Source organism: Mustela putorius, unplaced genomic scaffold (assembly GCF_011764305.1).
Source record: "Mustela putorius furo isolate JIRA1106 unplaced genomic scaffold, ASM1176430v1.1 tig00003972_pilon_pilon_pilon, whole genome shotgun sequence".
In the NCBI taxonomy this organism is placed as follows: Eukaryota; Metazoa; Chordata; class Mammalia; order Carnivora; family Mustelidae; genus Mustela; species Mustela putorius.
In genome coordinates, this window is record NW_025422115.1 from 18,343,581 (window position 1) to 18,404,528 (window position 60,948).

General features: G+C 51.5%; 2 protein-coding genes across 17 annotated transcripts; one reads left to right on the plus strand and one right to left on the minus strand.

Annotated features, from left to right (window-relative positions):
* Positions 1-6,736: 6,736 nt before the first annotated feature.
* On the minus strand, positions 6,737-47,540 carry PML (PML nuclear body scaffold). Of its 12 annotated transcripts, none has more exons than XM_013059371.2 (10): positions 47,299-47,540; positions 44,849-45,315; positions 27,165-27,745; positions 25,560-25,630; positions 21,078-21,134; positions 20,262-20,396; positions 19,610-19,868; positions 18,459-18,511; positions 10,542-10,692; positions 6,737-9,470 (listed from the first exon to the last, which is right to left on the minus strand). In XM_013059371.2, exons 1-10 carry the CDS (start codon positions 47,425-47,427, stop codon positions 8,686-8,688), a joined length of 2,688 nt encoding a protein of 895 aa, XP_012914825.1. In that variant the 5' UTR covers positions 47,428-47,540; the 3' UTR covers positions 6,737-8,685. The 12 variants fall into 12 exon arrangements, with proteins under 12 accessions (XP_012914825.1, XP_012914826.1, XP_004758438.1 ...); XM_013059374.2 differs by having other exon boundaries at positions 9,324-9,465; positions 47,299-47,537; XM_013059372.2 differs by lacking the exon at positions 10,542-10,692 and having other exon boundaries at positions 6,737-9,465.
* A 1,931-nt stretch (positions 47,541-49,471) lies between these two features.
* On the plus strand, positions 49,472-59,620 carry STOML1 (stomatin like 1). 5 transcript variants are annotated; one of them, XM_045070580.1, is made up of 8 exons: positions 51,145-51,255; positions 51,354-51,460; positions 51,593-51,698; positions 52,357-52,506; positions 52,816-53,019; positions 57,381-57,576; positions 57,984-58,196; positions 58,708-59,620. In XM_045070580.1, the coding sequence occupies exons 4-8, from the start codon at positions 52,426-52,428 to the stop codon at positions 58,899-58,901; spliced, it is 888 nt and encodes a 295-aa protein (XP_044926515.1). In that variant the 5' UTR covers positions 51,145-51,255; positions 51,354-51,460; positions 51,593-51,698; positions 52,357-52,425; the 3' UTR covers positions 58,902-59,620. The 5 variants fall into 5 exon arrangements, with proteins under 5 accessions (XP_004758432.2, XP_004758433.2, XP_044926515.1 ...); XM_004758375.3 differs by lacking the exons at positions 51,145-51,255; positions 51,593-51,698 and adding an exon at positions 49,472-49,704; XM_004758376.3 differs by lacking the exons at positions 51,145-51,255; positions 51,593-51,698 and adding an exon at positions 49,472-49,704 and having other exon boundaries at positions 57,987-58,196.
* Positions 59,621-60,948: the final 1,328 nt, after the last annotated feature.

Consider the following 60,948-nt stretch of genomic DNA (forward strand, 5'->3'; position numbering starts at 1 on the left):
AAGGGGATTCATGCACAAGCCATGACTGAGGAAATTTCTTAGCAGAGACTGGCAGGGCTCGAGAAGGGAAGTGGGAGATGAAGGGGAAGAAGCCAAGCCAGTGTGTGATTTCAGGAAGTATCTGCCTCAGAGGCCTGATCCCAGGGAGTTCTAGGCATAAATCACACCTCAGAGAGATGCACAGCAGTCAGACATTGGCTAGGGGCTGCCTCCAGGGATGGAAACTTCCAGGCACTTCCTCCTCTCTGTGCCTGTGGGGAGTCAGCTCCAGTAGCCTAAGGGCAGGCCTAGGAAGAAAGCCACAGATGTGAGCTGTCAGAAGCCAAGCCCGTAGAAGCCAAGGGAAGGACGTGCAGAAATGGGCCTGCTATGTCCTTCATCCCACTGGCCAGAATCCAGCCTCCCCCATGTTGCTGGGCGCTCTGCTTGGCAGGGGGACAACTGGGAACCAGGCGGATTCTGTCTCTGCCCTCCCTGACCCAGCAGGTTCAGGTATCCTCAGAGAGAGGAGGTTAGGAGGCTGCTTAGGAGGCCCTTGCACCTCTGAGGCAGAGGTGGCCTCTCTGATGGCTGTTTCTGGGTGGGAAATATGCCCCCATGCAGGTCTCCTATACCCCGCTCCAAGGCTCCTGGGCACCCAAAGCAGAGTCCTACCGTGTCTGGGAAAGCCTGAGACTGTGCCCTTGACTAGAGCATGTCCCGATTACTGACAGCATGTCCCAGAGAGGGACAGCACCTCCTGGCAGGCAGCTGGCTGGGGCAGAGATTAGGAGGAAGGACATCCCTCCCTCAGGTGGGGCTTGCACCCAGGCGAGGCCATGTCTTGGGGACAGCCAGGTACAATTCAGTGTAAGGGGGTCCAGAGCAGGAAACCAGGGAACAGGGGGCTGACCCTGCTTTTCCACTGACTATCTGTGAGGCTTTGGGAAAGTCTCTTTCCCTTCCTGGCCTCAGTTTCCCTTCCTGTGCCATGGGACTAGACATACCTCTCCACCTTCCTGTCTCAGCTGGGACAGGAGCTTAGATCTGTCACATTCTTGCTCCCAGGCCTGTCCCTACCAATCTAAAAGGAGGAAGCATCATCTTTCCAGAGCAGCGACCTCCCAGGAGGGACAGTCCCCTCCCTTAGTTCCTAGCAGAGTCCTCTTTGAAGTGCCCCAAATAGATTTTCCCTGGAGTCAGTGAAGCCTCAGCCTCATCTCCCTGAGCCCTTATCTCCAGCCCCAGCTGGAAACTTGATGTATTTATTCGCTTCTCCCAGGACCTCTTCTGTCTGACCCACAGTCTCTGCTGGTGCAGCAAAAAGTGATCTTCCTGCAGCCGGCTCTGTCTGGTGACCAGGTGGGGGCTGAGGAGGGAAGGGCAGGCAGTAAATCCCTCCAGACGCCAGCCTGCCGGTGACCCCATTGTCATGGTCATCATTGTCCTCGATCTGTATCCCAAGGGTAGAGGAGGCTTGGAGAGGTGGGGACAGAAGTACTGAGAGAAGTAGTTGGGGACGGGGTCTCTCAGATCTTCAAAGGGTTGGATTTAGGAGAGGGAGAAAGGGAGAAAAGGGGGGAAGTGAAAGAGAGGGGAGCAGGGAGGTCTGGAGAAGGGAGGAGGGGGGAGGGAGGGAGGAAAAAGAGAGAGGGGAGAGGAGGAGGAAGGGAGAAGGGGAGGGCAATGACAGGAGGAAGCCCACAGGACTTTCTGGGGCTCGGCACAGGGTCTTCTCTAGGATACTGGAGGTATAGACTTCTTTTTCATTCAGCGGTGACAACTCACAAAGTTTAGGGCTTTATGTATATTATCTCATTAGTCCTCATCGTTTCCGAAGTATGTATTATCACTTCCAGTTTGCCTATGAGACCCCAGAGGCTAAGTAGCTTGTCCAAGGTCACACATAGGATTCTGAACCAGGTCTCTCCAAAACCTGTGTCCTAACCACCTGGCACCCTTCCCAGCTCCCGAATGGACTCAACCAGGACTCCACCTCTGGCCCAGCCTCCCCGCCCTCTGCCTCTTCCTTGAGTGATCTGATTGACTATAGAATCAGTCGGCTCTGGTGTCGGCCTGGGCCATATGGCTATAGAGCTCCAGAAGAGAGTCTTTCGGGAAAATTCTATCCCCGGGGCCCTCTGTACTCAATGTGGTCAACAGTTTCAGACGCTCAGACAGGTGACATGGGATTTCACGGTTACGTCCTCTCACGCTTGTTGGGCTGCCTAGCTTCGTGGAAAATTTCTGAGGTTAGCAAGCTAGCTTGTGTGATCAGCTTGGCTATCAAGTTTGCGATATTTATATTTATAAACTGTCTTTAGTACAGTCCAGGCAGCTGGTCTTTAAAGAATTCCTCAGGGCTGAGTTTAAGGAAGTTCCCTGAGCCAAGAATGAAGGAATTCACCCTCCACTTGTCAGCAAATGTGTTTCGTAAATGTGGGTAGAGACGTCAAACTTTGTTTTGTTGTTGTTTTGCGTTTTTTGTTTTATTTTGAGAAGGGGTGTCTCAGTTGAAATTCTAGACCCTTCTATCAAAAGAATCACCACCGGCATTGGCTTTATTCAAGTCTGAAAGGTCGGGAGCTGACATCTGGATTTGGATACAAAACTAAATGATGGGCCTGCCCTCATTTCCCCCGAAGCCTCAGGCTTATCCCAGTGCCAGAGCTACTCCAGGGAAGTATGTCCTTACAGATCCCTGCTGTGTTTCCTACTGGTTTCCTGCAGCTCCTTTCCACCTCATTCCCACCTAGAAACTGAGCCACAAGGTGGGGTTAATATCCCCCCCCCAGGACACTTCCCCATTGTAACTGGGGCTGGGGCCTTACCCTAAATCATGCATTCTCAGCAGAGGAAATATTACCCCACAGAGGAGCTCCCACTAACAACCTTAGATATGTTAATGGTTCCTGACCCTCCAAAGGACCACGGTATATAAACAAATAAACGGTACATGCGTGTAAGGAAAAAGTAGAATGATCTTTATTTGCAGATGACCTGATTTTGTATGTAGAGAATCCTAAGGACTCTATAGGGAAACTGTAGTATTAAAATTTCACTGGGAGGGTGCGTGACTAGGTAAAAATATGTCTAAAGAGGTTCCTTATGCGGGTAATAAAAATAAAAAGGTTTGAGAAGCACTGCTCTAAAAAAAAAAAAAAAAATAGAAGTAGTAGATATTCAAGTGCTGGAACCAGAATGTTGGGATGTTGGCTTTCTAAAGGTTGAATTTCACATCTTGTCAGACCAACAGACCAGGAGGGCGGCGGGAAGGAGAGGGCAGAGAACCGCCCCCGCTCCTCTCCTTCTCCCCCCCCTCCCCCCACCCCCCTCAAAGAGGCAATGCACCAGGCAGCTGTGGGCCACAGATGGCTCCAGTCTAGACACAGGCGCCCCGCTGGGCCGACCCCAACTCGGTACGTACAAGTTTAATGACCTTGAGCAAGGTGCGTGACCTTCCCGCCCCCCACCCCACCCCCACCTTGTGTTCATCTGCAGAAAGAGGCGATGACGTAACTGCAGGGGGTTGCTGGCGAGACTGCAGGAGGTTACCTGCGCTGAGAAAGCATTGGGAACACACGGTTACCTTCCAATTGTGTCCGCTGGGGGCAGTATCAGCTCCCGGCTAGAGGCTCTGGCTCCCGGATTGGACTACGGTTGTGCCTCTCCACCCAGGGGTTCAGTGAACTCAAGAGGAACCCCTGCGGTGTGCTTTTATTTTATTTTAATTTTTAAAAAGATTTTATTTATTTATTTGAGAGACAGAGCATGAATAGGGGGCGGGGCAGAGAGAGAGGGAGAAGCCTACTCCTTTGCTGAGCAGGGAGCCAGACATGGGGCTAGGACGTGGGGGTCCGAGGTGGGGCTCCGACATAGGGCTCGATCCTGAGACCCTGGGATTATATATGACCTGAGCTGAAGGCAGTCGCTTAACCGACTGAGCCACCAAGGCAGCCCTGCCAGGTGCTTTTAGAAGAGGATGCTGGGGAGGGAGGCAGGCCACACTTAGGGTGCCATATGAGAGTTTCATGGACTCTTCAGCTGCCAAAGTGACATAGGGAGCCTCAAGAGTGACTCTAATTCTATTCCTTTTGATTCTTAACTCCGTTGCTAAACTTCATCACCAAATGTGCCCCTAAATTTGATATACCCCCAAATCCTAACCCGAGGCTTTACTCCAGCTTCTTCTTCTTCTTCTTTTTTCTTTTTTAAAAGATTTTATTTCTTTATTTGAGAGAAAGCAAGCATGAGGGGAGTAGGGTCAGAGGGAGAAGCAGACTCCACCAAGCAGGGAGCCCGATGCGGGGCTCCATTCCAGGATTCCAGGGTCACAACCTGAGTTGAAGGCAGTCCCTTAACCAATTGAGCCACCCAGGCACCCTTTACCCCAACCTCTAACCCCACCCCATCCTTACCCTAGTTCTAACCTGGGCCCTGACCTTAGCTCCAAGCCTCATCCTAATTGCACTTGTAGGTAACCCAGGATTTCCCCACATGAAGCCACAAGTTTTGCTATACCTGTGACCCTCCTCAGCTTGTGTTACCTAATTTTCTTTTCTTTTCTTTCTTTCCTTTTTTTTTTTTTTTTTTTTTTTAGATTTTATTTATTTATTTGACAGAGATCACAAGCAGGCAGAGAGGCAGTCAGAGGGCGGGGAGGGGGTGCCGAGGGGGAAAGCAGGCTCACCTCCGAGCAAAGAGCCCGATGCGGGGTTCGATGCCAGGATCCTGGGATCATCACCTGAGCTGAAGGCAGAGGCTTTAACCACTGAGCCACCCAGGCGTCCCCTAATATTTATCCTTAAATTAGACCTTTAAATAATTTCACTTTAGCCTCATTCTGAGCAACTATATTCCAGAGATCACCGTTTTGATAAGCTGGCTATATTTTTTTCTGATAGATGTTAAAATAAACAAAACAGGGTTAATGTTTTTGAACTGCTTCTCCACGCACCATCTACCTGAGGCTACTTCCCATACCACCCGCAGCGTGCGTGGTTCTCGGGAAAAGATGGAGTGCTATGGGAGCCTAAACCTCACGCTCCTCCACACCTCATCTAAGCGGAGCAGCCGCCCTAAAGCCCGGCCACGCGGGGCTGCAGCGCCTCCTGCTGGCCGAGTCTGAGAGCAGCTCCAGCTTGGCTCCCTTCCCTGGGGGGTGGGGGGTGATAGGCACAAGGGCTGGGGACACATGCGGTGTGGGGTGGGCATAAACCTGAAGTCAGAGGATCCAGGATCAGGGGGTGGGCCTGCTGGGAGCTGTAAGGTGCAGGGTAAACCCTGAGAGAGGGAGAATTGTCTGGGTTGGGACTAACGGTCAGGGCGAGTATGGGTAGGAATAAGGATGAAATGGGATGCGTGGGGACTGGAGGAGAAGGAAGGATGGGGGAGGGGTGCCAGGTAGCAGCTGGGTGTTGTACAGGTAGAAGGAAGAGCAAGGTTGGAGTTAACGCAGATTTCTGACCAACGTTCCTGGGGATGTGAGTCCTTGGGCCTCAGAAGGAGGCACTAGAGCAAGCAGGGCTAGCCAGGGCTGAGCTGAGCTGTCACTAGAAGGCTCTCTAGTGACAGAGAGGCTGAAGCCCCCCTGCCCCCATTTGGGTGCGTTGGGGACACAGAACCACCCACTTCTCAGCCACTCCAAAGTCAACTTCCCTGCTCTCTTCCCTGACTTCCTTGGACTCCCACAATTGTCTGCTCTGCTACAGATCTTGCTTTTTATTCCCCGATGCCAAGCCCATGTATATTTCTTGCCAAAAGCTAAGATCTATTAATTTCTCGTAACTTATGAAGAAATAAAATTGTCATCTTGGTTGTTTGTGAAATAAGATCCTATATTTGTGTGGTTCTTCACATATTAAAAACCTATTTCCACATTATTTCTTTGGTTCATGCAAGAGCCTGTGAGGGAAAAATGATCGATGTGATCCCATTTGACAGATTCAGAGCCTGTGCATCAGTGAACACCAGACCAGTCAGAGGCTGTATTGTGAGGACTGAAACTCAGTTCCCTGACTTTGAGCCCAGCAAGTTCATGGTTAGCTGACATGGGTGAATCTGAGATAGCATTCTGAGGCACAGAGGACACATTTGGATTTGGCTCTTAGAGACGAAAACTCCCCTGAAGAATTTGGGTATCTGCGGCATGTAGGTGGAGTTGGGGTGGTGGCTCCAATCCAGCGACATCACTGGGGTGCTCACTCAGGCCAGGCGAGGGCCACTTCCCCCACACTGCCTGTGCTGTGGAAATTGCCAGGCATACTAACGTGGATTCCATCGGTGACACCCTGGACAGCGGCACATTAATTACAGTTAATTACACATGGCTAATGTCCTGGGCTCCCCTCCCCCTTGCTGGGGGTTTTTACTGTCTCTGACTCTGGGGACACACACAGAGATGCAAGATTACCCAGCACGGGGCAGAGGTGAGGTTCTTAGGGACATCCCTCTCTGGCTCCAGACGCCCTCTAGGGGGTGATTCTTGAAACTAGTGCTTCTTTCCCTCCATGTGGCTCTCCTTTGGGGAGATGATCCTTGACAGGCCCACCCTGGGTCTCCCCCTTTGGAACGGGGGAATTCACATCTGTGAGGCTCTCAGCACTGAACAACTAGGGGCTCTCAGCTCTGCTGAGTCCTGAAAGGATGCGACAAAGGGCAGCTCTCCTATGTCCAGGAGTGTACCCTCTTTCCCAGGCAAGAGGCTGCTTGGTGGCTCCTGGGGTGGGCTGAGCAGCACTGGATTGGAGCATCAGACTTCGAACATTCACATCTTTTATTAGAGACTGTGTAAATGGAGAGAGGGCAGAACAGCCCTTTGTTATAAAACTTGTGGTCAAGAACTCTGCAGGTAGCAAGCACGGTAAGGGCTGAAAGCCAGTGGGTGCTGCCCAGGTCAGGGCAAGGTTGAAGGCTGAGGATCTGAGCAGTGGCCCGCCCAGGTGCTGCCTTGCAGGTGCCAAGATGGTCACCACAGCCAGGCTATGGCCCCACCAACCCGCTCCCATAGGAGCTTCTGGGCCAGCACTTGCTTAGAACGCGAATCCTAGTTTATTTATTTATTTATAAAGGTTTTATTTATTTATTTGACAGAGATCACAAGTAGGCAGAGAGAGAGAGGGAAGCAGGCTCCCTGCTGAGCAGAGAGCCCAATGCGGGACTCGATCCCAGGACCCTGAGATCATGACCTGAGCCAAAGGCAGCAGCTTAACCCACTGAGCCACCCAGGTGCCCCCGAATCCTAGTTTAAATGCATCAGAGCTCACTGGTCGACCGGCATTCCCACTGTGGTAGCCAGTTCCCATGCAATCCCTCGGGGCATCTCCAGGGCACCTGCTGGGTGGGGGCTGAGCTGTGGGCACACAGACCTCATCCCTGTGAAAGCTCAGGCAATGGATGTTGGAGGCCTGGGCTGTGTCCCAGTGGCAGGAGCCAAGGAAGAGGGGAGAGGGGAGCAGTGCGGGGGCAGTGGTTCTGCTGATCAGAGGGCAGGCCCTGACCTGTCTGTGTTCTGCTCCTGACCTCTGATGTGACCACAGGCTGGGGGCCTTGGCTTAGGACTGAGAGCTAGGGTTTAAGTTGAGAACCGTCCTGCCCACTGTCTTTGTGGCTGCAGTCCTTGTCTAAAATCCCAGAATGGCAGAGCTGGATGGGAGCCTATTTAGCAGGTGGGGGGATGCTGGAGCGCAGAATGGGGTCTTTTCCTAGGTCACCCTCCATTTGCCCAGTCAGGACCAGGACTGGTTCTGCCATTCCAGCCTGCTGCATGTTCGGGGAGCAGTCTATCAGAGCACTGGTTCTAAGTATTAGCAGGCTTCAGAATCATCTGGAAGACATGCTAAGGCAGCCCGCAGGGCCCACCTCAGAGAGGCTGATTCCAGAGGTCTGGGCTAGAGGCTCTCAGGGGACGCCAACGCTGTGCGCCCCTATGTAGCAGGCAGCGCTGGGTTAGAGGACAGTCATTGGTGGGGCTGAGGTGGGCAGTGCAGAGAAAGTGAAAGCCATGCTGAGCAGGGCTGGTGGCTGGAGGACGGAAGAGTGTGACTGTGAGGAGGTAGGTCTGCGTGGCTAGAAGGAACACGGCAAGCTTGGAAGAGGGACAGGCGTGGGACAGAAGCTTCTGTCTCTGCAGACAAGAGGGGTGAAAATGCATTTGTGTCCCCAAAGAAGTGACCAGAGAGCGGCCTTCAGATGGGCAAAGGGTGGGAGAACCCAAACTCATGACAGCGGCTTGGTTTAAAAGGCACTTGGGTACCAGTGGGGTGTTCTGGGCAGTATCTATGGGGCCTGTCAGTGGGCCCACTAGGGCAGTGAGCAGGGGTCAGGGAGGGGCTGCAGGGACACTCACAGAAGTAGAAGGTTGGGTGGCTGGGGGCTACTCAGCCCAGAGGCTGGGCCTTCTTTACTCCCTGGTTTTGGCTCCTGGAGAAGAGGGGCCAGGTCTCGAGGGAACCAACCCATGGTGCTCCCAAGGCCCGAAAGGGGATCTGGTGCCCCCCAGGGGGTTAGGACTTGGGACTTGCTTGGATTTGGAACCTTCTCTGTGGGGTTTTTAGAGAAGGGTAGTTTGGTCCCAGAGAACTGATTTCGGAGCAAAGGACAGCTGGGTGCTGGGGAAGAAGGGCAGTGGGGCAGGGGGAAGGGGGCTGGCTCAGGAACCCCATGACCTTCTAACTCCAGAGATCCTGAGCCAGTCTGGGCCTCCTCTCAGCTCTGCTGGCACACCCGCCCCGCCAAGCTGCGGCCAGCAACAGGGGCGGTGAGGCCTTCTGCCGGTGCCGGGCTGGGCTCCTTGGACAGGTTTCTGAAGTAGGTGCCCAGGGCCTGCAGGGGGCTGATGGCCTGGATGGGGAGTGACGAGGCAGCAGACGGGCTCAGGTAGCAGCTGTACCGGCGCAGTCCCCACTGGGGGTCACGGCGGTGCGCGGCCAGCAGCTCAGTGAAGCTCACGTTGTGCAGGGCCAGGAGGCGGGCCTGGGCGCGCGACAGGGCGGCCGCCTGCACCAGCGGCTGCAGGGACGTGAAGCACTGCAGGCTGCTGAAGCAGTAGACGTGCTGGGCTAGCTGGGGGCTTGGGAAGATGTCCAGGAGCCGGAACAGGTCCCGCAGGGCCAGCACGGCGGCCAGGGCGCTGCGCTCGCTCATGCTTCTTGCCAGGTAGGTCTCGGCCAGGCTCTTGAGCTTGAAGCTGCTGGCCCCGGGCACCAGCTCCCGGAGGAGGGGCCGTGCAGCCAGGAAACCCGAGATGACCTGCTCAAACTCCCATAGCTTGTTCATGTCCTCCAGGACCCGGAAGAGGTTGGGGAGGCCGGGTCCCCACAGCTTGTAGCAGGCCAGGATGGGGCGGTGCAGGGAGCCCAGAAAACCAAGGAAGTGCTGCAGCCCCACCTCCAGGGAGACAGCCTGGGAGTTGGTGCCGAAGGCCTCGGGCCGGATGAGCACGCGGAACTCACTCTCCCGGTTCACTGCTGCCAGCTGGCTAATCTTCTGGGCTGGGCAGGAGAGAAGGGCAAGGTGAGGCCCCTGAGGCATGGGGGACACAGGGCGGGAGCAGGGGGGGCTGCTGTCCCGCTGCACAGAGACCCCACCGTGGGACCTGCTGGTGGGAACCAGACATCAGCCTCTGAACGGCTCTGCCCTGGCTCTCATGGGGACAAGGGTCAGAAGGGGAGGGCTGGCTGCTCTCCAAATACCCCCCCGCGCACCTGCTGGGAGTCCAGCAGTCCCCTGCCCCTGCCACCTGCCCCAGACATTGCCAAACAGTTTAGATCCAGGTCCCTCCTGCCTGCCTTTGGTTACCCTCACCCACCAACATCAGGGCCTCTCTTTGCCTCCACTGTATCCTCTGCTCCCTGCCCCAGCCTCCAATCCCATCAGTCACTGAGCCAAGACTCCTGGCCAGTCACAGCCCCGGCACACATGGCCCACTGGCCCAATCTACTCCATTCAGAGCTGCCCTGTGAGGTCTGCCAATGACTTCCTTCTCCTAGGGCAATATACTACTTCTGCCTGGCTAGGCTGGCCCCACGCTGGGGCTGTGCCACAGGGCTGGCTGGGCCCCGTGGGGTCAGTGAAGGGCACTGCAGGGAAGCACCGTGGGGAGCTGATGGGCTTCTGGGAGAAGGGATCCTCTTTCCCTGTGGTCTTGGCTGTCAGCCTCCGGGTGCGGCCCACCTGTGGACCGGGCTCTGTACTCAGAATTCTGCAGCCATGGCCTAAGGCCTTGCTTGGATTGCTGGCCTCATCATGGTACTTCCCACATCGCGTTGTTTCTGTTTAGAGGGGCATTGCCAGGGTTCTCTAAGAGAAGCGCTGGTCAAAGAGTTCATGGAGGCACATGCCTCAGGCTTTCAGGCGCTGGTCGAGACAGAGGTCTTTATTCCATCAACCAAGTGGGACAGCCAGAGTCCCAGGGAAATGCAGCGCCCTGCCTGCTCTCAGGCCGCGGTCACTGGCCAGAGCTCTGGGCTCTCCCGGGCCCAGGACATAGCTCTGCCTGCACTTATCTGGGGGACTTGGAGACTAAGCTAGAAAAGGGTGCGAGGGGCCAATGGAGAACCCACTTTCACTGTCAATCTTGAGGTCAAAGAAAACCAGGGGCCTGTCTTCTGCTTGGGGGTCGGCGAGGCTCTCGTTCAGGACCCTGAGGGAGCTGGGGCCCTCCAGCTGGAGGTCACTGGACCTGCTGCTGCTGTCATCCAGCTCTCGGGAAGACTGCAACACAGAAAAACCAATAGGTTAGGGGGCCGGAGGGTGATGGCGCATGTTGGGAGCATGAGCACGTGCCCGTGAGCAAGTGTGTATGTGTGCATGCGTGTGTGCGTGGGTGCGCGTAGCGTGAGTGTGGGGACACGAGCTAGCTGGTATGGCTGGGGGCATCTGCACGCACATGGGAACAGCAGGATATTGGGAAGGGGAAGGCACGTGTCTGAGTGTGTGTGCAGGGGGACATGTACACATGAACAGATGCATGTGTGTGTGCGTGCGTGTGAGGGCCACAGGTGAACCATGCAGTAGTGAGTAGGAGTGAGAGGTTGAGATCACACAGGCGAGTGTGTGTGTGTGCATGTGTATGTGTGAAAGCACGAGTATGGGAAGAAATGTAAATGTCAAATGTGTGCATCACATGTGAATCTGTGAAGCAGTGTTGACAAGTGTGTGGGCACGTGAGCATATGTGAGTGAGTGTGCCCATGGGTGCGTGGTGCTGAGCACTGAAGCTCAGGGAAGGGACTGCTGCTGTGGTGGTTGGGGCTGGAGGGGTCTGTTGCTCCCTTCTCTCTGAACACTCAGAAGAAACACCATGAACTTGGGACGGGAGGAAGGAGGCTCATCTCAAACCTCAAAAGTTTCTCTGGAAGGAGCCAGGAGCCTGGCTCTCATCCCCATGGCCAGCCTGGGCCCTAGTGTCCTGCACAAAGTGGGAGAGGAGGGCTGCTCAGCCTCAGGAATGACACGTAGAGCCGGGAAGCGAGAGCCATGGAGAGAGAAGTCTCAGGGCCTGAAGGCCCTTTGTCATTTGGTATCCAGGAGCCAGCTGCTCCGGGAAGCCTCAGGCCCAGGGCTCCTCTAGCCTGAGCACCCAAGGCCCTATTCTCTCCAGCACCCAGGCCAACAAGGTTTGAAAGGCCTCGGGTGGGAGAAGGGCTCCAAGTCTGTGGGGCTCCCAAGGGGCTGCGGCTGGAGGGTGGGAGAGCCTCTCCCTAAAGTGGACAGCTCATCGTCTGCTGGCTGCCTCACCCAGAAGGTGTCTTGGGTGGCCTGCTCAGAACTTCCTGGGAATGCCACCTGGGGCTGTTAGCCAGAGCCCAGGAGGAAAGGACACGGCCGATGCCAGGTGTCACAGGGCTGGGGTACTACTGGGACAGAGTCTAGAGCAGACCTCAGGTCTGTCCTACTTCTGGACCACCTCTGGCAGGGTGATGATATTGGCCTCCTCTGGGGCTACCTGAAGCCTCCAAGAACAAACTCTGGCTTCTGGCTAATGCCCCTGGCTTGGGAGCGAATAAGCATGGGTTTAGGCCCTCTTCCTCTCCAGGTGAAACATTTTAACAAAACTTCAGCCAAGAGCAAAGTCATTACTAAACACAGGTAGGATGTGTGGGATTTTCCTAGGAGTGCCTGATTTCTTACTCCTTTTGCTTTTCATAGCCCTAACCCCAGGCTCACCAACTTCCTCCCGGGTCACTGATTGAAAGAGACATTTACTATGTATCCATCTAAAGCTGGGCTTGCTTACAGAAGCCTGGCAGTGAGGGGATTCTACACATAAGATCCTGATTAAAGTCTTCGTCAAATGCCTGGCACATCCATATCCCTGATTCCACCATGCAGCAAAGGTTTCTTTTGCATGCCTTGCCTCGCCTCTCAGTCTTCTGACTCCTGATCCCAGCTCCCTTTCCTCCCCATAAGGAGCCCTCTATAGAGGGCTCCTCCTCCAAGTTGCTGGCTGGTAAGCCAGAGACGCCGCCTTCCTCCCCCGAGGGAAAAATCCAGGTGTTTTTTTAATCTTCAGCCTTGCAGACCTTGCTCTTGCCCTTGGGCTGGTGGAAAGAGCTGGACTCCTCTTGCTGTGTCCTCCCCAGAGCTGAAGAGCTGTCTCTTTTCCTGAGTCCTCTCTGTCACCCACCGACATGGCACACCGAGCTTTCTCTTCCTCCTTCCTCTTATTGCTCCCAACATAATTGCAAAAGGCCACGCAGTGGCCCGGAGTGCCTCCACCTGTCTCCTTCTTTCTGGAATGACTTCTCAGGCCTTAGAGCCATAGTCATCTTTTCGGATAATCCTCTTCTAAGATTTGAGCTCCCCTGGAGAGCAGGAGAGCTGTCTTTGGGCTAAATCCAACTTCATACCAGACTTATTTATGATGGCCATCAGAATCTCATTCTTAAGGCCTCTCATTGTCCTGGGGTCATTTTTTCTCTTACAGTGGTGCAACATCTTTCGTCTGGCTCCCTTAAAGAAGGGACGCTCCCCTTCTGCTGAGCCGGTCAACGGCGAGAAGCCTGGAACTTCCAGCCCGGCCTCTTCTTCAAGTTCTTCCTCACCCTTGGGGACTCTTGCCAAGTGCAGCTGGGACACAGAAATGACCTCGCCAGAATGCCTTCTACTGAACTCCAGCCGGCCCATCCACTCAAGCCCTCTCCCGGCCTTAAATCCCAGCAACGTGGCCAGGAGGTACTGGTGCGCTTGCAAAAGGTGTTTCTAGAAACCCAGGTTTAACAAAAGGACAATCAGCACGAGAGGCTCTGGTGTAGACGTCCTCCTGCCCCCCTCCTGCTCACTAGGGGAGCACCACTGCTGGGCTTCCGTCCACAGTCCGGGTAACCGAGTTGTGCGGGTGGGGAGCATAGAGGGATAGTAGCAGAGAGCCGGACACAAGCCAAGAAGAGGCTTTTTGTTGGAAAAGGCTTGAGATCTGCTGGGAAGGGAAAAGGAATGGTGGAATGGGAAACGGAGCAGGGACGATGAGCGCTCACGTGCACAGCCTGGAAAGAGAGAAGGAAGAAGCTCCAAGGAACTAGCAAGTGGGCAAGAGGGGAGCCGAAGAAAAGAGGAAGAGTGCTTGAAGATGCGCTGCTGGGCCGGGAATCAAAGCCCCTTTGATACTGCTTGCAGTGCAAGGACACACTAGGTTTTATTTCTTCATTACACTCGGTTAATGGACTGTTTCTTTGACTGCAGAACGGCGCTCAGACAGATCCACGGGGAGCCCACGAGGTTTTCTCTTACAGTGGTGCAACATCTTTGGAACTAGGAGACACATGCAGTCCGGCTCGTGAGCTACAGTTCACTGGTCTCCAACACAGATCAACTCAGCGTGACAACTGCGTTGCAAATCCACACAGCGGGCCTCCTGGCTGCACCAAGCATACTCGCAGGAAATGCAGCTTGATATTTTCATCACTTTCCACCAGTGTAGGAGGTTTCTCTGGGGAAGACCCCGCGTCCCCCTCTCCCCTGCTGCATCGTATCCCAGGATGTACGGGTCACCTCAGTTCAAGGCTAACACATACGTGAATCACAGATGTGCGATCGAATCCCCAGTTCTGGGGTTCTCCCCTTTCTGGCCGTGCATTAGCGATCTCAACAACTCCAGGTGCCCGGTTTGCACCCTAGACCAGTTCAATTACAGTCCATGGGGGTGGGACCCAGGAATCTTGTCATTGGTAACAGCGGCCGCCACCCCCCCGCCCCGCCCCCCATTCCCGGCCCAAAGACTCCAGTGTGCACCCAGGGCTCAGAACTACTGTCCTCCTGACTCACTCCACGCCGGGTCAGCAGCCACTCCAACAGGAGCCAGACTCTTAGCATCCGGCCACCTGAGGTTGTCTAGACTGTACCTGCCATTCATTCTTATCAAGAGTCTCCAAGCTCCTGAGGAACCTTCTCAGCACCCAAGCTTCAGCGACAGGTGAGATCAGGGCTAGCCTGTGGCCCCTGCTGCCCTCCCACTCCATCCCCACGGATCGTCTGTCCCCTCGAGGCCTCCCTTCTACTGCTGGGCACCACTGCCACGTCGGTCACGGACCACCCCCTCCTGCTTCCACTTGGTCCTGCTCCTGCTGGACACTGGGGCCAGTCACCTGTCAGAAGAGTGGGTGAGAGCATTCTATTTTTTCCTGCCTCGGACCCTAACCTAGGGATCACGGCAGAAGCACTGTGAACCCCCCCTTGTGTTCAGTCGTCTGCCTTCAGGCCTGGCCTGGCCTCTCCACTGCCTCTTCTAGCTCCCAGATGGCTCTTTTCGCACAAGCAGTATATCCCTGAGCTTTGCCCGCCCAGCTGGGCCTGCATCGAAGTCCCCAGGCATGTCCCACTAGCTTCCAGCAACTAACACAGCGGCAGCCTGCAGTGGGCGCCCTTAGGCACCTCATACGCTTGGAAATGTGCTGTCCTTGTAGGCCAGCTTTCCCACGTGGCAGATGGGATGAAGGCCATAGAGCAGGAGTTCGGCAGGTATTCAGGAGCCTGGAGCACCTGGTGAAGGATGCCCTGTTCCCAACCAACTTGCTGTGGATACACTAGGAGCACCAGGGACGGGAAGGGGGCACATGAGGTAGGTGAGCCATGCACGAAGGGGGCCTCATTGGTTTTCTTTTTAAATATATGTTTTATAAAGTTTGGGACTCGTGATGGTCAATTTAGAAAACAGCATTGTCTAGGGACACCTCGGTGGCTCAGTCGGTTAAGTATTTGCCTTCAGCTCAGGTCATGATCCCAGGATCCTGGGATGGAGTCCCACATCAGGTTCCTTGCTCAGCTGGGGGTCTGCTTCTCTCTCTCTCCCTCTATCTGCTGCTCCCCCTGCTTGTGTTTTCTAACAAATAAAATCTTAAAAAAAGAACAAAAAAAACACACACATGCCGTCCGAAGAATACCAACACAGAAGCAGTGGTCCTCGGGCTCTCCCCTGACTCCACAGCTGGTCTTCAAAAGTGAGTGGCTGCTTCTAATTATTTTAACTCTTCATGACCTAAAATGAGCCTCCCCTTCCTTTCTTGAATAACTGCAGACATCAGCTAGCGCTTCCCTGCAGACAGCTGAGGCTGGACTGACGCCTGCCCAAGACTGCTGGTTTCAATGCCTGCATCCAACTCTCGCGAAGTCTGGCGAGCACTGGCATTGCCGTCCTTTCTCAGAGTTTCCTTCCCGGGCTTCTACCTCTGCCCTGGGTCTGTTCTGTTTTGGCGGGGGGGGGGGGTGTCGTGGTGGTTCCAGGATAGAAAGAAGTGCCCAGGGTTCAGAGGAACGTAGACTATGGAAAGGTTAAGACTGAAAAACTGACGGGCGCTGAGGAACGATCGAGAGGGGCCTCCGCTCATGTAGCCAGGCTGGCAGTGTAGTGGGCTGAGAGAAGCACACAGACAAGTGTGGTGGCTCTATGGGGGCAACCAGCACAGACAGTGCAGGGCCACGGGCTATCTGTCCTAGTCTGGCAGCGAGGGTGCCCGGCTTCAGCAGCCGCGGGCATGGCTGAGACCACAGGAAAGGACACACTAGGAAGAGAAGAGGGGTTGTCACTGGAAGAACAACATGGAAAAGAACAGAGGCCTGAGAGGAAGGAGGACAAAGAGCAGCCACCAGAGCTGTGGAAACCGGGGTGGGGAGGGCAGGGGTTCCCGAAGTACCTGAGGGCTCAAGAGACAGGATGCTGTGGTCGGAGTCCCTGTGGGCCAGCTCTCAGTACGGTGAGGTGCAGGGGGTGGCCATGGGGCTGAGGGCTGCAGTGGGTGGGGTGAAGACCCCAGAGAGGCCGGGGTGCTGGCTGTTGAAGTCACCCAGAAAGAAGGCTGGCCCTGGCTCAAGAGAGGACCCCTGGGAGGCAAGGGCTGGCAGCTTCCCTATGTGGGGGGAGGCAGGAGGAGGTGTGAAATGATCTGGGGAAAGGGGCGTTCCCCCCTCAAGACCTGGAACCTCAAGGCACAGAGGACCTTTCCAGATGGTGGGACCAACACAGCCCAGGGGGCACAGAAGGTGTTGACCCACCACCCTGAAGCTCACAGGCAGTGGGAGAAGGGGGGGGGGGACGTGGCCACCCCACCAAAGAACCAGTTGCAGTGCCAGGAAGACATAAAGCCATCGGCAAGAGAAGAGCTAAGTCCCCCGGGGAATGTGATGGTCATGGAAGAAGGGTTTGCAAGGGCAATATTTCAACACATTATTTATTGAGCAGCTGTATCTGCCGGGTCTTGGGATCGACGCAGTCCCTGCCCTCATGGGTTCAGGTCCCGGCAGAGGCCCCGTGGAAAGCCTTGGGGTGGTGCCATGGACAGTGGGAGGTGCAAAGGGCGACAGATGCTTCCTAGTTTTGGGAAAAGAGGTGCGGGAATGGGAGGACCGGTGACCCAAATCTCAGTTGTGCCCTTTCCGGGGAAGAGGGCTTACGTCTCCCTGCTGAGTCCATGCAGCCTTTCCTTCCTGGGTCTGCTCCCTGACTACAATACACAGGATGCCTGCAGTGCACAGGGCCTTGGGTGCATGGGCCGGGGCAGGCTGCAGGGTGGAACGGGGGCTGCTGAGTGGCTACACAGTGCCGGGAGTGACTGCATGGTGGCCAGCAGTTATAGAGGACGGAGGTGCTCGGGGCTCTCAGAGGCCTGTCTGAGGGGGGCCGGGCTGGCTCAGGAGCCTCTCCAGAGGGCAAAGGAGTGGGAATGCAATGGCAGAGACCTCCGGTGGAACCCGGGCTACAGGGTTCTGCAGAGGGCTGTGTCAGAATCCCTGCCCTAAGAGTCTGGGGGACTCTGCCTCCCTCCATTCTCCCCGCTGACAGAGGTGTCAAGCTGGGCAGCCACAGAGGAGAGAGGAAGGGCAAAAAAGTTATTGAGCCACTGGGCGACAGGGGAGCCCCGGAGGGAGCAGCCGACAGAGCGCACTGCTCCTCGAGCCCGGCGGCGGTTGCGCTGGCCCATGGCCCTCTGGAGACGGCAGGGACCCTCCTGGGCACTGGCAGGATGGCTGGGAGGCCCTGTGGTGGCAGGGGTGGTGGCCTGGACCTCAGGGGGAGGATAAGTCCACCCGGGTTTATAGTACACTTTGAGGGGCAAGTGGAAGATACGATGAAGACGGCTGGTTCTTTGTGCTCTACGTGGCAGGAAGCTGGTCCCACGGCGGTGGCAGATGGCGGTGTTCTCCTGGTGACTAGCAAGCTGATGGGGAAACTCGGCCTCAGAGACTGCAGCTTGTTCGGCGGGACGGTGGGAAGACCAAGCTGGGGGGCGGCATGCACCCAGTGGCAGACGGGAGGCCCGGTAGAGGCGGTAAGCTCCTTGTGCCCTTGGCAAGGGGTGGGCTGGCGAGGAATGCGGTACAGCAGTCTCCGTGGGCTCCGTGCACTTTCCAATACAGAACCTCAGACTGAGGGCTGGAAGGGACCTCAGGGGCCACCCAGTCCAGCCTTTCACTCTGTTCACATCCCCTCTGCCCCAGCCTCCATTAACCAACCTCCAGGAACGGAACAGTCGCAACCCACAAAGGTACATGTTCCAACGGGGGACGGCTTTAACGTTTTTGCTTATGGAGTGCAAACTCGCCTATTTGGGTCCCACACGGTGCTCCCCACGCCCTCATGGCCCTGCACTGACCCTCACTGGCTGTGGGTTAACTGGGGTATGAGCTCTTGGCCACCCTCCTCGTTGAGGACTTAGAGGTTAGAGAACACAGAAGGAAGCTCTAGACAAAGGCATTAGCTAGTCCAGAAGCGAGACAGGGCTCTGGAAGGAAGCACACTAGCAGCATCTCAGAGGACGGATGGTCAGTGAGGGCTCCTGCCCCCGTAGGGAGGGAAGGAGGAATGGGGTGGTCCAGGACCGCAGCTGGCATCTGGAGTCTGTCCTCAGGACAGCTCAGGACTCACTGCCTCGCTGGAGGACTCCTCAAGCGCAGGGCAAGTCTGAGAGTCACCTGCTGTGGCTGCGTCCCCTGGGACATGGAATAGGGGGAGTCAGGAGTCCAGGGCCGAACTTCTGGACCACTCACCGAGTTTTCAGCATCTGAGTCTTCCGAGCTGCTGATCACCACGACTCGTTCCTCTGAAACCGGGTAGAGGGAACAGTGTTAAGGCCCTGCCAGAAGGCCCAGTGGGGGGGGCCCGGGTGTGCTCCATGGGACTCCCTATAGACCAGTGGATGAGGTAGGCCATGTGTGCCCTGCGAGGGGGTGGATGGGAACATCCACCGAGCATGCTGGTATGGATGTATTCACTTAAAAGGGCTTTCTGTCACTGCCCACTGTGCCCTGTAAGCACTTAACTCAGTTGTCGGCCCTGAATTCGGAATCTGCTCCCTGTACAGGCTGCTTGGCAAACAGCCCCTGGTTTAGAACCTCCTGCCATCCTAAAGAAACACATTGGTTTGTTCCAAGCCTCAGCCTCCTGAGCTGAGGTGTTCAAATTAAAAGATACTTTATTTGGTTAATCAAAATCTTTTGATTACCAATAGCATTGTGAGCAAGGAATGTCAGTCAGGGCTCAGTGTGCAAGCAGAATCAGGGCTCAGTCTGGGACCTAGAATGAAAACAAAGGGGGCCTCTGGGTGAAGCAGATCTCGGAAGAACGGTCTTGACCATTCCAGAATTCCATTAATTAAATTGAGCTCATGCCCGAGGACTCCCTATCTGGCAGCGTCCGTAAGAGACATCCAGGACAAATGAGCTCCTTCATGCAGGTGACCTCTTCAGACAAATTTGGGAAGTGGTAGCTGTGGACTTTCCCCCCCAAGTCTCTCTGGGCCCATGCTACGGTCCAATACACACTTCCTGGGGAGACTCGCTTTGGGTGGGGGCGCAGTGCTGGGCATTGCAAGGGTGTGTTGGGGGAGGGAGCTACAGAGCCCCTTCTGCTCCTCGCACTGGAATCCCAGCAAGTCATGTGGTGAACTGCACCATTCTCACCCCCCATGCAAACCGCACGCTTTCCCTGCCCCACCTGGTGGCAGCTGAGAGCCGGACACACAGGGGATGCAGGGGTGGGCTGGCGAGGAGTGCAGTACAGCGGTCTCCATGGGCTCCGTGCACCCCGGGCACTGGCACTGAGCTCCCTGGGAGGGGTGAGGATGTAGAAGAAGGTTCCCCTCCCACCCCCGGAGGAGAGCTCGCACGCCACAGCCACTTCTGCCCAGCTATCTCCCTACCTGCCTCACCAGCGTCGCCGGCTGCGTGGTTGTTGTTGGGCAGAAAGTCCTCGCTTCCCACAGTGGGGCCTTTGGGGCTGGAGGGCCCATCCAGGTGGGGCGGCGAGACTGCCTTGGAGGTGCTGGGCCTGGGCTGCTCCGGGGAGCTCCGGGCCAACCGTATCTCCCTCTCCTCCTCAGACTCCATCTTGATGGCCTTTCTGGGGCACTCAGTCTGGCAGGACTTCCTCTTCTGGGGCGGGACTGTGCTGCAGACCTCCTATGCAGTGGGGAGTCAAAGGGCCAGGTTAGCAGCTCTGAGGGGTGCTGGGGGGTGAGGGAGACGCGGACCTGGGAGGCAGGGGCCTGTGGCCCTTCCCCTTGGCTCTCCTGCCATGCAGATCGCGTCTCTTTCCACACAGGATGCCCCCTGGGCCACCAGGCACACTGGCTGGCTGCTGACCACAGACTCTGCCTGCCCTGGAGTGGCTCGTGCTTACAGGGGAGCTTCCTGGCAGCGTGGCCCGGGCGAGGGAGAGAACAGAGTAACAAAGTAGGTGTTGATTAAGGCCTGGATTCTCAACACCGCCCCCCTCCACCCCTGCCACCACCCTGCCTGCCTGATGGGATCTGGGTCTCCAGGGATGGAGGGGGGTGGTAGAGAGACCCTTACCTCTCTGCAGGAGTCTTTGATGGAGTAGGCGTGAACCGGCACTGGGTGCACCCCGGGCACCGGCTGGACCAAATTCCTAGTCTGGGTCTCAGCCAGCTCCAAGTCCTGTGTCAGAGCCCTCTGCACCTCCTCTGACTGTGAGGTCCAGAAACAAGAGAGATGTTAATGAGCAGGTGGCAGTGAGCCCTGGGCCAAGAACCTATGCCTGGGGTGACCCAATCCCCAGAGCCCCCTGGGGACCAGGAGTCCTCCTCACGCCCTCCATGACTTCCCCTCTTCCTGACCTTGAGGTGCTGGCATTCAGGGTCACTTCAATTCCTGGCATCCTAAGTCCCCTCCCGAGACTGTAGGGACCAACAATGCCTTAAGGCTTACTCAACAATAGCTCCCCACACAGTGCTTGCTCCTGATGGAAACCACTCCTCTACAGGTGCAAAGTTAGAATGGTGAGGAGACCCTTCCAGGGCACTTCCCTGTGATCTGCACTCTGCCCCTGAGCCTTAACGCCACCTGGGTCAGAACAGCAACTACACACCTTGGCCCCATCACTGAAAACTCAGGGCTCGGTCCCCCTCTACAGAATGGAAATACCAGTAACCTCTGTCACCGGTAACATCTGTCTCATGGGAACATGCAGATGAACTCTGCTGTGCTTGGAGAAGCAGCTGACACTTAGCGTCACCAATGACACTGATGGTAAAGATTGCTTTTAGAGTTATGCTGTGCTGGGAGCCGTGTGAAGCGCCTCCTACACCCAAGCTGAAAGGAAGGAGGGAAGGGGCAGGTCCTCAAACACAGAATTTCCATATGACCCACCAATGCGACTCCTAGGCAGAGGCCCAAAGGGCGGGAAACAGATGATCCGACGGAAACCTGGCACACGAGAATTCACAGCAGTCAAAAGGTGTCTATCAACCACTGAGTGGATATGCAAACGTGGGACAGCCACTCAGTGGAGCATTATTCAGCCGTAAAAAGGAATGAAGCTCTGTATTTGCAACCGGGATGAACCTTGTACGCTACGTGAAATGAAAAGAAGCCAGCCCCAGTAGAGGACACGCTGTAGGGGTCCATTCAAATGACTATCTGCAAGGGCTGACCGCGTAGGGACAGAGAGCAGGTGGGATGCCAGGGAGGAGGTAGGGGAGATGGGGAGCAGCCACAGCAGGGGGACGAGGTCCCCTTTCCGGATAATGGGAATATTTGGGAACTAGGTGGGTGGGGTGGTTGTGTAAGATTGTAAGCATACTAACTGTCCCTAAACTGTACCCCCTAAGATGGCTCAAATGGGGCATTTTCCTCTATAAATTTAACAGAAACAAAAATTGTAGTTAAAAGAAAGAAACAGGGACCATCCTTGATTATTGCCAATCTACAGAGAAGCATCAGAGGCATGAGAGGTGAAGTGACTTGTTTCCCAAAGTCCTGGACCAGGGTTGGAATCTCATGTTTCTGAAAACAGCTGGAGGGGGGTGCTTCCCCGAGCCCAGCTGGACTGGAGAAAGCAGGCGCTGGACTATGGGATGAGGAGGCCAGAGGTATCTTTCCTCACAGGGACAAGCTCCGTCCCTCCGGCGTAGTAGAAGAGAGGTCAGGCCCACCTGCACAGGGGAACCTGTGCTAGGGGCAGGCAGGGGAAGCCCAGCACAATGGGGGTCCCCTGTACTGGGACGAGAACCCCCTAGGAGGGGCTCCTCTCGGTATCAAGCACTTTGATGTGGGATGTGGGCTTCCACATCATTTGCTATAACGGATTGACTTCCTTTTCCCCTCCTTCCCTCCTGGGTTTCCTTTCCTTGACATCTGTACAGAAAGGAAGGAGGGTTGTCTCTCTGGCTCTGAGCGGAGTGGAGCTGAGAGGGAGGGGGGAAAACAGTGGAGCTCCTGGACCTCTAGGAAAGTATACAATCTCTGCCAAGTGCTCCACGCCAGTGGTTTTCAAACTACAGTCTGTGACCCATTAGCAGATCAGGAAAGCAATTCAAGCATGACTCATGTAACAGGTCTAATTTATCCTGCAAAACTTCCATTTCAGCTATAGTTATGCATGTACATATGCTGTAGACTAGATTCAAAATATATTTCTTTACAATGGGTAGTGGTCAAAAATCAAAGCCACCTCACACCCAATTTGGACGGTTATTATTGAAAACTGGGGTTGAGATGTCGAGAAAATGGAGACCACTGTTAGTCGGACCACAGCATGGCATAGCCAACTGTGGAAAATTGCATAGTGACTCCTCAAAACGTTAAAAATAGAATTACCATATGATCCAGCAATTCCACTGCTAGATAAATTTTATGTTATGTGTATTTTATCCATGAAGAATTTTTTTTTTTTTTAAGTTGAAAAGGTCCTTTTGTGTCTGGATTTACACGTCCCTGGTAGGTCAAAGACTATCTTCAAGTGGGCTATGGACTCCCCACAGGTGGGCCTGGGTTCCTCTCTCTGCCTCTGTCCCATTCATGACACCCCCAGTCCCAGGTTCATGAAGCAGGGGACACACAGGAGGGCTCACTAAAGACAAAAAATCATGACGACTGACTTTCAGTTGTTTTACAGCTTTAAAGGGTTTTATTTTTTTTTTTCTTGAAAGTATTTTAACGTCATTATAGAAAGAGCCAGTCCTAGTCAAGCCTACTGCTGTTCTTCTCATCGCCTCTGTGTGGGCGCATGACCCCAGTGAAAGTAAACCAACCATTTCAAGAGGGATCAAGGGCTGATGCCGGAAGCCCAGCTCCTGCCTCCTAAGGCAGGGGCTTTGGCCCAAGAGTGGCCTTTCTCTAGGCACAGCTGATGGACCTTTCTCCTGAGACTGCCTCCCAGCCTTGCTGGAGCTGCTCCACTGGTCCCTTGGGCTCACAGTGTGAAACCTGTTCCTCTTCCCCAGCTCCACTGGCCTGCGTGTCCCCTCCTCCAGCCGGCTACCAAAGCAAAAGCAAGATGCTTTGCAAAAAAAGGAGCATTCTTCTCATGCTCCAAGTTCAAACTGCATAGTAGTGGATAGGATGATGAGAGGTAACGTAAAGACAAAGACCTGGCAAAAAGCTGTTAATTAACCAGCGACTGGCACCTGGAAAGATAGCTGAGCTCCGTGGACCCGGGGCACTTCGCACAATTATTCAGTGGATTGTCTGGGGGACATTATTCATCCTAGCATTGTAATACCAAACAACCTAAATATGCGTTGGCAGGAAACTGGCTAAGTGAAGATGCTACATCCATACAACAGGCCACGGTGCACGTGCAAAAAGGCAGCAGGAATCTCCCTACCTACCCATAGTGTAAGAATTCCAGAAGATTCCAGAATACTTCCTTGGGTGAAAAAGCCTGGGCATAACACTCTGAATATAGGGTATTATTCTACCTTTGTCCCAAAAAAGAATGGAAAAACCGATGACCTGTGATCATATTTGCCTGTAATGATAAAAAGAAATTCTGGAAGGATACATAAGAAATAAATAAAGATAGGTATGTGGGCACAAGAAGTGGGAAAATAGGGATGAGGTAGGAGTGAGACATCATGTATCTTTTTCTTTCTTTTTCTAAATCCAGATCATGTATGTGCAGGTTTGGGGCAGCAAGGTGCCACATGTAGTGTAGTATGTGGAGATACAGGTTATGCACCATTACAGTCTTTTTTGCATTGCCTAAACTGTTGCAATGCTGACTAATGGGAGAGCTCAAATGAGGAATGGGGTAAGGAACGATGGTAGGTGAGTATCCTTCCCACCTCAAAACAGTGGTTCTCAACTGAGCCACAGATTATTGTCGCCTGGGGATCAAAAAAATATTTTAGGTCCAATTTATATACAGTGAAATGCAGAAACTCTAAGTGTACACATCAATGACATTTTAAAAAACTGGAGTTTTCACTTCCTTATCACTTTCTGCTTTTCCTTCTGACCATGTGATTGAATGACTTATCCAAAAAACAAAATACAATGTCCTTCTTTACTTGTCAAGCTATGTATACGGGGATCCAGTAACCAAAGCAGTTAGGAGTAGGCTTCTAGTCCTACCCCTCGCTTGCCGTATCATGTGGTTCTGAGTTAAGTCACCCTCTCTTTGGGCCTTAACTTCAGCCTGTGCAAAAGAGCTCCCTCATAGCTCCAAAACCCTCAGAGCCTAAATCCTGCCTCTTCCAGGAAGCCTGTCCAGATTGCCTCTGTCTCCTGCAATCCTCTCCCCTAAAGGCCATGTATGGTCAAGCCAGGAAGGCTCACCGCCTGACTGCTACCATCAGAAGATCTGCTTTCCATGGAGGGCTGATCAGTCCAGGCATCCTTGACAGGCAGGCACATACAAACCTGGATGACCATGCCTCTTGGTCTAAGGAGGAACTCTGGAAGCTTAGTCCGAAGAAGACAAGCACCCAAGAGGGCAAGCCAGAGGAGTGCCACTGCAGTTTCACCCTGGCAAGCAATCTAAGAGCAGTCCAGAGATGGGAGTGGCTGCCCCAAGAACTAGTGAGCTCGGGGTGCCTGGGTGGCTCAGTGGGTTAAAGCCTCTGCCTTCGGCTCGGGTCGTGGCCCCGGGGTCCTGGGATCGAGCCCCGCCATCAGGCTCTCTGCTCAGAAGGGAGCCTGCTTCCTCCTCTCTCTCTGCCTGCCTCTCTGCTTACTTGTGATCTCTGTCTGTCAAATAAATAAATAAATAAAATCTTTAAAAAAAAAAAGAAAGTGAAAGAACTAGTGTGCTTCCTGTTCGTGGAGGTGTGTGTGTGTGTGGAGAGCCACAGGTCAAGGGTGCTGCAGAGGGAATGCCATCATTAGAGGGGGCATGGACATCACCCAATCCTGAGAAATTATGGTCTTGCATCTATGCTGGTCCTGAAATCACACCAGTGAAACCCCAGGTGCTGGGACTGAGGTCTGACTCCAGGCCCTGTTCTCCTCTCCAAGAACCACGTATGGGGAAAGAGGAGGGGAAGGCTCCTACGGTGATTCCAGGAAAAGGCTCACATGTCTGGGATGGGGTACAGAGTAAGGGAGAGGTCATTTACCACATCTGTCAGATCCACCCACCAGTGACCACCTTCTTGACCTCCTGTCCACCCCTTCCCGAACCCATCAAGTGCATTTAGGAGCCCAGAACCAGTCAGTTCGCCATCCCTTCCTATATTCCCTCCCACCAAAAGCTCCAGTCCAGCCACTCACTATTCCTCTTGGGCACTCTCCCTCTTCTACTGCCTGCAGACATAGGGACAACAAGACTTAGTTTCCCTCCTGCCAGAGGGGAACCTGACTACCCTGCTGGACCTTACAGCCTCCCCTTCACATCTCAGTCCATCTCACCAGCTCAATGTCAAGAGAGTCCCTGCGAGGGTTGGTAGCCTCTGGGCTGGCTCGCCGGGGTGGAGTTGCATCTGGAGAACACAGAAAAGGTTACAGGCAGGTTAGGGACATCCCTGGTGAGAGGCATCTTGGATGGGACAGTGACCAAGGAAACATCCCTTCTTGTTTTCCTAGAAACTCTTGCTTCAGGGCCTCTCATAGCACTGGGGGAGCTCCAAATGGAGCTTCCAAATGACAGAGGGGCTGTCATTTGGAAGGACAGCTCCCTGACTTCAGGAAGCATGAATCCAGCCGGGGGTGGGCAGTAGAGTACAAACCCCAGGGGCACTCTCTGTCCATCTCCTGGCCACCACCAAGGCAAAGTGTGAACAATCCTAAGGTTATCATTGCTCACTGACTTCCCTGCACACAGTGAGAGCTTCACGATACTCTTGTGATCTACAGCCTGATTTCTATTACATCTAATCTAAATTTTTCACGCTTTAGAAAAGAGCTCCTTGCCCCTCCACTGCCTAGTTACAATACGGAAGACAAGCTGTTTAAATCTGTTGGTGTCACTTCCTGTGTCCAGAGTAACATTCACTGCCTAGGTGGAAAACACACAAGTCCATGAGCACTCTAGGATTATACTTTTACAAGACCACTTCCCTCAGCTCTAGGGTAGCAGTGACGGATCCCTGATCACTGGCCCTTGCCCGGACGCCTTCAGATTCTGTTGCTACCCACCCCTTTCCTGAAAAGGGCATCCTCACACCAGTTTGTCTAACTAGAGCTCAGAGTTCAGTTAAGAGGGTCTGTCAAAAAGCTTTTAAAGCTTCTTCACCCTGGAGGCCCTTTTGGGCACCCCCTCCCTAGGGTCTCTTGAAAGCCCCACCTGATGTTACCAGCTCACACAGAGCTGCTACAACTCCAGCATTTGGACCGCAGAGCCGAGCACTACCTTGTTCTCCAGCTATGTGATGTGCTCCCATCTGTGCCCTGGTTGGGCTGGACAGCTCTCGAGTTCAGGAACTGGTCTGCTGTCTACTTCCCAAGTGCCCAATACCAGGCAGGGCACACAAAGGTGGGCAGCTGGTCCAGATGACTGGCCATGCTAGAGGCAAAGTATCTTCTCCACTGAGCCAAGGCATGGTTTTAGGTAAGCATCCGACCACCCCAGGGGGTTTCCTCAGCCCCCTTCTGCTCTAACCTCACGTTCCAGTTGACTTCTCTGTTGCTAGATAGAGGGTTTAAGCGAACTTCCTAGAGTGGTTACCCTTTGGGGCTAAAATGCTAGTGGGTCTGGTTCTCTGCTTTGTATTTTCTTAACTTCTCCCAGGGTCACAAGATCACAGCTAATCCAAAGGGTCTTGCAAATTAGTAAAATACGCCCCCTCTGGGAGGCTGCAGACTCCATGTCAGGGCCTACTCTCCTCCTCATCCCGCACTCTAGAATCAACGATGTGAGCAAACCCTAGACTTAATAAAACAAAAACCAAAAAACCCAGTTTCCTTTCCTATCACATGTAAATGACCTTTTCCTGCCCCTCTCCCCCAGGGAGGAAGAGCAAAGCAGAAGCTCTTAAGTGGTAAAGGGGCTGGTCACGTGGTGGCTCGGGTGCTTACCTGTCCCCTGAGTGATGCAGGAGACGAGTTCCTGCAGGCGCACTTTGAATTTGTCGAAGCTGTCGGTGCGCACAGAGGTCTGCAGGTACTGGGGCTCCTCCTGGCGCAGGCGGCCGAGCGCTTCCCGCAGGAAGCCATGAAGGTCCAGCACCTCCTGGTCGGAGGCGTAATGTTTCATCCTCTGCACCAGCGAACCTCCTAAACGGATGCGCTGCAGCACAGCTTCCAGGTGGCCCAGCTGGCCCGCAATCTCCTGGTAGCTGCGCTGGTACTGCGCGCTCACCCCCTCCAGCAGCGCTTTCTCCTGGGCCAGCACGTGCGTCACTAGTTGGCGCACGCGTGTGTGGATCAGCTCCTCGGTGTCTGCGCGCGCGCGGTCCAGCTGGCTGACAGCCGAGCGCATGTGCGCCTGCGCCGCCCCGAAAGCGCGGTCCTGCTCCTGCAGCGCCTGCGCCATGGCGTCCAGCTCCTTCTGCCGCTCCTGGATCTCGATGCTGATGTCGCACTTGAGCTCGCTGTGGATGTTATCCAGGAGCGCGCACGAGCAGCACAGTGGCTTGGAGCAGCCCCGGCAGTAGATGCTGCGGATACACAAGGCCGGCTTAGTTTTGGGCTCTCCTGTTCTCCCTTCACCCCCTACCCTTTAAACTTCCGTAATTAAACACCTCTTCAAAAATTACAAAACTCTGAATCACGGTATGTTTCTAGGTTCGTGGTCTTCCCGATTCAGAGAGTGTGAGTGTGTGTGTGTGTTGTTGTTTTAAAGATCTTATTTATTGATTTGAGAGAGAGAGAGAGAGAGAGAGCACAAGTAGGGAGGGAGAAGGAGAAGCAAGGCTCCTCGCTGGGCGGGGAGCCCCATGGGGGTTCCATCCCAGGACTCTGAGATTATGACCTGAGCTGAAAGCAGACTTAACCGACTGAACCACCTAGGCGCCCCTCAGTTTGTGGTTATGGTGCTAGCCTCCAAATTACCAATAAAACATTAGAACATAAAAAGTTACTAAAGCAACAACTGCTAGTCTTCGTCTGTGGAACAAGGCACAGATACACAAAAAGTTAATCATCTTCTCACACCACTTCTGAATTTCTTTTCCTTTCTTCTGAGGCAACTAGATGAGCATCTGGGTGCATCCTTCCACAACTCTTCACAAACCACTTTACGCAAATAGCCAGACAATGAAGCTGCTTGCAGGATTTTAAGGACTCGATACATTTCATCCCATGTAAGCCTTGGTAGAGTTTCCATGGGGAGAATTATCCTTATCCTCATTTCATAGATGAAGAAACCTAGACATTCAGAGGTTAAAAAATTGGCTCAAGGATCCACAACAATTTTGGTGGGTTGATACTTGTTCCTCAAAACAAAAACAAGATCATGCTGTGAATGAGGTCAGGAGTAATGACTTTGCAATTTCCTCCTCTAATTTAACTTTTTTCAGGACATTCCTGGAGGTGTAATAAATATAGATCTTACTGTATTCTTACATATATTCCTTTTTAATAGATTTTATTTATTTACTTGACAGAGAGACAGAGATCACAAGTGGGCAGAGAGGCTAGCAGAGGTGGGGGGGAGCAAGCCCCTTCCTGAGGAAAGAGCCTAATGTGGGGCTCAATCCCAGGTGCCTGGGATCACCACCTGAGCTGAAGGCAGATACTTAACCAACTGAGCCACCCAGGCGCCCCTATGTATTCTCTTTACTAGCTCCTTTAAATTCCGTATGTACCACAACTGATCAGTCATTCTCCTGTTAATGGACATTCCAGGGATTTCCTATTTGTTTTTTATTTTATTTTTTATTTTTGAAGATTTTATTTATTTATTTGAGAAAGAGTGAGCACGAGTGGGGTGAGGGGCAAAGGGAGAAGCAGACTCTCCGCTGAGCAGGGAGGCCAATGCAGACTCAATTCTCCAACTCTGACTCATGACCTGAGGCCAAGGCAGACACTTAAGTGACTGAGTCACCCAAGCACCCCCAATGCTCTCCTATTTGCACATTTTTTGTTTCTTTTTGCCACTATGGTCAATGCTTTATGTGGCCTAACTCATGGATGCTTGTTTCTATGAAACAGATTACAAATAATAGGAATGCTAAATCAAAGAATAAAAATAAAATTTTTTATTTATTTAATAGAGTTTAGCTAACAGACACTTCCATAGCATTTACTATGTGTCAGACACTATTATAAGCATTTGAGAAATATCAATCCTTTTAATCTTCCTAATGCTCCTACAGAGTAGGAATTTTTATATACTCATTTTAAGGATGAGGACACTGAACAAGAGGAACAATAACTTGTCCAAGGTCACACAATTCATCAGTGATAGAGTCCCAAGGCAAAGTGTGGTAGGCAGAATAATGTATGAATTCCCAGAACCTGAGTATGTTACCTTATATAATGATAAGGACTTAGTCCATATGATTAAGTTAAGGATCCAGGATGGGAAGATTATCCTGGATCATCTGGGTGGACCCACTGTAATCACAAGGGTCCTTATAAGGAAAGAGGGGGAGGCAGGCAGGTGTGAGGAAGAAGATGTGATCGAGGAAGCAGAGGTCTTGTGGTGCTACCTGCTGCCTTTGAATATGCAAGGGGGCCATGAGCCAAGGAAAGAAGGCAGCATCTAGAAGCTGGAAAAGGCAAGAAAACAGATTGGCTCCAAGAGCCTCCAAAAGGAATGCGGCCCTTGATTTTATCTCCATGAGACCCATTCAGACTTCTGACCTCCAGAGGTATGTAGTAACAAACCTGTAATGTGTGAAGCTCCTATATGTGTGCTAATTTGTTAGAGCAGCAATAGGAGACTAATATAAGACCCCAGGCAGTCTGGCTCAAATCCCTGGTCTGACACACCGCAACACCCCCTCTTCAAATGCTCCCAGGAAAATATTGTTGATCACTTCCTCAGAAAGTCTGCTGTGATTTATTCTCATTAGCAGTGATAGTCAGCCCACTTGCAGCCAGGAGAAAGGGTTTTAGCTGGAGCCACTCTGGCCTTAGTTACCGAGATCAGCTTGTCCTGTTGGCTAGCCAGACTCTAAAAACTGCCACCAGTTACCAGTCCTCAGCTTTGCCAGTTCCCAGCCTCCCCAGATCAGAAGAAGGCAGGGCCTCGAGCCTGAACCTCTTGATCAAACACAAGACACTTATTCCAGTCCAGCAGAGGTTTCTTGGAGAGCCCTGAGTGTGAGGGAAGCATGCGGGCTGCAGCTAGGTCGAGGGCATTCAGATCCGCCAGCCTGGGGAAATCTAATGTAAGTGACAGATACCCATTACCATGAGGCAGGGCCAGGGACTGAGGTTAATTGGCAGCTGAAGCAGAGAAAAGAGCCAGGCAAACGTGGATCTGACCTGGGCTCTGTGCCCTTGGCAAGTCACTTAACCTCTCTGTACCTCGGTTTTCTTATCTGTAAAACAGGGATAATCCCCAGCTCATACTGGAGTGCCACAGACGATCAAATGAGAGAGGTGCTACATAAATGTTCTCAACAAAGGCTGTGATGACTGTAATTGCCTGAACTATTAATACTCACCAAGATACTATTAACAAGAAATGCTGAGCGATTATGAAAAGAAATAATTGCAGAGGGCAGCTTGGCAACAGCCATCAAAATCAGGAACATATTTATCCTCTGAACCAGCAATCCCTCTCCTACGCGTCTGTTCTGTAGCTCTATCTCTAATTTACAAAGTAGCATCTGTACAATGCAACACAGTATGTAAGAGCAAAGAACAGAAACAAGGGTAGGCAATGAGTTTCATAAATTAGGATTGTATTCCATACAGTGGAATGCTGTGCTGCTGTGAGAAATTGAGGACGCTCTTTATATGGAAAAATCTCCATGGCAAAATGCAGATAATAATAGGAGAAATAGAAAGATTAAATGAGTATGTATATATATATATATATATATGATTAGACTAGTGACTAGCATATAATGAGTGCTCAAAATTTATTATTATTATTATTATTATTATTATAATGCATATTTTAAATAAAATTGGGGTGCCTGGGTGGCTCAGTCTGTTAAGTCTGCCTTTGGGTCAGGTCACGATCTCAGGGTCCCAGGATTGAGCCCTGAATTGGGGAGAGGGGAGTCTGCAGCTCCCTCTCTCTCTGCCCCTCCCCCCGTTCATGTTCTCTCTCTCTTTCTAAGAAATAAATAAATAAATAATCTTTTAAAAAGAAATAAATAAAATAAATAGGATTCCACCTATTGGGTAAGAATGAAGAAAAGTAAAAATACATTCACATTTGGTTGTATCTGAATAAAAACATCTTAGAAGGACACACAAGTTAAAAAAAGTGATATGGATGGGATGGGGGAGAGGTGGGTGGAGTGAGACACTTCACTGCAAGCCTTTTAAATTGGTATCATGTTTGGGGTGCCTGGCTGACTCGGTCCGTTGAGTGTGCGACTCTTGGTCTCAAGGGTTGTGAGTTTTGAGCCCTACGCTGGGGGCAGAGATTACACTAAAATATGTTTTTGTTTTAATGAAATCCTGTGATTGCTTTCATTTTAGAACCTTGTGAATGTGTCACCTATTTTTTAAATGAAACAACAGAATACTAATCAACATGGGCAACTATATAGCATGTAGAAATATAGGAAGAACTAAGTAAAATCTGCAGTCACTTTTTTAGCTTTGGACTCATGGGAGGGGCTGCGTCTGAAGGTAGCCCCTTCCTTAGAAAGAGTGTTCCAAGCCTGGGAGGGGAGTGTTCCAAGCCTGGCTGGCGGGAGAGCAAGACCTTCCGGGTTGACCACAGTCTCTGCTTAGGACCTATTCCTGAGCCCATCTGTCCTGAATGGGGTGTTCCTAGGGAAAGTGGCCACCGCTCCCCAACTGGCTGGAAGCATCCCTGTGGGGTGGCTGGCCTACAGCAGGGCCCTTGGGTCTGAAAGCCCACAGCCTTCCAAGAAAACTGAGGTGTGGACCATAAAAAGGAGTGAGCCATCAAGGGGATCTCACCTGGGACCAGGACCCAGTTCCTAGGCCTAGGGTTCCTTCGTTCTCCCTCAAGGAACACTCATGGAGCACCAATGGTGTGCCTGGACATGGGAGGCAAGGGGAGGTTGGCATGTGCCCACGAGGAGCTCCATGACAAAAGCCCAAACTTACCACAGACATAGAGAAGACTAGTTCTAAAGCAAAACAACAGTTATTTGCTCTCAAAAGAATGAACTAAAAATAGCATAGAATTAACATGAAGTTGCTCCAGAAGGTGGCCAGAATACACCAGAATGAAGAGTAGAAAATTGCTTAATTCTATCCCAGCAGTATGAACAAAGAGAAATATGGAAGAAATTTCCATGCTCTCATTCACAAACAGCAATTTTCAAATGCTTAAAAAAAATGTAGACATAATCTTACAAAAAATATACATATGAGAAAAAAGACAAAACTCCACTGAGAGAGAAAAGTCTAAAAAATAGAAAGATGTGGGGCGCCTGGGGGGCTCAGTGGGTTAAGCCTCTGCCTTCGGCTCAGGTCATGATCTCAGAGTCCTGGGTTCGAGTACCGCATTGGAGGGTCTCTGCTCAGCAGGGAGCCTGCTTCCTCTTACCCCCTTCCCTACTTGTGATCTCTCTGTTAAATAAATAAATAAAATCTTTAAAAACAACAACAACAACAACAAAAACAGAGAGATGTACCCAAGGTCCCAACTGGAGAGGCTGAATATTAAGATTAATAATTCTTCTCAAGTTAATATGAAGGTTTAAGGCAATTTGAATCAAATTACAGATGAGAATTTGAAACTTCACCAACTGATTCTAAATTTCACAAGATGGGAAAAATAGGATAGGACAGTTATGAAAATTTGGGGAAATCAGCATCAAGAAAGGGAATTTTCTCTGCCAGATAACACAAGAGAGAATGACTGTTTTTAAAAGAGAATGTGTGGGGAACCTGGGTGGCTCAGTTGGTTAAACATCCAACTCTTGGTTTTGGGTCAGGTCATGATCTCAGGGTCGTGAGATCGAGCCCCACGGCGGGCTCTGTACTGGGCATGGAGCCTGCTTAAGATTCTCTTTCTTCTTCTGCTCCTCCCCCCAAAGCACATGGTCTCTCTCTCTCTCTCTCTCTCTCAAATAAATACATAAAACTTAAAAAAAAAAAAAAGTATATGTCATGCTAGCCTCAGAAAAGATAACGATCAGCAGAATAGACCACATTAAATCTGGCATCGATAAGACCGTGACAGTTTATGGAACAAAGAAAGCATCCACATTAATGAACATTAAACAATTTAATTCAACAACTGGCATGGAGAAAACTGGCTACTAGGGGGCAAAAGGCAAGTTAGAGCTTGCTTCACCCATCACACTACAACACATTTCTGATGGGTCACAGAGTTAAATGTGAACCATGACACCAGGGATACAATAGTTGACTATTTACTTATGATGGTGAAGACTTTATAACCACTGAAGAAATGGGAGAAATCCCACAATCAACAGATGCAACTACTGAAAATTCAAAACCATGTATTTTCTGGAAAGACATTCACAGCTTCCTACCATGAGAAAAGCAAGTTACGGAATGCTACGTGCTGTTCATTTCATTTTAGATGATTATAGAGATCGCAAGAAGGAGAGGAAAGAGTGTATATCGGTGGGAATTAGTTACTTCTTTCTCTTTCTCCCTCCCCACCTTTTCATCCATTTAGATCTCCCCAAAATTTCCATAATTACTTTGAAGTGAAGGAGTTAAGACTTTATTTTTATTTATTTATTTTTTTAAAAAAAGATTTTATTTATTAATTTGACAGAGAGAAATCACAAGTAGACGGAGAGGCAGCCAGAGAGAGAGAGAGGGAAGCAGGCTCTCTGCTGAGCAGAGAGCCCGATGCGGGACTCGATCCCAGGACTCTGAGATCATGACCTGAGCCGAAGGCAGCGGCTTAACCCACTGAGCCACCCAGGCACCCCAGGAGTTAAGACTTTAAATGGGAGGCAATGGAGACCTCAAAAAAACATTCCATCTAGGAATTACAAAGTTCTTCCTCTTCCTCCCTGAGACTGATTGTTTCGCTTATCCGTTTATGATCATTTGGTGAACTGACTATGCTGTTGGTATTTTAATAAAAGCCTCAACATATTTCCAGGGTTCTCAGTCTCCCTATAAACTGCTGTACCAAAGGCCATGTGACAGGAGGAAGGGTATGGGTTCTGGAAGTGGAGAGCCATGGGCCTGAATCTGAGCCGTTCCGTTCCTAGTGACAAGGCCTTGAGTAAATGACTTTCTCTCTCTAGAGTCTGAACTTCCCCATCTATAAAATGGAGATAGATAAGGACACCTCTCATGGACTGTTGCAAGGACAAAGATGGGCTTGTGTATGTGAACTCACCTGAATAGTGGCCAGGTCCACCTTGGATATTCTGGAACCATGAAAGAAGGGGAGGCATGAACTACCCCCATACACATGACAGGCATAGCCCTTCTATGGGTGTGTGAAGCTCTTAAACCTGAACAGTACGGAAACATCGCACTGAGTGTGGTCTCTGGGCTGTCCCCTTCCCACTGTGGTCAGACCATCCTAGTGCAGCCACACCTCCCGCCAGAGACCAGAGCGGCATGCACTTCTGCTGTTTTAGGAAACAGGGTAGCTCGAAAATGCAGGAAGCAAAAATCCTATGAAAATGGGAGCTGTAGAGGAGAGCAGGCCCCAGAGCAGGACTCTAGGGCGGGGCCCGGCTTTGTAGAACAGCAACCAAAAACCTCTCTCCTCTACCACCCTCCCTCCACAAGAGGGTGGGGAGCTTTCCCTTGGGTAGTGTTAGCAAAAGGAGCAGCCTCCTTTGCAGACTCAAATGATCAGCTGGAGGGCAAGTAATGGGACCCATCAGTTATTTACACAGGAGTAGGAACTCATTTAATCAGACAGGTTTCCTGCACTCTGCTGGGGAACAGAGTTGAGGAAAGATTTCTGAAGCTGGGAGAGGAGCTGGGTAATTGCAGAACCTGGGATACTGACAGTGAAAGCATTATTCCTGGTCACCTCCCCTCCTCCAACCCTTCACTGGTTGAGAAGGTGGTGGCAGAGACGGGAGAACCTGAGGGCTCAGAGAGGAAGATGCTAGAAAAGAAGGAGCAAGGAAAGGAGAGAGGAGAAAGCCTTGTCCGTTTTCCACTATGGTCTTACGCCAACCCCATACCCAAGAATGACGAAGAGGAAGTTTGTGCTTTTCCTTCCCCACTGGTTTCTAGGCCATCCCTGCTCCCAAGTCAGAGGGCTGGCATATCCATGGTGGACAGCGTTCTGAGAGGTCACATCGCTGCCCTACTTATCCAGAGAATGGCACTGCCCATTGAAAGGCCACTCAAGCCAAAGACCAAAAAAAAGATTACTAAGCACCAACTGTATGCAGGCATGGTGCTAGGATATAAAGGTAGAATCCTGGTTCCTAAATTTGTCCCATCAGTTCCCATTGCTACCACCTTTGTTTTTGCCGCAGTCGCAACTTATCTACTTTGGCGCTGTCCCCTAAGGCCTCTCTGCTTCTGGTCTCTCCAATCAACCTTCCCCAGTGCCACCAACACGGTATTTCTACAATGTGAGGACCATCACACACTCAGAAGTACAGTCAAGACAGTATCAAGCACAAGACATTTTTAAAGCATCTTATGAGTTATGTGTTAATAAAGTAGATTCAATTTTTGGAATACTGTGAGATAACTTGGGGGAATTCACTGAGTTTTATAACAACACACTACAATTATACAGTATTGAATACTAGCGAACTAGGAATAGGAATTTACGTGCCCACAAATGTTGCAAGACAGCAAGACAAGGTTTATCACACAGACGAGTATGGTGGACATCAAACTATTTAAATCTGATCTGATTTGGGGTGCCCAGGTGGCTCAGTCAGTTGGGCACCCGATGTTTGGTTTCTGCTCAGATCAAGGTCTCAGGATAGTAAGGTTTAGCCCTGCCATTGGGCTCTGTGCTCAGCGGGGAGTCTGCTTCTTCCACTCATCCTCTGCCCCTCCCCCTGCATGCACACACTCTCTCATGAGTGCTCTCTCTCTCTCACAAATAAATAAATACATCTTTATATCTGATCTAGTTTCAGTAAAGGAGATGGCAAAAGAGATGGAAACAACTAAAACAATCGATTAATTAAAGCCATGAATGAGGGGCGCCTGGGTGGCTCAGTGGGTTGGGCCGCTGCCTTAGGCTCGGATCATGATCTCGGGGTCCTGGGATCGAGTCCCACATTGGGCTCTCTGTTCAGCAGGGAGCTTGCTTCCTCCTCTCTCTGCCTGCCTCTCTGCCTACTTGTGATCTCTCTCTGTCAAATAAATAAATAAAATCTTTAAAAAAAATTAAAAAAATCTTTAAAATAAAATCTTTAAAAAAAATGAGAAAAACATTATTTGATGATTAAGTTAACACTAACTTAACACCTGTTATTAGTTAGATGGCATATGGTATAAAAAGGCAGCTCTTCTACAGAGCCATACCGATCTTGAAATACTTCTCCAACTCTAACAGCTTTGGCAGAACAAATCCAAATAGAAAAAGATGCCAAAGCAGGAATTTGTTACAAAATTCAAAGACCAAAGTTAATCATTAAATGTTAATAGAATCTGGTAAAATAGAAAACAGACAGTAACTCCTTACATATAGGAAACAATTTTGATAGTCTCAAGTACTTTTATCACAATGCGTACAAAATGATTTTATGTAACTCTGAATGTATACTGTGGTTCTGATCATCATTACTCATTCAATGATCATGAAGTAAATCAGTTTCCCCCAAACTGTAGTAATACTGTTAAGATTATGAATTGGGAAAACCTGGAAATAATAAATTAATGATTATAATACCATAATGGTGATAGAGGTAAATGAGGAGGAAAAGGAAGAGGAAAAAAGAGGAGTAAGAAAATTTCACTGACATAAAGAGACTTTAATTATTATTATTACTATTTTAGTCTCTACGATTTTGTTTATTTATTTATTTATTTGAGAGAGAGAGAGAGGGAGTGAGAGCAAGAAGCACAAGCAGAGGTAAAGAATCCCAGGCAGATTCCATGCTGATTTGGAGCCTGACGTGGGGCTTGATCTTTCCACCCGAGTATCATGACTTGAACTGTAATGAAGAGTCAGATGCTTAACTGACTGAACCATCTAGGCCCTCTGAAATAAATAGAATTTTTAGATTGAAGGAGCCTGCCAGGTTCCAGAATAATCTGATACAAAGTGCTCAACACTAAGACAGTTTGGTTAAATTAATAAACTTCAAGAAAACGTATCTTTAGGTATCAAGACAGAAAAAGCAAATAAATTTGGCTCAGTCCTTTCCTCATGAACACGGAATGCTGGAAGACAATGCAGCAGTCTACAAAATTCTACAGGCAACGGCGTGTAGATTACATTATACCCAGCGAAGGTATCACTCAAGCAGAACAGCAACTGATAGACATTTTCTAGGAATTTGGACTGCTTACTGACAACATCCATCCAACTAAGAGCTTAATCAAAGTAAAGAATTTGCAAGAAGGAATGCCAGAGTAAAATGGCCAGGGCCATGCCTGAGAGCCATCTTAACACAGAATCAAGACAGGTAGATGGCAGTAGTCCATCCTGATCTTTCTCAGCAGAGACTCTATTATAAAAACAAGCTACAATGACTCCAACCTCTTAATGTATTAGCAACATATATATAGTTTTTGCTTACGGTTAGATATTTTAGGAAACATTTTAGGATGAAGAAGTAGTTCTTTGAAGTTTAGTTAAGTCCAATTTTACTTCCATATCTTTTGCTTGTGTGAAGGTCAAGGGAATTTAAATTTATTATTGCTTAAACAGCATGCTTCCTTTTAATAATCCACTTCCAAGGGAAAAAACACTCTGAGTTTAAAAAGCAACTTGCTGGGGCACCTGGGTGGCTCAGTGGGTTAAGCCTCTGCCTTTGGCTTGGGTCATGATCTCAGGGTCCTGGGATGGAGCCCAACATCAGGCTCTCTGCTCAGCAGGGAGCCTGCTCCCCCACCCCCACCCCCGCCGCCACCGCCCCCCTCTGCCTACCTCTCTGCCTACTTGTGATCGCTCTCTGTCAAATGAGTAAGTAAAAAAAAAAAAGCAACTTGCAGAATCCCTTTTTGTACCTCAGCCTGGTTATGAGTTGCAGATTGCCTGAATGCAGAGGCCAGCAGTGCCAGGAAAGGCACACAGTCTGCAGTCAAGAAGCCCTGCACCTGTTTGGGCTTTAGCTCATACAACATCTCCTATTTGGGTGAGCTCCCATTAGTGCACCGGCCTCTCGCCTCATTTATACAATGGGAACAGTTCTCTGTTCCTCAAAAATCTTTCAAGAAGGTATGAGAATGAAGATGACAACCCAGGGAAACCAGCTCAAAAGACAGGAAAGTACGATTGTATTAACAATTTATGTATTAACTCCAACCAGAAGAGCCCATTCTCTGCCCACAGAGGAAAAGGGAAAGCTTTCTGTTAGAAGGGGACTGCCCAAGTGCCAAGGGGTTAGGGAGCTTCCCTTGAGGCTGGCTTCCAACCTGTCCAGCTGCACAGACAGCTAGCTGATCCAATCAGAAACACCACTCAGACTAGGCTTAGAATTTGGGAAGAGATTTTTGCTCTTTCCCAGTGGATTTAAGGATGAGGGCATGTACAAGGGCCTCTGGAACTGCTGTGTTCATCTGGCAAGCAGGAGAGAGAAAGCCTTCTGTGAATGGAGCTGACTGGGAGGAAAGCCACGTCCCAAGAAACACAGAGAAAATAGGTCCTGGTGACACAATTTGAATACCTAATCAAGTGGGGTCAGAAGGCAGCCACAACCTTATTCACCTCTTACAGAAGCCATTCATTCATTTTAGCTTAAGCCACCAGATAAAAATTTGTTACCGATTTACGGATTTGTTTCAGCTGTAACTCATTCAGAAGACCCTCCTGGAGATACAGCTCACATGTCCCTGCAGCCACACATTCAACCAAATCTACTTTAGAGCTCCACCTCCCATCCTAGCTGCCTCCATGAAACGAAAGCAGTTGCTGTCGGTGATGGAAACAAGTCCCCTGGGCGAGTTCATAGGAAAACTTGGAAATGGAGTACTTGACCGTGCCCTAACTCCTGGCAGCAGCCTTCTTCCTGTCCACGAGGTGCTCCTGGGCCAGCTCTCGATCCCAGTAAGATCATCATTCCCCAAGAAGATGCAATTTACTGATAACTTCTACAGAGGGTACCAGGAAGGCCCCAGGCAAGGCCGGGACTAGGAGGCCAGCCAGACACCCGCAGTGCAGACTTTCAGGAGGCACTTGTTTGGTTCATGAGGTCAAGGGGGCTCCTTAGAGGTGACGCCTGCGGCATCTGGCCTTCCTCCCCTGAGCCCTGACCCTCAGTGGGCCCATCAGGATGTCTCTTCCATTCTCTTCTCAGTTAGCAGCCCTTCCTTGCCATCAGCTCTGCCGCTGCACACTGTCTGCCTCGGCCCTGAACTTCCCCTTGGCCTGTCCAGCCTGCTTCTCCCTGACCTGTTGTGAATCACGCCAACTTTCGGTCTTGGGAACTCTCCCCAGTTTATGATCTCATCACAGCTTTCAAACTGGATTAATAGGTCTTTCATTTTTTTTCACTCAACTAATTCAAATGCTTTCTGGCTATAAGCTTTGATGGCCCTGGACTCCTTCCCCTACCCCATCCAGCCAAGCTTTGGGATCTGAAACCCAGATATGGGTCTCAGTTCCCACTGCTGGCCTAGACCCATCATACTCTTGGGTTGAAGGCACTCCCTAGCACTCCCAAATACACATGATGGAAAGGCTGGCAGTCACCTTGACCTCCAGGTCAGGCAGGCCCTGGGAGTGTGAGATTTGGACCTTTTCCCCAGCCTTCCATCTCTCCATTCTTGTAGGCCTCACCCCCACCTGGACCATGGCCTCCATCTCCTAGTGAGGCTCCCTTTTCTCTGGGGCAGATTTGCTTCAGTCTCTACTGGTCAATCTCCTCAAATTCTTTGTGGAATGGGGTGATATATAAAAAAGCATGTAGCCAAACAAAGAAGGCTCTCCAGGTTTCCCAAATTTACCCACTTTACAGAACCGTGGTACAGAGAGGGAATCTAATCCTCGCACCCTCTGCCTTAACATCCGTCAGTGGCTTCCAACAGAGCCCCAGAGCCCCCCACCCCACGACCAAGAGTCCCCTTCAAAGTAAGTTCTATAGGCCATTCACTGGTAAAACAAGGACTGCATGAAAAAGGAGCAAGCTGAGAACATTCTATGCCCCAGAAATGACAGGACAGAGTCCTAACTCCAAGCCCCCCATGTCTGACTCCAGCTCACCCTTCCAGCCCCTGCCTTCAGGCATACCCTTTACTTACAATTCCTGAAATGCAGCAGACTCCCACGTGCCTCTCTGCCTTTGTACCTGCTGCCCGGCCCACCCCACCATGCCCCTGATGCCATTTGTCCTTTTTTATGTATCAGGCTAAATGTGACAGCCTCATGGAAGGAAGCTGCCTTCTCCAGCCAATGCCTTTTCTAAGATGATTCACTTTTGTGCCTGTGTGCCTCCTCCCTTCTGCCCTCAACAACAGACAGAGCACAGACACCAAGGTCAACCCTTTGCCGAGCAGGGACAGAGTTAACGGGACAGTGTGAAATTATGCAAGCCCAGAATGAGAAGGCTTCCTGTTGGCACTTGACAGCCCTCACGATTAGTTGTAGGTCTGGTTTTTCTACCAGACTGTGACCTCACAGAGTGCCAGGCCTCTATCTGTTCACAGTTATACCCCAGTGCCTAGCGGATGGCCTGCCACATAGAGGAAGTAGGCCGAAAAAATGTACAGATCAATGCTAGTGGCCCCAGGGCAAACACTCCCAGGCTGAGTTCTAAGTCTAAAGTCACCTCTGGAGCTGCTCCCCAGGCCGAGTCCTAAATCAGCTCGCTCGCATCAAGGGATGGAGTGCTTATTACCGCACTATGACCTGAAGAAAGCTGTGGGTTATTTATGGCACTGAAGTTTCAGGCAGAAAACAGAAGTTGAGGGTTTCCAGTAACCACTGACTAATTGTGAAACAATGTGAATTGTGAGTGTCTGTGTATGATGTTCAAAATATATATATATATCTTTTTTTATTTAGCGAGTGAGCGAGAGAGGGTGTGCAGGAGAGGAGGTGGGGCAGAGGCAGAGGGAAAAGGAGAAAGAAAATGCCAGGCAGATTCCACCTTGAGCGCAGAGCCCTGTGTGGGGCTGGAGCTCACAACCCCAACATCACGACATGAGCCAAAACCAACAGTCAGACGTTCAACAAGTGAGCCACTCAGAACCCCCTCTGTATATGATTTTTAGGCATTATGGTCAGGTTTTTGAAGCTATCCACATTGCTCAGGGGACCGGAATCCTGCCCTCTTGGCTGGACCAGCCTTGCCCCTTGTACCTAGAGAAAAACCCACTCCACCCGCTACATCGGACCACTCATAAGCCACTAAGAAATAAGAAATAAGAAAGGGGGAAAAAGAAAAGAAAAGAATAGAAAGGGGACATCATTACAGTTGTAAAGGAAATTTTTAAGAATGCAAGAAGGACTGGAAAATTTTCCAGAAAATCTAACCCAAGACCCATAACAGACCAGTACCAGGGAGAAAATCTACTCTTCAAAAAAAACACAAGTTTCAGATAGTTTTTTAAGAAACTTCTACAAACCCAAACTACATATGTTCTTCAGTTGTTCTAGAACAGAGAAATTATAGGAACTTAATGTTGACTTAGAACTTAACATGTGCCAGGCACTGTGCTAAGCAATTTTGAGTGTGTGTGGGGGTGTGTGTGTATGTGTGTGTGTATGCCATGTTCAAAAAAGCTTACAAATTCACTAAAAGAGATTAGTAGAAAATAAGTCAAAAACCTTGAAAGAAAGCATATGTATTCATAAAAATTGATCACACTTATAAATACAGACAAAAGCCTAAATAAAAGAGTATTGAATGGAATTGAGCTATGAATTAAAATAATAGTATATCAGGACCAAATAGGCTTTTTCCTCCAGGGAATTAAAAAAAAATGGCTCAACATAAATAATGTTATATAATTCATTACACTGAAAGGTCAAGGGACACTTTCATAGAATCCCAAAGAACACCCATTCCTGAGTTAAAAATAAAACAAAATAGTAGCCACAAAAAAACTGTTAAGCTAGAAGTGGGAGGCAACTTTCTGAACGTGATTTTGTAAAGTTACCTAAAGGAAGCCAGCAATAAAGAGCACAGTATACAAGAAAAATTCTCACGAAAGATAGGAATAAGATAAAGTAGTCTTTTCTTTTCTTTTTAAGTTGCCTTTTCTAACCACTTCCTTTCGCTCTTTAATGTTATTCTGAGGGTTCTAGCTAACAAAGCTACAAGGAGGTAATATGTATAAATCCTGGAGAGAAAAAAGTTTTTATTATTTGCCAATGACATGATTTGTTTACCTAGGAAATCCAAAAATAATCAATTGGAGAAACTTACAAAAATAAAAGAGCTCAATCAGATGGCTGATATAAAAAATTAGGAGGCTTAGAGGATGTTAATGATAACCAGCAAGAAATGGTAATGGAAAAGATTTTATTCACAGGGTTGTTAAATATTATAAAATTTAACTATAATTTAAAAGTCCAAGAGGTATAGCCATAAAACTATAAAACTCCAAAGATATAACCAGAGATGACGACAACTCTCCCCAGATTTCATACAGTGTCAGTCAAAATCCCAATGAATATGTAATGTAAGTTCTTTTTTTTTTTTTTTAAAGATTTTACTTATTTATTTGACAGATAGAGATCACAAGTAGGCAGAGAGGCAGGCAGAGAAAGACAGGGAAGCAGGCTCCCTGCTGAACAGAGAGCCCAAGGCCAGGCTTGATGCCAGGACTCTGGGATCATGACCTGAGCCAAAGGCAGAGGCTCAACCCACTGAGCCACGCAGGCGTCCCGGAATATGTAAGTTCTGAAACTGCATCAACTCTAAGAACATAAGAAAAGCAAAAGCACTCCTGAAGAAGAATGGGAATTTGGCCCAAGCAATTCCCTATGGCAGTAAGGATTAGCATAGCAATAGTCGAATCGTCAGCACAAAACGGGTATTTACAAACATAGTGATTACTTGGGCATTTAGTACAGGATGGAATGGGCATTTGAGATGAAGGCAAGAGTGGATTACCCAATAAAAGTTGAGAGGAACCAGCTTTCCATTTGGAGAGAAAAGCAAAGTGAGGACTCCTACTTTATACCACCAAGAAAAAGAAATTCCATTCGAATTAAAGATTCAATTATAAACATAAAATCATGAGACTGTTAAAATAGAATATAAGAAAATATTTTTAACATTGGCCTGGGGGGGGGGGAATTCTTTCCTAGCTCGATCAAAGCAGGACACCATGCAGGAAGACAGGAGGAATTGGATGCTATAAAATGAAAAATTTAAACACAATCCCTCATTGGAAATGAAATGACCAAGGTGAACAAGGGAAAACTTTTGGACTGTTATTGGCTCTGAAATTAGAGGCTAATTTCTTGAAGAAAAAAACCCAAACAGGCAAAGGACCTAAATAGGCAATTCACAAATGAAGGAAAAAAACAAGGGCCAAGAAAGATAGCAAAAGCCACTAAAGCTTAACAACAAACAAGAAAAATCTAAATTCTAATGTCTGTCTGTCCAGGAATCTGCACAAGAGGCATTCTGGGAGAGCAGGTGGTACAAATCCAAGCAGAGCCAGAAGCAAGCCACAATCAGTTTTAGGAGGAATGCAGTTTTGAGTGTGTACCCAGTGGACAAAGAATGTGTTAGCCATGCAGATCTCCTAAAGAGGGCTGCTAAGAATCTTACAGGAGCAATCTCCTTACAGCAGGAAGAGTTCATGTAGGTATGCTACCTTTCTGGCTAAAAAGGGGAAATTAGGATTTATAAGACAATATACCCCTACCTGTGCATATATTCATAAAGAAACTCTGGAAACGTTCAAAACTGGTAACAATGGTGAACTGTGGGTAGAGGAGAAGTGGGAGGAATTCAGCAGATGGGGACAGAGTGACATGGAAACTTTGGCCCCTCTCTTTATAAACTGTGTAATTTTTAAAACCATACAAATGTAGTCTCAAAAATGCTGAATTAAAAATCCTGTACTGTTCAATAAAAATAATTTTAAGTGGATTCAATAGTTTGTTTTTTTACATATAGACATTCCGAGATGGCAAGTGTTATGGTTTTGACTTTTCAGACAGAAACTAAACTACCTGCATCTTATTGAGAGTTAACCATATACCCACACTCCCTGGCGGTGACACGGAGAATTCCACTTTAAGACTTTCTAAAGGGCAGTTTGGTAACATGTATCAAAGTGTAAAATTTTCATACCCCTGCACTGCAATAGCATTTCCATAATTTACCCTGTAGAAATGACTGGATAAGTGTTAGTAAAGATGATTCTGCGGCATTATTTATTACAGGGGAAACGGTTAACGATTACTATCCATTTGCATGGGATAACATAAACCATGGGCATGGCTCCAGATGCTGTCTATCTGCGGACCATACTCTTGAGTTGCAAAACCATGGGAGCTCCTTATCTCACATTTCCAGCCGTATGACCCTTTGGATCTCTGCTCACCGCACCATCTACCCTGCTCTAGGAGGTGCCACCCCAACCTGGGCCAGCGGGCTCACCTCGTCAACATAGGGGGGCAGTGGATGGGGTTGGAGCAGAAGATGCTGTTGGACCTGCGCATGCCATCAAGGAACTCCTTCGCTGACTGGCCGCGGAGCTCCGCCAGGGGCCGGACCTCATGCTTGACGAACCACTGGTGCGCCTCGAAGCACCCGGCACAGAGGATCTTCTCACACTCGAAACACCAGAAGTCCGCGGATTCTTTGCAGCGGTTGCAAACGGCCTTCACATCCACGATCTGCCTGTACACCGACAGGCGCCGCTGTAGACTCTCAAAGAAGACGTTATCCAGCACCATCGAGTCAGCGCCTAAGGGCCCAGGCAGCTGGCAGATCGGGCACTGCAAGTTGGACGCCTCCAGGCACCCCGAGCACAGCGTGTGCAGACAAGACAGCAGCTTGGGGCGCTTGGCTTCTACCTGGCACGCCTGGCAGCGCAGGAATTGGAATTCCTCTTCCAGGGCTTGCTGGGGGACCAGAGAGGTTGGGGTGAGCCTGAAATCCAGGAGTCCCCACCCACCAGACCGGCTCCTGAGGCTGGAGGCTGGGAGTGGGACTCCATATTCCATCCCCGGCAGTCATTGGATGATACAAAACCCAGGCTTCCCAGGACCACACTCCCCCACTTACTCAGTTCTTCCTGCTCTCACTCCCCAATGGACTGAGCATCTACTTCCCATAAGACACAGTACTGGCCCTGGGATCCATGGATGGATAAATCCCTGCCTTCCTGGGACTCCGTGTAGAAAGGAGATCCTTTAAGTGTTCTCATATAGCATCACATAAAGTGCATCCCGTGGTTTGGTGGCTCCTCAGAGAGTTAAATACAGGACTATCATATAATCCAGCAATTTCATTCCTAGATATATTTCCCCAAATAGCTGCAAACAAGTACCCAAACAGATACTTGCACACCCATGTTCATAGCACTGTTAGGCACAAGAGCCAAAAGGTAGAAACAACCCAAGTGTCCATCAAGGGATGACTGGATAAACACAAGGGTTCTACACGTGCAATGGACTATCATTCAGCTTTAAAGAAAAGAAGGTGGGGGGTGCTGGCTGGCTCAGTTGGTGGAGCATGTGACTCCTGATCTCCAGCTTGTGAGTTCAAGCCCCACCTTGGGTGTGTAGAGGTTACTTAAAAATAAAATCTTTACCGATAAATAAATAAAATGAAAAGGAAGGGCCTTCTCATACATGCTATGAGAGCCTTGAAGACATTATGCTAAGCAAAATAAGCCAAACACAAAAGAACAAATATTGCACAGCCCACTTATATGAAATATCTAGACTAGGCAAATCCACAGCAACAGAAAGTAGTTTGGAGGTTACCAGGACTTGGGACAAGGGAGTAATAATGAGCTACCACGTAAGGAGTACAGTTTCTGTTGAGGGTGATGAAAAAACTTTTGGAAACAGATGATGGTGGGTTACCCAACACTGTGAGATACATGTAATGCCACTGAGATGTACGCTTAAAAACAGTTAAGTTCTCGGGGTGCCTGGCTGGCTCAGTCGGTGGAGCAGGCAACGCTTGCTCTCAGGGTTGTAAGTTTGAGCCCCACATGGGGAGTGGAGATTCCTTACTAAAAATAAAATCTTTAAAAACATGGTAAGTTTTATGTTATGGATATTTTATAGCAAAAATAAAAAGTGCTTACTATACAGTACCTGGCCCATGAGGAGTGTTCATAATTAAGTAATACTACTCCTAGTTCTAATAATGCAAATTATAAAAATCACTGCAACCTGGTGCTTTCACGAAGGGGAGCCCAAAGGGCCTGGAAGAACATAGAGCAACGGATGTAAGTAGCTCCTCTGGGGAGGAAGGCAGCCGGGGAGTTTGTCGGAGAGAAGGCTGAGGCAAGTTTCCGGGAGTACCTTGTAAGCCCCTTGCGGGGGTGGACTGGGCATGCAGCATGCTCCAAGAAAAGGATCCTGGAGATACCCTAGCGGTGAAACCACCACAGGAGCTCTGAGGCCTTAGCCAGGGCACGTCTCTCATCTGGGCCAGTTTTCCACTTTCTCACCTGGGAACTTGGGTTTTGGTTTTCCACGCCAGGGACATGCCCCGGGCTCCAGGCCTGCGCAATAGGGCTCCTCCCGCCATTCTCCCTAATCCGTGCACCTTCTCCCGAGGCAGAGGTTTAGGGGGCGGGTCGCCAGAGTGGGCAGACAAGTCCAGTCCCAAGTGTCAGGGACCCTCAGCGTCTTGCCCCCTGTTCGTGGCGAATCCCAGCCGAGAGAGGCTCCCCTAACTCATCCTGCTGCCCTTTTTTACTCTCACGTACCCTTACCCCAGACAAGAGGGTCAGGACCCAATACCTGGTTTTCTCTCTGTGTCACTCTTTAAGGTACTTGGTCAAGTTGCCCTCTCCCTTCCCACCTCTACCCGCACCGTAGCGAATCAACGAAGCCTAAACCCCATCTCCCCAAACCCAGTAGTACCTCCGCGGGGCTGGGGCTGGGCTGGTGGCCTTCGGGGACGGACTCCGGGAGAGGCATTGTGGGCGTGTGGAGCAGTGCGGGGTCTTGCTGGGGACCCGGAGATCGGGCGGGTGCAGGCTCCTGCTGCATGGATCACAGCACAGTTTCGATTCTCGGTTTTTGAGCTTGAGGGGCGGGAGGGGAAGCGGAACGAGAGGCGGGCGCCAGACGCCGTAGTCTCCTTAGCCGGTCCGAAAGGGGCAGTGCCCGGTAAGGGCCCGCCTCCCGAGAGGAAGTGAGACAGAGCGAGGGGGCGGTTCTAGGGGCGGAGAGGCCGGCGGGGGCTTAGAGGACACGCCCATAGCCGGAGGGAGGATTGGGAGCCGACGCGACGCTCAGCTGACCCGGGGGTAAAGGGACCATGGCAGAGCAGAGCAGAAAGGAGGCCGCAGCCGCCCTAGGCTTTGGGCCCCGTAACGGAGAAGAGCCGCAGGTGGCTCTACTTTGGAGGAACTCCTGGTCTAATGGAAGAGCAACAGTTGCCCAAACAGAGGTTTTCACACAACAGAGGGACTGGCTGGAAAGAATATCCTCAGCTGGGACTTGAAGGAACTTGGGGTGGGGCGGGGAGAGCTTAGAACAGCACGTGCAAAGGCCTGGAGGTTTGAAACAGGAGATTCTGTTTAAAAACTAGTTTTCATTATTTTCAGATTTAAGAGGGGACCCATGAGGGGCAACAGGGCTAAGAAATTGGACCAGGTCTGTGGGTGACAGTGAGTTTAGAACCCAGAAACATGACCCAACATGCATGTTGGGACGGTAACTCTGACAACCTAGGACCGTGGCCTGGTCTAGGAATTTGTTGTGGGATGCAGAGGAGGGATCTGAGTCAGAGACACTGGGAGGACACTTGAGTGGGGCTGAGGGGAATAGGACGGTGCCTTGGGTGATAGCTAGAGAGGTAGGTTGGTGAGTCTGAGGCAGAGGAGCAGGGAGGGAAGGGGGAGAACTGGTGAGCAGATATGAAGACAGTGAGGAGAGAGCAGGTTAGCTCTTGACCAAAGGAGAAGCATGCCAGCTCCCAGCTGGTGAGGGGAGAAAACACCTCTAGGCAGCTTCACTGGGCCAAAGGCTCTGGCTTCAAAAATCAAATCATCCCAACCACTGTGCTAACTTCTGATACAATTCTGTGCTCAGTTCCAGCTTGTAGCCGACTAGGAATGGTGATGGAACCCTGCTCCTGTAAAGCTGATCTTCTGGGCTGTGTGGGGAAAGGGAATGGGAGGGAGAGCCAACTTCTCAGGACCCTGTGAGGCCTCAGGGGCCTTACCCTACCCTCCAGCCTCGGGGCTTTAGAATCGGGCCATTGAACTAGGAAAAGCCAAAGATGGTGAGCAGCAGCTGCAGAAGGGACCTGGAAGGGTCCCTGTTGGATCCCTGTTGGGTCTGAGGAGGCAGGGCTGGCATGTGGCTGAGACAAGGAAAGCTTTATTAATTTCTTATTAATCACTTTCAAAGAGAGCAACATTTAAAACTCCATGTCGAAAATCATTGCTTCTCAGAGTAAATTTACCATTTGCATTTAGATTTTCTCAAGCCATGGAGAGGCAAGTTACCTCTAGGTCAGGTTACCTCTGGATCAAGGGGTGTGCTGTTTCTGGACTTTTGTGATACTCTAGAGGGCCTGCTCTGGGATGCTCTTGTGCTGTCTGTCCCCTCCTTCCTCACTCTGCTGTGCTCCCTGAGGTCTGCATATGAAATTTCTCTTTTTGTGCCAAAGTTCAGGCCCTCCCGCCCCACCTTGACCACAGTGAGGCTGGCTACGAACTCATTCAACAAATAAGTGTTGAGATCCATTCTGTGCCAGGCTTGCCGGGCTGTGGGGACGCAAGGAGTAATAATTTGCGGGCTGTGCCCAGGAGAAACCCTGATTCTAGATAAGACATCCCACACACTCCCACCCCAGTATGTGACTTTGGAGCGGGAATGCTGAGAAGGCTGGTAGCATTTCCTCGATTTTGGAGGAAATTCGGCTCTGAAATCCCACTCTGCAAAGCTCACCTTGCCTTCCAGCTCCTTTTCCAAGGCCAGGCAGTAGCACGACTCCGGCAGGCTCGGTCCTCCCGGCGCAGGGGGCGCTGTGGGACAGCGGGAGCCGCCCCGGCTAGCCACCGCCTCCCGCGCCCGTAGCCAGTGAGACCGGAAGCGGCGGCCGGCAGGGGCGGGCCGGATAGCGGCCGGCTTCTGTGGCCTGGCACCGCGCGGGGGCGCGGGGCGTGCCCCTGTCAAGAGCCATGCTCGGCAGGTCCGGGTACCGGGCGCTGCCCCTGGGGGACTTTGATCGTTTCCAGCAGTCGAGCTTCGGCTTCCTGGGCTCGCAGAAGGGCTGCTTGTCCCCGGAGCGGGGCGGCGTGGGGCCGGGGGCCGGTGAGTGGCCGCCCAGCACAGCGGACCCGGGGCGGGGACCCGCTGGTACCCTCAGGAGTCAGCCGGTCTGGCGCCCTCGCCTCCTAAGAGGAGGCACCGAGAGTGGCTATGGCGTGGAGAAGGGTCTGGACCAGGCATTGGGATGCTAGCGCTCACCCGCCCTCCCTAGGTCTACTGGGCTGCTGGCCCGGAGCGCTCTTATCCTCTAACAGGCCTCATCCCTTCATTTATCCTCTCGGCTCTTATCAGCCCTTTAAGCCTGGGAAGGGATTTCAAATTCTCATTTTGAAGATGTATTTATTTATTTGAGAGAGAGAGGGCGGGAGGGCCGGCGAAGGGACAGGGAGAGGGAGAGAATCTCAAGCAGATGGAACCAGATCTCAGGAACTGAGATCATGACCTGAGCAGAAACCTGCAGTCGGCAGATTCACCGACTGGGCCACGTGGGAGACCCCTCAAATTCCCATTTTGACCAGAAAGACCCCAGAGTCTAGGCGTGGGAGGTCACCAGAGCGCTTGGCTGCAGAGAAATGGCAAAATCTTGATTCCAGGGGGTACTTCTATATGCCTGGAGTTTAAGCATCTGCCTATTTCCTGGTGGATATGGGCAGGCCCTTGGCTGCCTGTGGTGTCAGCTTTGGTCATCTCTTGCTCCAGAGCCTTGAGGGATTCCCTTGGCTCCAGGGCCAGATCCCACATGATTCAGTCTGACAGGCAAACCCTGGAGGATTTGGTCTCTCCTGACCCTCTCCAAGGCTTCCTTTCCTGCAGGGGCCACAGGGGTCAGAGCTAGACAGGAAAACATCCTGGGGTTTGGAGAGCCCAGAGGGCATAGCGTTCCTGGAAGGACTGAGCAAAAGCTCCTGTCTGCTTCTTGCCCAGGCTTGGGAGGAGAAAGATACCAGAGGATAACCGTGCTAGATTCTGGGGCTCTCAGCTCCATTTTCCTCGTGGGCTCTCAGTTCTCCAAGGGGCCAGGACCTCTGATCTCAGATGAGCCTCATCTTCCTAGTTCCCGCCTCCTACCTGAAGCCACTTCAAGTATTTGATAGTCCTTAGGTCATTAAAAGGGGGCGTGAGTTGTGAGCTAGAGAAGAACATCTTCACCCTCACCTATGGTTCCTGTTGAGCCATTAATGCTTTATCCTAAGCATTAGGATAGCCTAAGGCCTTATCTCCAAGAGGATGAAAGCACACTTCTGGGGCTGATGGTGGAAGAGGAATGTGTTCTACCACCAGCATTCAGTTCAGCCCAGCAGTGTTTACAGATGCCTGGGTGCTCCTGGCTGTGTGCCAGGTATGGGAGGCACTATCTATCAGACAAAAGAATTGATCCAGATTCCTGGTGAGGAGAGCATCACATGGATTGGCTTCTCAAATCTAAAGGCTGTTGCCTAGCAGAGACTCGGCCTTGTGGAGGTGGAACTCAAGGCAGATTAGTTTTGATGTGTGGGAGGAGGGAACGTTCTTCACTAGCATCTGGCTAGAGACAGAAATGAGGCAAGGAGGCAACTGAGAGCTCTGAGAAGGGACTAGCTGCTGAAGGGAGAGGTGGGCAAAAGGTGCACTTGACCAACTTCACTCAGCCTGCTGCTGTCCTGCCAGCACTGGTTGGTGTTTCCTGACTGCCTCTGCTCTCTTGTCCCCAGACGCGCCCCAGAGCTGGCCCTCCTACCTCTGCCACAGCCTCATCAGTTTCCTGGGATTCTTGCTGCTGCTGCTCACTTTCCCCATTTCTGGCTGGTTCGCCTTGAAGGTAAGGCTGGCTGGGTCAGACTCCGGGGGATTGGGCCCCCACTCTCCATCCTCTGTCCCCTTCCCCTGAATATTACATTATCACATCCTAGTGAAATGGGCCGGTCCGGGATTATTCATTTGTATCTTTCAGATGAGGAAATAGGCTCAGGCTTGCCCAAAGTCATACTGGGAGCCAGAGAGTGGCAAACAAGCCTTCCCAAACACCCAAGTTCTGGGATCTGGACACTGGCTTTAAGGTGCACACAGATATCTTTGCCACATCTTCCTTTCTTTGGGTTAGGCTGAAATTTGAACGGAAAACTACTCCACTTGGCCCAGTAGGTAATGAGTAATAGGAATTCAGGCCTGGTTTTTAACAAGGGCTGGTGCAGAGGGGAAATCTGGAGCTGTACTTAAAGATCATATCTGAGAGCTGCAGTGAAGGTGGAAGCCCAGGCAGGCCGTGCCCGTTGTGTGGCCTAGGAAACAGTCAACTTTTCTAGAAAGCCTTCGGGTTTGGTGTGGTCTGGAAGGGAGTCTTTAGAAGGTGCTAAATTCTAGTCCTAAAGCTGCCACTGAAACAAACACTGTGTGACCCTGGGCAAGTCACTTTGCCTCTCTGGGCCTTCATTTCTCAATTTGGACCTATTTACTTCTGAAGTTGACAAAGCCCTTTTTTGGGGGTTGGAGTCATTCAGAACTGCATTCACATCTTTCCTGTTTCACTTGGAGGCTCTGTGATTTTTGAGCAAATCATTTAACCTCTCAGAGTCTTGGTTTTCTCTTCCAAAAAGATCTAAGGATATCTGACACCAACCAAAGCAAAGGAGAGAGAGGGGAGGGGGGTACCTGGGCAGATGCCATTGTGAGCCTAGGCCCGGAGCTTTCACTTCTCTCTCTCACCCTCGTGAACAGATTGTGCCCACCTATGAGCGGGTGATCGTGTTTCGACTAGGCCGGATCCGCACCCCTCAGGGGCCCGGCATGGTTCTGCTCTTGCCCTTCATTGACTCCTTCCAGCGGGTGGATTTGAGGACACGTGCTTTCAATGTCCCTCCCTGCAAGGTGAGGATCTTCTCGGCTCCCCCAGACAGAGAGAGTGGGGGCTTGTGCAGCATGATTGTGGGAGCCAGTTCCATGGTGTATGAGTAGCCGTCAGGGGCAGGGTGGTGGAAGAAACCAGAAAAGTTGAGGATGGAGGCTGGGAGGACATCCTTGCTCAATGTACCTACTGACATGCACTTGGGGATGTGATTTTCCCTTTGAGGAACTAGGTACCAGGAGGGCGGGTCAAGCTGGGTGGTCTTCGTGGGCCAGAGCTCCCTGCAGCACCAGCCCCTTGAGTATCTCCTCTTTCACGACCTCCCCCAACAGCTGGCCTCTAAGGATGGGGCTGTGCTGTCCGTGGGGGCTGATGTCCAGTTCCGCATCTGGGATCCAGTACTGTCTGTGATGACTGTGAAGGACCTGAACATGGCCACGCGCATGACGGCCCAGAACGCTATGACCAAGGCCCTGCTCAAGAGGCCTCTGCGGGAGATCCAGATGGAGAAGCTCAAGATCAGCGACCAGCTCCTGGTAGGCAGCTGTTCACATGGTAGAGGTCAGTGGTGAGCTCCGGGCCTGGCTTTACCTGCCAAGGCACTTTGAGCAAAGCATCAAATTGCTCTGGGCCTCAGTTTACCATATATTCCAACCTTGGAAGAACCAGCAGTCTGGGTGGGACTGAGCACCAGAAGATGGGTGCAGAGCATAGTGGTCTTGGGCAAGCTTGTCTTGGCGAGGCACTGGGGCCTTGAGAGGGGCATGGTCTAATCCAGATTCTGGGGCCTTCCCTAACTGCTGGGGTTCTACCCTTCACCACTCTGCAGGCGTTGCCATGACAACACTGGGCTTTGGAGGCAGGCAGTGGGGGTGAAAGGAGTGGGGGCCCTTCTAGCACAGTCACCTGGGGAATTCCAGGCTCCACAGGGCAGCGTGTGCGCTTGGGGGCTTTGTGTTCCTAGTTCAGAACAGAACAGACACAAGGGCATTTGGACCTTTTTCTGGTCTCTCCACGTGAGTCATTATCTGCGCCAGAATTCCCCTCTCATCCCTTTTGTGACAGGATGGGGTGGAAATGTGGCATGTGTCACACATGGTGGCATATCCCCTGCTCCCCAGGCTCACCTTGGGCTTTCTCCTGTGTCCTGGTGGACCCTGAGTGAGGTCTTAAGTCCCCTTGGCTGTGTTTTCCCCTGGGGACCTGGGGTTTGAGGACCGGAGTGGGGGGCAGTAATGCCAGTCCTGGAGATCCCAGTCCCTTCTGGAAGTGAACCAGCCCCATAAGGGAAACTCCCAAGGAGATGCTGCTGTGCTGGGGGCGGCAGCTCTCACGTGCAGAGTGTCTTAGGGTCTATGAGTCCTTTTGCTCCCCACGTGTATCTGCTTCACATTCTGCTGCCAGAGGGCTAATATTATGGTTTTATTTTGGCGGGAGGAAACTAAGGACTCAGAAGTTATTGGTTGCCCCCCAAGAACCATGGTCAAGGGCAGAGCCGGCCCAGAGCCAGATCACTGGCTATCCCACCCCCCACCCTCAATCCAGTGCTCCGTCTTCTACAGTTGATAACAAATTGATAACAGCTTTTATTTATGAAACCACATTCCATTTTAGTGTACTTTTCAGAGGAGAAAGCTGATCTCAGCCTTATTGCTGTCAGGGGCGGGTGGGGAATGAAACCAGAACACCAGGCGTGTTGTGCAACAAAGCCCAGAGAGGCAGTTTGGGGGAAATCGGTCCCACACCAGGATGTTAGTCATTTAGGGCCTGTTGCCCAAACTGGGTTGGCGCCTGGTAAAGTGGGGTCAGTGCCTGTGGTTACAACGAAGTCTCAGGAACACTAGCTTGCCTCCCGGAAGCCCTGGGTCAGGCATACATTTCTCATTCTCACTCCTCTCTCTGCCTCTTCCCTGGAGGGACTCACACTCTCCAGTCTCCCTTGCTGGACCCTGGTGAGCTGCTCACTCCTCCCCCAGGCTGGTTGCTTGCTTCCATTCACTGCCGCCACACACTACATTCCCCTGCTGCAACCTGACCTCTTCCTCCTCAGGAGGCAGACCCCTGGGACAGGAACCCTTTCGCTCATCTGGCATCAGCCCTTCAACCTCGGGTTCTGTGCTGTCTCTCTGGTCACCGCAAGCCAAGCCGTGCTTCTTCCTCCGAGGCTCCTCCCTGTGTGGGCAGTGCTCTGGTCTCAGGGCTCAGCTTCTGCTTCTGTTAGTCCTCTCTCCGCTCTTTTCTGCGTGGGCGTGGGCACAGACTCTCTTCTGCACCCCAGCCCCTGACAGCTCTCCCCTACCTCCCCCACCTCTCCCCCTGCTCACCCCATCCTCAGTCTAGGCTTCCTCTAGACTCCTAAGACAGCAGCATGACCTCCTTCCTGCTAGCGCCCAGCACTTACCGGTCCCACGCTTGCTTAACATGGGGGGAGCCTCTGACTCTGTGCACCCTCCTTTCTCTCTTGTCTCTCTCTCTCTCGAATGCTCTGCTCCCTTGGCTTCCATTATTTCACTTCTGCTTTTCCTCCTTCCAGCTCACTCCTGCTTACTACTTGCTGTCCTGCCCTTCAGTTTCCAAGGTTCTGCCAATGGCCTCTTCTTCTTGCCTAGGACCTCCTGGGAGGGCTCATCCAGCCGGGCTTCATGCTGCTTCTGGACATTGATTATGTACAACCCTCTGCTCCAGCTCCCCTCCTGTGCCCTGGACCCCGTTTATCCAACCGCCTGGTGGACACTTCAAGCTGAATATGTTTAAAAAAAAAAAAATAGTCCTTTCCCCCCCCCAGCCATCGCCGAGCAAGTGTCTGCCTGTGTGCTCGCTCCCGGTGAGCACCGCGCTCACGCTCGTGCAGGAGCCCACGCCGGAGCCGGCCCCTCTCCGCCCTCCGGCATTCACAGGCAGGTGGCCACCACGCTCCCTGCTTGTTTCCCGGGTGTTTTGCTGTAGCTGCATCTAGTTGACAGAGTTGTGCTCTGTCCTCTGCATGTCTCGGCTTCACGGCCACCTCTCCATCTAACACCAGAGCCACCTCATTTCTGCCTGCGCTTTGAAACTGGCCCACGTGGTCTCCACGTCCCCACCCTCAGCCCCCTTCAATCCGGTGTCCACGGAGCAGCCAGGAGGAGTTCCCAACGAGCAGGTCTGCGGTCACCCCCCCTGCCGAACTCCTCTCGAGGCTCCTCGTGTATCAGAATAAAGCCAAGTGAGTGGGGCCACCCACCTCAGAGCCCTCTGCTTGTTCCAGTCTCCCAAGCCACACTTGGGGGTCTAGCTAAATGGAATGGTGGTTACTCACACTTCCCCAGACGTTCCAGGTTCTTCTGTCCAGGTTTTTTTTTTTTTTAATTTTTAAATTTTTTATTTTTTATAAACATATAATGTATTTTTATCCCCAGGGGTACAGGTCTGTGAATCGCCTGGTTTACACACTTCACAGCACTCACCAAAGCACATACCCTCCCCAATGTCCACAATCCCACCCCCCTTCTCCCAACCCCCCTCCCCCCAGCAACCCTCAGTTTGTTTTGTGAGATTAAGAGTCACTTATGGTTTGTCTCCCTCCCAATCCCATCTTGTTTCATTTATTCTTCTCCTACCCCCTTAACCCCCCATGTTGCATCTCCACTTCCTCATATCAGGGAGATCATATGATAGTTGTCTTTCTCCACTTGACTTATTTCGCTAAGCATGATACGCTCTAGTTCCATCCACATTGTTGCAAATGGCAAGAACCTAGATGTCCATCAACAGATGAATGGATAAAGAAGATGTGGTATATATACACAATGGAATACTATGCAGCCATGTCCAGGCTTTTATACATGTTGTTCCCATTGCCTGAAAGAGTCCTTCTTGTGGGGTTCCTGGACCCAACTCCAGTGTGGGGTAGGGGGTTTCCACACACACAGCACCCAGCAATTTTCAGACACCAGTAGGGTATCCCTAGAATTCAACTCACTTTGAACACTATCTACCAAGAGATAGCATCAGATCCCGTGGGTTAAAAGCTCAGTCCCACAAGACTGCCCCTCATCCCTTACTAAAGATGCCAGTCACAAGCCCCAGGCTGTTACCTGTGCTTCTCACTGACTGGCTCCGGTTGGGGGTTCCAGCCACCTCCCTGGGTCCTTTTGCTAGAGCAGCTCTCAGAACTCTGGGAAGCACGTTTACCAGTTTATTAAAGAATGTGATAAAAGCTATGAATCAACAACCAAAGAGAGACACAGGGCGAGGTCTGGGGAAGGTACGTATGGAACATTCCTGCCCTCCCCAGGCACCCCACTCTCTGGCGTTCACCAGCCTGGAAGCTCTGGAACCCAGTCCTTCTGGGAATTCTCTGGAGGCTTCTTTGCGTACTGAGGACCAAGTCATTGGTCATAGCTCAGGGTGGGACTGAGGGTTCCAACTCTCCAATCACATAGTTGGTCCTCCTGGCAGCCAGCTCCCGCCCTTGAGTGGGTCCAAAAGTCACCTTTCTTACCTTCATAGAAGACCCCTTTATCACTCTTCTCACAGGCAATTCCAAGGGTCGTAGGAGCTAAGTCAGAAACAAAGACAAATACGTAGAAGTATATTTTAGTCAGTCGAGTGATCAAATGGAAACATATATTTCTTTTAGGTCACATCACAGTCTTCCTTCTTGGTGTACTCCTTGGCTGGGGTGACCCCGCTCCACCCGGCATCACTGCCCATTCCCTGGGCCTCCAGGGGGTCAGGCCTGGTCCTAGTTACTCACACCAGTTACCAGCTCCTGGGTTGTATGTACTTGCCCTCTGCCTGTGTTCCTCAGGAGGGAGCCTGGGCCGGAACAGGAGGCGTGGTGCCTCCAGCTTAAAGAAGGTGCTCCCAGAATGGCTTGTCGGCTTAATTCCATTTCTCCGCCTACACTCTTTTTCAGCTGGAAATCAATGATGTGACCAGGGCCTGGGGACTGGAGGTGGACCGGGTAGAGCTGGCAGTGGAGGCCGTGCTCCAGCCACCCCAGGACAGCCCAGCGGGGCCCAACTTGGACAGCACTCTCCAGCAGCTGGCCCTCCACTTCCTGGGAGGAGGCCTGTCCTCTGTGGAGGGAGGCTTGTCAGCCCCAGGGCCAGGTGAGGAGCTCTAGAAAGAAGGGGAGGTGCTTCTGGGGCACTCAGCTCAGTGTTCTGCACAGGCTCAGGGCCCATTGTCTTAACTGAGCTGAGCATGTTCGTGCAGTGCTCACCTGCCCAGCTGCTCAGGCTGTCCCTACTGCTTGAGCTGACGGATGCTAAGGCGGTGAAGAGAGCTGTCTGAGTGGGTGGAGGCCTTCGGGAGCCTCCGTGGGAGGAGGGGACAGCACCCAGGGGTGAAAGCTGAGGGGCTGCTTCTTAGCCGAGGAGGAAGTCAAACGCAGGCTTGAAGGGCCTATAAGAGGGAGCTGCCATGAGAAGTGCAGAGGTCACAGTGAGCCTGACCTTGGGAGCACAGTGACTTTCTTCCCTCTGCTTCCTTCCCCAACCCTGTCGGCCACCGCCAGCAGACACCTTGGAGATGGTGAGTGAAGTCGAGCAGCCTGCGCCTCCTGTTGGTGCTGGGCCCGGCCCAAAGCAGCCCGTGGCGGAGGGACTATTGACTGCTCTGCAGCCCTTTCTGTCGGAGGCCCTGGTCAGCCAAGTTGGCGCCTGCTACCAGTTCAATGTCGTCCTGCCCAGTGGTGCCCAGAGCGTCTACTTCCTCGACCTCACTACAGGTGCCACTGCCTTCCCTGCCCTCGCTCACCTTCCCAGCCAGGTTGCTTATAGCTGCCCCCTTCCCATGGTCCTCTTTTAAATTTAAATTTAAAATCCTTCTGTTCCCGCCACAGTTTAGAGGGACCTCATAGCAGTCTGGGGCTCAGACAGCACAATCTGGGGGTTTGTCTCCCAGCCTGTCTCTGTGAGAAGGACGACTTTGATGGTTGCAGACCGAGCCCCGCACACAGTACAGGCCGACTGCGTGACAGTCTCTGTGCTGAGCACGTGCAATGCATGATCTCCCTACAACTCACCTCGAGCCTCTATTCGGGGATGATTGTCCTCCCCATTTCACCAATTTGGAAACTGAGGCCCCAAGTGCTCCTACAGCCGATAAGACTTGAACTCAGGGAATTAGAACCTGAACACCTGACTATTACTCTCTACTCCTCCCAGTGGGCCATGCTAACCAGACCTTCCCCCTGCTGCATAGCCATACCAGTGCTCAATTTTTCTTTCCCTCCACAGGGCACGGGAGGGTAGGACATGGAGTGCCTGACGGCATCCCTGATGTCGTGGTGGAGATGACCGAGGCAGACCTGCGGGCCCTTCTGTGCAGGGAGCTGCGGCCCCTGGGGGCCTACATGAGTGGGCGGCTAAAGGTGAAGGGTGACCTGGCCGTGGCCATGAAGTTGGAGGCTGTCCTCAGGGCCCTGAAGTAGCGGCTTTGGCTGACTGTCCGTAGCCAAGCTCCAAGTCTGGCATCAAGCCAGGGAGGCATCTTAGAGGAGAAGGCGGCACTGGTGCCACACCTTGGATTGTTGAGGCCTTCCTCAGCCAGGAGCCAAGGGATGGAGACTGGGCCGACACCAGAGCTGGGAGAGACTGTGTCAGGCCGCCTTGTCCTCCTTACCTGGAGTGCTTCTCTGGACAAGCCTTTGCCCATCCTGCTCCCCGGCTGAATGCCCAGCCCTGAGCCGGGTACACGGTGTGATAACGAGAGCCAAGCCGGCCCGCTCTGCTGGCGACCTAACTGGAGGGGCGGGGCCCGCAGACATAGCCTGGCTGCATGGATTCGGGCTGGTGTGAGGGAGCCAAGCATGTGACTCAGGTCCCAGCTCCAGGGTGGGGATCAGAGAGGTTGAGTGTGGAGAAGGAGGGCAGCCACCAAGAAGAGTCACTTCAGGGCAGGGATTTGGGGATCGAGCTGGGCCTGCCTTCCCGGTTGCTCTCTAGGCCCAGGCCCTGGGCAGTGGTGGTGGAAAAGCGTGGGGCCTTCTCCGCTCTGGCCCTGCTCCTGAAGATGTCTTGACTCGTCCCCCAGCTCCGTCTTGCATGCCTGACGGGCTGGAGCCCAGGGCAGCATGTAGGAGAGCCCTGCTGTTCTGTGCTTTTTACCAGAGGTTGGCAAACCACCAATAAATGTGCTGTTTACAATGTATTGAAGAGAGGTGGGGGCATGGGGTGGGTTGGGGAATCCCCGAGGCCATGCCCCTACTGCCACCTGGGCAAGGACCAGGGCTGGGAGGCTGTCACACCCTTAATATATGCGTGTGAATCACCCACAGTTCCCCTTCTGCCAAGGGTTTCAGAGACCCTGGGGCAGGTATGGGCTCTTCTGTTCCTCTTTGGGGTAGAAGTTGGCTAGGAAAGAGAGGATATGGGTGTGTCAGAGCTGGTCCTGCAAACACCCTCCCTAGGGTTAGGGTTGGGGGTGGGTGTCTGATCCCGTTCAGGAGAGGAGTCAGAGCTGCTATCCGCTCCCGGGCCTCTCCACACCCCCACCCCTGGGGTCCCTGTTTCTCCACCAGCAGAAGGGAAGGAAACAGAAGGAAGTGGGCCTAGAGGCCAGGCCAGGTCTTTAGCCCTGGGAGCCTGGCCCAGCTTTCTGCTGCTGTGCTCCAGCCCAAATCCCAGGGAGCCCAGGGAAGGGGCCTTTTACGTCTTCAGCCCTAAGAAATGAATCTCACTTCCCAGAAAGTCTTGTGAAAAAACGAAACTCTGAGAAATCGGGACCTCCCCTTTGTGAAACAGTCCTGGGCTTGTCCTCTGGCACCAGGCTGTTCCCCTCGGGGCCTCTCTAGCTCCCCTGGCACAGTCTAGTTTTCCCCTTTGTTTCTGCCAGTGCCTGCATTTTCCCTCCTTTGGGAAATCCTCTTAGTGTGGACTAGGTGGCCTTGGGGTTCAGGTTTCAGCTCCCGGGCTCTCGCCATGGAGGGCCAGAGGCCAGCCAGCTGCCCCTGCTCTGCCCTCAGCTGGAGACTGCCTTCCCTGCAGTCCTTTCTGCCCCCACCAGCCACCCTCCCACCACCCTCCAGGCCTAGTGGGACATGGTCCTCTGCCCTCCATGGGGTTCCCCTTCCGTGTTGGGGCTGTCACATCCATTCCCCACTATGTGTATCACCATTCCTTGCATCGGTGCCTGCCCTCCCTGCTGGACTATGAGCTTCATGCATGAGCTGCTCATCAATTCCTCCCCCCGCGGCAGCGGCACCCAGTGTACCGGCAGTTTATGGGAAAGCCCCATGTCTTCCTCATGAAAGCTTAGGAGAAACTGAAACTCAGATTGTTTTTGTGGTTGTGGGAGGATCAACTTAACATTTACAGGAAACCGAATCTCCCGGATGTCTACATAGGAGGGGTGTAAGGCCTGCCGCTCCTTCCCTGTGTTGAGGGGCACTCATTCCTTGGTGGGGCCTGTGCTCCAGGAACGGGAGCCCACAGGTTCAAGGGCCCCTGGGCTTTGAGAACTGAGCAGGCCTCGCAGTC

What these genes read in the sequence shown, in the direction of transcription:
- PML (XM_013059369.2), bottom strand. Translation starts at nt 47,427, where the DNA reads ATGCAGCAGGAGCCTGCACCCGCCCGATCTCCGGGTCCCCAGCAAGAC. An exon ending in ACTCTCTTGACATTGAGCTG is followed by an intron (nt 21,135 to 25,559) that starts GTGAGATGGACT and finishes CTCGTGTGCCAG; the next exon opens with GTTTCCGTCGGATCATCTGT. An exon ending in ACTCAGATGCTGAAAACTCG is followed by an intron (nt 17,773 to 18,458) that starts GTGAGTGGTCCA and finishes ATTCCTCGCCAG; the next exon opens with CCCACCCCTTGCCAAGGGCA.
- STOML1 (XM_004758375.3), top strand. Translation starts at nt 49,572, where the DNA reads ATGCTCGGCAGGTCCGGGTACCGGGCGCTGCCCCTGGGGGACTTTGAT. An exon ending in CTGGCTGGTTCGCCTTGAAG is followed by an intron (nt 51,461 to 52,356) that starts GTAAGGCTGGCT and finishes CCTCGTGAACAG; the next exon opens with ATTGTGCCCACCTATGAGCG. An exon ending in TCAATGTCCCTCCCTGCAAG is followed by an intron (nt 52,507 to 52,815) that starts GTGAGGATCTTC and finishes CTCCCCCAACAG; the next exon opens with CTGGCCTCTAAGGATGGGGC.